Source organism: Arachis ipaensis, chromosome B3 (genome assembly GCF_059453495.1).
Source record: "Arachis ipaensis isolate K30076 ecotype BB chromosome B3, ASM5945349v1, whole genome shotgun sequence".
Taxonomy (NCBI): domain Eukaryota; kingdom Viridiplantae; phylum Streptophyta; class Magnoliopsida; order Fabales; family Fabaceae; genus Arachis; species Arachis ipaensis.
Genome location: NC_142438.1, coordinates 104704325 through 104776413, shown reverse-complemented (window position 1 = coordinate 104776413; position 72089 = coordinate 104704325). Strand labels below are relative to the sequence as shown.

The following is a 72089-nucleotide window of genomic DNA, read 5'->3' as shown; positions in this document are numbered from 1 at the left end:
ATCAATGTAAAGATCTTTAAATGAACTTTTATTTAAGATAAATTTCAATAAATTTTGAAAGATGAGGCTCAAGTTATGATCCATCAAAATTCACCAAAAACTGGTTTTTACCAAAAGTTAACAAAGTTCTCAAATTTCCAAAATTCACAATCAAAGCAAATCTAAACCACCTCAAACTTCAATTCACATCAAAACTTACCCTTTTTGTGTCTCAATTCACCACTCTGACCAATTTCCACTCACATCACATAATCCTCAACCCCAATGATCAAATTTATTATACTAAACCATTTCTCAACCAATATACTCATTGTTCATACCCTGGGTCGAGCTATCCGACCTGTGGAGATCGAAGACAAAGCAACCGACCTCTTCAGGTCAGCTTCCTCGACCTCTTCTTTAAAAGAGTTCGGCCAAATCGCTACAAGGGTCCAAGTAGGCCCAAACTAAGGGACATAGCTCAATCTAAAGGCAACTAAAACCCAGAAAGATAAAAGTGGATTCCCTTAGAGATAAGATGACCTCACTTAAAGATAAGATAAGATAACTAACTTATCTTATCTAGAAAGGTCAGCCCACACTACTATAAATATACTGGAGCATCCAGGTATAACTGATACTCTAATTCTACTAAAAACCTGCTTAAAGCCCATGCTAACTTAAGCATCAGAGTCTCTTGCAGGTACCACCACCCTCCGGTGACCAAGGATCAGCAGCACCACTAGGTCCAACAAGTCGGACACGACAGCTCCGGCCACCACCGCAGATCTCGTCCGGGATCGACCTACAGTTTCAGGTAACCCTCGGAACACTCATCAACCATCATTCTATCACTACCAATCATCATAATTAACCTCATTCCACCTCAATCTCAATCCTCAACACCATTTATCGACATCAACAATATAATTCATCAAAATAATCAAAATCATATCAAAACATCATACATTATCATTCAACAAGTTCAACAACCAATTCAATCCAAACCTATCCTATGTTTCACTAGCCTATGTGTCCAGAAATATTATATATTACATAGAGGAAACCAAAACTGAAACCATACCTTGGTCGATTCCCAATATGCACAATACACCAAGTTGGGTCCAATTCAAGCCTCCAACCAAATCAAATCACCAATCCCAATCCAAAAGCTTCCAAATATCCAAGGCAACTCCAACAAGCTCCAATATTCAAACTAACATCATATATTTCATAAAATTCAAAACCTAATACTCACAATATATCAATTTACAAGGGTTTTTGAGAAACCTTACCTTATCCACTGAAATTTGGGATAGAACCCAACAATTCCTCATTAATGATTAGTACCTAAATAATCAAAACACAAAATTTCACTCAAAACCAAAATCCAAAAATTCGAATTTCTTAGGGCATAGGAAAGGAGAGGAAATTTCTAGTTCTTACCTACACAAGTTAGATAGAACTAATGGCTCGACGAGAGCTTCGTGTAGTCGCTGACGGCACGCGAATCGGAGTACGGTAGCTCAAGTTATGGCCACCAGAAGTTGTATGTGAATAGTAACACTTCTCTCTTCTCCTCTCTTCTCACTTGCAGCTGCTATGGCTATGTTTGATGATGAATGAGGCTGAATGACCTTCATTAATAAACTTATATATGTTGGGCTTGGGTCCAACTTGGGCCCGGTCCAATCCGTTAGCGTTTTTGGCGCCAAAGCTTTAAAATTAGCGCTCGGTTTTCAACTTTAATTTATTTCCTAAGATTTTCTACTGTTTTTATTATTCTCGCATAGTACCAGACAGATTTAAGCCGGTACTGCCAGTAAATTTATCGGTACGCGTTTTTACGCAATTTTCCGAAGAAAATTACATTTTTCAACTCAGAAAAATCTACAGAGTCAAATTATCATATTTATGTTTTCTAATTAATATTCTAAATTTTTGGAACCTATTTTGGGACCATTAATTTATTATTATTTTACGTTAATTAATCAATTAATTATTTCCGGTTCTTACATTTTCCCCACCAAATAAGAAATTTTGCCCTCAAAATTTGGTTTACCCATCATCTTCATTAAATGTTCTCTTAACTTAAACCTATCTCTCTCTATTCACCTTTCCATTCCTCTACGTCAACTCAATTTCCTATTTACATCATTCATTCTTATTTATAATGCCATATCTTAACCGAATTCAAGCCTATGATGTACTCATCCGATCCTTCTCATTCTTAGGTCCCTTCAGTCAACCTCAATACTACATCAGCATTTCAATTCAATGTTCTTCAAATCTATCTTGCAAAACCAACAATATATTCATTACCATCTATGCACAAATTCAATTACACCTGTAATCATCTCCAAAGCCTACTCCGAATCAATCTAATCTCACAGCCCCAATTAAATTCAGTTTCTTAGAAACCCTTATTTACCTTAACCCACTAAGCTCTTCAAGTATTCAAGCCTAAGATACGTCTAGTCACCATTCTACTACTTCTATTCGCAACTATACCAATTCTAATATTAAAATATTTTCTACAGCTCCAAGTACAATATCCATCAATTTCCAACCATTCCAAACCATTCAAATTCATTATTCTCCAAAGCAATTTCACCACACATAATACACATACACACATTTAATCAACCAATACATATAATTTTAACCTATCTTAAGGCCACTAAGTAATTAACTAAGTCAATTATTCAGTCAAGTTATACATCATTATAGGATTACTAAAACCTAGGCTTACTTCTGAACTTCCTCAACTTAATCCAAATAAGTTTTACACTCATCCTAAGACTAAGTAATAACTTAGGGCTTTGTAGCATCTCTATGCCTAACTCAAGGTCTCATTAAATCCTCAATCTCAATAATTGTATTACCTAGAACCTCAACAATAACTAGGATACCTACTCATGTTATTCATCTTTAAGTGTAACACTACAACTCGACATACTAAGCAACTAATGAATTTTCACTTACCATAATTGAATCAAATGTTAAACTCAGCCAAAAATTCAAGCCTAAATTTATTTTCACTTATTTCTCTCCTTCCCTACTTACCTCTGCACTCTGTAATTCACCATGTACCAAATGTTATATTAACCACCTTATAATCTACACGTAGAAACCAAAGTCAAGTGTGAAAATTCTTGGGTGACAGCTTAACTCAAAATCGTAGTCCTTTAGTAATTACATCCATCTCCACGGAGGTAGTTTCCTCCTCGCTCCACATCCTCAACATAGCACAAATGTAGCAGGTTCCAGATCGTGAATCAAAGAATCCACTTCGTACGGCCTCAACCCTCATGATGCATAAACCACTACATCCTAATGTTGCATTGGAGCACACTCCAAGACTTCCAACGAAGCGTCATCGTAGATCCCAATTGGTTTACAGGATTCTAGCAACACAGATATTGGTTCTGTAGTTAAGCTTTTCTTTTAAGTTTTGAAGAATTTTCTCCCATAATCTGACGTTCACACCAATGGGCACATTTGTGTGTCGACTCAGTTATCAGTAATGCCATTTGCAAAACCGAAGCTTTACAACTCCTCGTAAGGTCGCACGCTCACCGGTTTCATCCTTCGTGTTCATAAGTTGTGTCCTAAGGAACTAACATATGGATGGTTGCATCTAGGAATTGCATGCGATGTCGAAATGAGCTCAAGTTATCTGAAGGGATACCAAACTCAAAAGAGAGCAAACAATTTCGAATGGTATTCGTAAGAAATTAAAAAGATACATTGTGTTGTGATCATACAAGGTTGTAGGAAATAAGAAAATGCACCAGAAGGAGAATTAAAGTGCACCTCAAGAAAGAAATTATAAATTAAGAATCCTTGAAAGAAACAACAAGGCATATTGAATCAAAATATGTCTTCGTTGATGGTTTATCTCAACAGTAATCTCACTCACACTTGATTGGGTCGAAATGAGCTTAGGCTCATGTCAACGGGTACGAGTTTTGGGCGAGGATACATGAAAGCAAGGGTTTAATTTATTATCAAGAAAGATCACTGAATAAAGTACTTCAACTCGGGTTACAAAAGAAAGACAGATCGGGTCATACGCATTTATTGGTAATCTCTCTCTCGTATTAGGTCTCCCAATGCCATTCTCTTTCACCTTTATCTGATGGTAACCGGATCTTAAATCAATTTAAAAAAAAACACTCCAACTCCTTGCAACTGATCCATTAAGTCATCTATCCTTGGCAACAGATACTTGTTCTTCACAGTCACTTTGTTCAACCGTCAGTAATCCACGCAGAGTCGCATTCATCGCCAAGAGTATATAACCCTCAGCTACAACTGTCCCTCCTTCCACGAAGTATTCGACTACTTAATATCGCCAACCTAATTCAAGTCGTTAAGGTACTTCATCTTTCATAACTCTATCGTGTCAATGCTCCCTCACGCATTCCACTGTGTCACTCAAATTAGTTGTCACTAAGAATCTGAATTGCTTGGCTGCCCACTAAAACTATCTTCTCTCGTTGGTTCCTCCGACGCTAAGTTTGGCCAGCCCAAACGACAACGTTCCATAAAATGAAATTAAGCTAAACTCTGGTCCTAAGCATGACGTTCAATCTGATATTCCTAGTTCTAAATCCTTGTCCCCATCATAAGTTAGTAAGGAGAGTCAGGTTACAACATCCTCAATGTAATTAAAACTCGATTATCATTCGTTACCTCAAAATGGAGATCCTTAACCATGTCGCTGAGACAGGTCCGCACCCTGGTCTTTCCTATAAGGACAACGTATAGAGATATACCCTGACAATCCGCAGGGGTAACATCCACTAAACCCAGCCATGCATGATGCTTCCGGATGGTATCTTCCACATCTCAGGCACTTTAGCTCCTCTTGTTGAACCCACGCCTGCTTACCTCTTCCTCTTGCCTGGTGATATTGGTCATGGTTAGTCTCTCCAATATTTCCTTAACCTTGGGATCGCTGAGGGGCATGTCTACCCTTCTTGAAGTTCTGGCCTCTTGATGGAACATACTTTCCACGACCTCTGCTACTAGTACCGCCATGATCATCTCTCACCAAAGTCGTCTCCTTGGCATAATCTTCAACAATTCTTGCCTTGTTCACCAATTCAGAGAATCTCCGAGTCTCTAATGGAGTCACAACACTCATAATGTTTCCCCTCAGACCTCCTTGGTACCTTATGCACTTCTAACCCTCATAGGACTCAGGGGCTCCTCGACATACCCTTGAGAACCTACAGAGCTCATCAAACTTACTCGTATACTCGACCACAAACATTGAACCTTGCTTCAGCTGCATAAGCTCTAACTCTCTGGCCTCTCTTACTGATTCAGAAAAATACTTCTTGTAGAAAGCAGTCCAAAACAGCTCCCATGGAATATCCATATTCTATAGTTGCAGAAATTGACACTCTCTCTGCCACCAATGCTGAGCTTCTCCCACCAATTGATAAGCCGCATATTCCACGAACTGATTATTCGGGACATGTTGAGTTTGTAGTGCACACTCCACAGCTTTGAACCAGTTGTCTGCTTCAGCGGGATTTGTTGTTCCCTTGAAAATTGGGGGATCAACTTTTAAGAAAGCGGTTAGTTTCATCAGGACACCATCCAAATTGGGCTCGATCCCTTCTCCGTACCCAGTTCCAGCTGGTAGTCCTATCCTTTCCATAGCTTGAATCGCGGCAGTAGCGTTCACTTGCATAGAGTTATCCAAGTTAGTCATCGTGGCCATAAACCCGGCATGGTCGTTAGGGGTTGATTATCCTCACAATCTCTTCGAGTACGTATCTGACCTTGTCTGTGAGTCGCCATTTAGGGTCCTGTCCACACCAAACAATCGATATAAAGGTGATCAGTCTCAATATCAAAATCCTAGTGCTTCAATTATCCTAAAATGGTACTCACAAACAAGCATTCTATACATATATCAAGCCAATAACCGAAATAGCATGAAAGAAAAATGACACAGAGTATGCAATGAAGCACAATCGGTCCATCCCTCAGGCTCATGAGGATGAACCGCTCTGATACCATTAAATGTAACACCCTAATTATCCTAAGCCTTACCTCTAGCCATAAAGTAAAGGTTAATCAAAGGTTACGATAATTCTAAGGCTTATACAATATCTATATATAGAAAGGAATAATAGTTCTAGAAGCCCGATGAAGAATTAGGCTCAAAAACAGAGTTTCAGAATCGCAAACGCTCACACGAAGCTAAAGCGTAAGGTACAAGGTATAGATACAAGAGAATAGAACATATATAGATATAAGAGTATAATAATCATAAAGAACTAGCCACAGCCTGCGGAGTTTAAGCCAACTAGTATATACAGACATACAGAATTTTGAAAGTTAAAACAGCAAATACAAAATATCTCTCTCAAAGTAACCCTCTAAGGCAATATAAATACAAAAGTGAGAGAACTAATCAAAATAACCAAATGACTCCAACATGAGATAAATATCCTCCAACAAGGAGGAGTAGTAGCCACCTTTACTAAGGTGAATTCGTTCTCTTAATCCCCTTTTCTTATGTTATTTTTCTGCTTTCTGTCATGTTTTATAGTCTGTTCTCTTGTTCTTGTTGCATGATCATCTATGTCATAAGGCTATAAAATGTTCCATATATCCCTCACCTTGCATAAAACAAAATTTTTAATTGAAAAAGAATTGAGAGATACATGAATTTTGAGTTATATAATAAGAATAGTCAATTATTTTATTGTGGTGGCATTACTTTTGTTTTTTGAATGTATGAATAAACAGTGCATATTTGAAGTTGAAATTAATAATGTTGGCTCTCGAAAGAATGATGAAAAAGGAAACGTATTATTGGTAATCTGAAAAATTCAAAATTGATTCTTGAAGCAAGAAAAAGCAGCAAAAAGAAAAAGAAAAAGAAAAAGCATGTTGAAAAAGAAAAAAAATATAATATATGCATGTGAAAAATAATAAAATGGTGAAAAAAAAGAAAAAATAATAAATAAATAAAAAATAGAAAAAGCCAATAGCCCTTTAAACCAAAAGGCAAGAGCAAAAAGCCAGTAACCCTTTAAACCAAAAGGCAAGGGTAAAAGGATCCAAAGATCCTAAGAATGTGCTTAAGAACTCTGGACACCTCTATCTGGGGATTCTAGCAAAGCTGAATCACAATCCGAAAGGGCTCACCCAGTTAAAGTGTCTGTGGCATTCATGTATCCAGTGGTAATACTGGAAAACAAAGTGCTTAGGGTCACGGCCAAGACTCTGAAAGCTGTATTCAAGAATAAAAAAGAACTGAACTAGGAGAGTCAATAATATCATCTGGATTCTAAGCTCCTACAGAGACCAACACTTCTGAGTTTCAATGGATAGTGAGATGCCAAAACTATTCAGAAGCAAAAAGCTACTAAGTCCCGCTCATCTAATTGAAACTGAGCTTCATTGAAAACTCAGAGATTTATTGTATCTTACTTTTCCTTTTATTCTACCATGCTTTTAGTTACTTGGGGACAAGCAACAGTTTAAGTTTCGTGTTGTGATGAGCAGATATTTTATACGCTTTTTGGCATTATTTTCATATAGTTTTAGCGTGTTTTGTTGAATTTTTATTAAGTTTTCATAAGTTTTAGTGTAAAATTCATATTTTTGGATTCTACTTTGAGTTTTTGTGTTTTTATGCTATTTCAGGTATTTTATGGCTGAAATTGAGGAGCTGGAGCAAAAGTCTGATTCAGAGACAGACAAAGCACTGTAGATGCTGTCCGGATCTGACCTCTTTGCACTCGAAAGAGCTTTTCTGGAGGTACAGAAGTCCAAATGGAGCGTTCTTAACGTCTATAAAAGGCTGACTTTTAGAGCTTTCCAGCAATGTATAATAGTACATACTTTGCTTCAGAATTAAAGGTCCAAAACTGGTGTCCAACGCCAGCCTCCTGCCCCAGTCCAGGCGTCCAGCGCCCAAAGGAGGAGACCAACGTCCAAATGCCAAAAGAGGACCCCCTAGCCAGCGTTCAATTCCCTAGAGGCCTCATAGCACGTGGATCTCATCAAAGCTCAGCCCAAACACTCACCAAGTGGGCCCCAGAAGTGAATTTTAGCACTAAAAGATTGTTTTACCCTTTTTTATGTAATCCTTAGTCATTATTTTAGTATTTAAGGGATATTTTACAAAATCTTAGGGGGACTTTCAGCCATATTTTCGTGTATTATTATTGTGTTTTCTATCAGTATGAGTTTCTAAACCTCCTAGGTTGAGAGGAGGAGCCCTACTGAGTTTTATGGATTAACAAAAGTACTTCTGTTTCTTTCTGAATTCGTGTTTGATTCTCTATTCTAAGATGTATCTTTGTTCTTCATCAATATGAATGCATTGAACTGGCATAAGGTTATCACATTCTACATGGGTTCAGAGTGAGTCTATCTTCGGACAACGATGAACCACCAGCTTGATTATACATCTCTTAGACGGCTAATCCATGACTTCATTGGGAACTTCTCGAGACACCAGTTCAGCTGAAGTAAGGAGAGATTAGGGTCTTTGTGGTAGAGGCTAGAACCCAAAGGCGCAGCATTCTCTGATCTGGAAGATCCAATGTTTCCTGTGGCGTTTTGAGTAGGATCATTAAGGAGAATAGACTGCAGGAGCTTCACCTTCAATCAAACTGGATCTGCAGTAACCCTAGGGTTCAGATCTGGAGGAGTATTGGTGGTTGCTCAAACCCGCGTCAATCACATACAGCCTGCCACAGAAGAAATCATTCACAATTGATGAAGACAGTAATACCAAAGTTAATCCAGAAGGACAAAGCATCTCCAAGCCTTAACCACTTTCTTGTCATAGTTTACACTACTTCTGAGTTCTGAGTAATCTTTTCTCTCTATTCCTTTTATGCAATCACAAACATACCTACATCTCCTATTCACCTGACTAAGATCTGCAAGATAACCATAGCTTGCTTCAAACCACAATCCTCGTGGGATCAATCCTGACTCGCTCAGGTATTACTTGGACGACCCAATGCACTTGCTGGTACAGTTGTACGAATTGTGGGGATTCATGCACCAAGTTTTTAGCGTCGTTGCCGGGGATTGTTCGAGTTTGGACAACTGACGGATTATCTTATTCCTTAGATTAGGTATTGTCTTTAATTTTGTTAGAGTATCTTATTTTATTTTATTTTCTTCTTCTTTTTTTCAAAAAACATTTAAAAAAATCTTTCAAAACCTTTTCTTTCAAAAAAAAAATCTTTCAAAACTTGAGTCTTTTGTTTTTGTTCTTGTTCTTGTTCGAATTTATCAATTAACTTTCAAATCTTTTTAATTAATTAAGCTTCTATTTTTGAATTAAATAAATAAATAAAATAAAAACAAAAAATTTTAATTCTTGTTTCTCCTCTTGCTTCTTAATTTTTGAATTCTCTATCCCTCTCTTTTCGAATTCTTCTTCTCTCTTCTTCTATCTTTATTCTTCTTTTCTTTCTTCTTCACACCTTACAGGGAGTTCTCTATTCTTTGACATAGAGCTCTCATTCTTCTTCTTTCTTGTTTTCTGTTTCTTGTTTATGTATGCAGGAACACTGAAGTCCCTATGGATCTAAAGGAGAATATACGAATTAGGAGACCTCTGAGTTCTTATACATTTGACACTCCTATTAACTCAGATGACTTTAAGGTCAACCTAGACCAGATCCTGCTATTACGGCAAAAGTGCCAGTTTTAGGGACACCCACAAGAAGACCCCGGTAAGTTCATCTCCGACTTCCTGCTGTTTTGTGACACTATAGAGGCCAATGGAGTGGACCCTATAGTCCCCAAGCTAAAACTCTTCCCATTTGCTCTGAGTGATCAAGCAAATGAATGGTGGCATGTTGAACTTAGAGGAAGTGTGAACACTTGGGATACAGTTGTTAACAACTTTCTAAACAGGTTCTCTCCCTCACAGAGACTAGTGAAGCTAGTGACAGATGTCTAGACCTTCAGGCAGAAGGAAAGCGAGTCCCTCCGTGATGCTTGGGAGAGGTACAAGCTGATGTTCAGAAATTGCCCTCCCATGTGTTGTCTGGATGGGGAAAGATGATCATCTTCTATGAAGCTATCTCTGAGATGGCCAGAGAGACAATAGATCACTTTGCAGGCGGTTCTCTGGACCTTATAGAGACACATAAAAAGGTAGATGAGCTTATTGAGCTGGCTGCCAATAACCAGTACTTACACCCCTGTGAGGAGACCCCAGTCAGAATAGAAGTTCTAGACATGGAGACTATAGTCGTATCCCCTGCTGCGGTTTATAGTGCTCCTAGTGCTATGAGTAGTAACCACCCTCAAGGAGACACTCACACCTACGACCAGTGGACACTTGAGCAGGTTAACACTTCTCCCACTGAGTTGTTTGAGGAAGTGCATCCCTATAGGGCCCTCACAAAAAGCCTGATGCTCTCTGGGAGGGAAACTTTAAAAGAAGGTGAGACAGTAGTGTTCACCAAAGAGGCCAAACCTCAGGAGTCTGCTACTGAAGGGTTGAAGGCAATCAAGAACCAAGAGGATCCTGAGAATGCCATTGAGCACACCCCTACAGAGGAGAAGGAACCTCAAGTTGAATCTTCTTTGGGTGTGCAAGAGGAGCCTGTGATTACCACAGAGCACCCCCTTGCAGAGGTAAAAGAGTCTCAAGAGCTATCTTTCCTTGGCGTGTAGAAAGAACCGGCAGATGAGCAGTTGGCTCATTTTCCAGCAGCCCTTAAGGAACTGTAATTCAATATCTCTATTGCAAAGTGATGAGCAGATAATTTATACGCTTTTTGACATTGTTTTTAGTATGTTTTTAGTAGGATCTAGTTACTTTTAGGGATGTTTTCATTAGTTTTTATGTTAAATTCACATTTCTGGACTTTACTATGAGTTTGTGTATTTTTCTGTGATTTCAGGTATTTTCTGGCTGAAATTAAGGGACTTGAGCAGAAATCAGATTTAGAGGTTGAAGAAGGACTGCTGATGCTGTTGGATTCTGACCTCCCTGCACTCAAAGTGGATTTTCTGGAGCTACAGAACTCAAAATGGCGCGCTTCCAATTACGTTGAAAAGTAGACATCCAGGTCTTTTCAGCAATATATAATAGTCCATACTTTGGCCAAGAATAGATGACGTAAATTGGCGTTCAACGCCAGCTCTCTGCCCAATTCTGGCGTCCAGCGCCAGAAAAGGATCCAAAACCAGAGTTGAACGCCCAAACTGGCACAAATACTGGCGTTCAACTCCACAAATGGCCTCTGCACGTGCAACACTTAGGCTCAGCCCAAACACACACCAAGTGGGCCCCGGAAGTGGATTCATGCATCAATTACTTACTCATGTAAACCCTAGTAGCTAGTTTATTATAAATAGGACCGTTTACTATTGTATTAGGCATCTTTGGTCTCAGTTTTAATCCATTATTCATCTTAGGAGACTATTGATCACGCTTTAGGGGGCTGGCCTCTCGGCCATGCCTGGACTTTCACTTATGTATTTTTAACGGTAGAGTTTCTACACTCCATAGATTAAGGTGTGGAGCTCTGCTGTTCCTCAAAGATTAATGCAAAGTACTACTGTTTTCTATTCAATTCATCTTATTTCGCTTCTAAGATATCCATTCGCACCCAAGAACGTGATGAAGGTGATGATTATGTGTGACGCTCATCACCATCTCCCCTATGAACACGTGTCTGACAAACACTTCCGTTCTACATGAAATAAGCTAGAATGAATATCTCTTAGATCTCCTAACCAGAATCTTCATGGCGTAAGCTAGAATGATGGCGGCATTCAAGAGAATCCGGAAAGTCTAAACCTTGTCTGTGGTATTCCGAGTAGGATTCGATGATTGAATGACTGTGATGAGCTTCAAACTCGTGAGTGCTGGGCGTTAGTGACAGACGCAAAAGGAGGGTGAATCCTATTCCAGCATGATCGAGAACCGACAGATGATTAGCCGTGCTGTGACAGAGCATGTGAGCATATTTTTCACTGAGAGGAGGGGATGTAGCCACTGACAACGGTGATGCCCTTGTATAAAGCAAGCCATGGAAAGGAGTAAGACTGATTGGATGAAGATAGCAGGAAAGCAGAGTTTCAGAGGAACGAAAGCATCTCCATTCGCTTATCTGAAATTCTCACCAATGAATTACATAAGTATTCCTATCCCTATTCTATTATTTAGTATTCGAAAACATCATTATCAATTTATATCTGCCTAACTGAGATTTGCAAGGTGACCATAGCTTGCTTCATACCAACAATCTCCATGGGATTCGACCCTTACTCACGTAAGGTATTACTTGGACGACCCAGTACATTTGCTGGTTAGTTGTATCGAAGTTGTGAACCATGGTATTGGCACCATGTTCTTGGCGCCATTGCCAGGGAAAGAAAGAGCCATGAATTTTACATAATTAAAGTGTAATCACGATCGCGCGTACCAAGTTGCTCACGTTGCCAGGGATTGTTCGAGCCTGGACATCACAATTTCGTGCACCAAGTTTTTGGCGCCGTTGCCGGGGATTGTTCGAGTTTGGACAACTGACGGTTCATCCTGTTGCTCAGATTAGGTAATTTTCTTTTTATTTTATTTTCAAAAGTTTTTCAAAAAAAAAAATCTTTCGAAAATTTTTCTTTTGTTTTCGAAAAAATATAAAAATGTTTTCAAAAATTTATTCAAAATTTTAATGAATGAATTCTAGTGTTTCATGAAGCATGTGAAGCCTGGCTGGCTGTGAAGCCATGTCTAAATTTATTTGGTCTGAGGCTTGCAATTTGTTATCAAGAGCAATATACTCTGATGTTAAAATGCTGAAGCTTGGCTGGCCATTGGCCATGTCTAGTGTTTTGGACTGGAGCTTTCATTGAAAGCTTGGCTGGCTCATGAGCCATGTCTAATTCCTGGACTGAAGCTTTAGACTAAGAATGCAAGATTCCTGGAATTCATGAAAAAAATTTTGGAATCCTTATTTTTTCTTTTTCATATAATTTTCGAAAAATCCAAAAAAATTAGAAAATCATAAAAATCAAAAATATTTTTCTGTTTCTTGTTTGAGTCACGAGTCATGTTATAAGTTTGGTGTCAATTGCATATGCATCTTGCATATTTCGAAAATTTCATGCATTCATGGTGTTATTCATGATCTTCAAGTTGTTCTTGGTAAGTCTTCTTGTTTGATCTTGATGATTTTTTGTTTTGTGACTTTTCATGTTTATCATATGCATTCTTGAATTCTTAGTGTCTAAGCATTAAATAATTCTAAGTTTGGTGTCTTGCATGTTTTCTTTGCATTAAAAATTTTTCAAAAATATGTTCTTGGTGTTCATCATGATCTTCAAAGTGTTCTTGGTGTTCATCTTGACATTCATAGCATTCTTGCATGCATTCATTGTTTTGATCCAAAATCTTCATGCATTGCATCTCTTTAGTGTTTTTCTCTCTCATAAAAAAAATCAAAAAAAAATATCTTTCCCTTTTTATCTCATCAAATTCGAAAATTTGAATTGACATTTTCAAAAATTTTTAAAATCAAATTGTTTCTCATGAGTCAAATCAAATTTTCAATTTGAAAATCTTGTCTTTTTCAAAATCTTTTTCAAAAATCAAATCTTTTTCAAAATTCTTAGTTATTTTCAAAAATTCCAAAAATATTTTTCAAAAATCTTTTTCTTATTTTTATACCAAATTTTCGAAAATAATAATAACAATTAATATTTTGATTCAAAAATTTCAAGTTTGTTACTTGCTTGTTAAGAAAGATTCAAACTTTGAGTTCTAGAATCATATCTTGTGATTTCTTATGAATCAAGTCATTAATTGTGATTTTAAAAATCAAATCTTTTTCAAAACTAACTTCAATCATATCTTTTCAAAAATATCTTCTTATCTTACCTTTTTCAAAAAGTTGGTTTCAAAATATCTTTTCTAACCTCCTAACTTCTTATCTTTTCAAAATTTGTTTCAACTAACTAACTAACTTTTTGTTTGTTTCTTAAACTTTTTCAAAACTACCTAACTAACTCTCTCTCTCTAATTTTCGAAAATATCTTCCCTCTTTTTCAAAAATTTCTTTTTAATTAACTAATTATTCTTATTTTTATTTTTGATTTTAAAAATTTTCGAAAAATACTAACATTTTTCAAAAACCATTTTCGAAAATCACTAACCCTTTTTCAAAAATTATTTTCGAAAATTCTCCCTCTCCCATCTTATTCTATTTATTTATTCATCTACTAACATCTCATCTCACATCTCTGCCATCCTCACAGTTGTGTTTCTTTCTTTACATCACACTCTTTGTCTCCCTCTTTTCTTCCACTCACAAAGGGATCCCTATACTGTGGTATAAAGGATCCATATTATTATTATTATTTTTTCTGTGCCCTCTTCTTTGTCATATGAGTAGGAGCAAGGATAAGAATATTCTTGTTGAAGCAGATCCAGAACCTGAAAGAACTCTGAAGAGAAAATTAAGAGAAGCTAAATTACAACAATCCAGAGATAACCTTTCAGAAATTTTCGAACAGGAAGAGGAGATGGCAGCCGAAAATAATAATAATGTAAGGAAGATGCTTGGTGACTTTACTGCACCTAATTCCAATTTACATGGAAGAAGCATCTCCATTCCTGCCATTGGAGCAAACAACTTTGAGCAGAAACCTCAATTAGTTTCTCTGATGCAGCAGAACTGCAAGTTTCATGGACTTCCATCTGAAGATCCTTTTCAGTTCTTAACTGAATTCTTGCAGATATGTGATACTGTTAAGACTAATGGAGTAGATCCTGAAGTCTACAGGCTCATGCTTTTCCCTTTTGCTGTAAGAGACAGAGCTAGATTATGGTTGGACTCTCAACCCAAAGACAGCCTGAACTCTTGGGATGAGCTGGTCACGGCTTTCTTAGCCAAGTACTTTCCTCCTCAAAAGCTGAGCAAGCTTAGAGCTGATGTTCAAACCTTCAGACAGAAAGAAGGTGAATCCCTCTATGAAGCTTGGGAAAGATACAAACAGTTGACCAAAAAGTGTCCTTCTGACATGCTTTCAGAATGGACCATCTTGGATATATTCTATGATGGTTTATCTGAGTTATCAAAAATGTCACTAGACACTTCTGCAGGTGGATCCATTCACCTAAAGAAAACGCTTGCAGAAGCTCAAAAACTCATTGACATGGTTGCTAATAACCAGTTCATGTACACTTCTGAAAGGAATCCTGTGAATAATGGGACGCCTATGAAGAAGGGAGTTCTTGAAGTTGATACTCTGAATGCCATATTGGCTCAGAATAAAATATTGACTCAGCAAGTCAATATGATCTCTCAGAGTCTGCATGGAATGCAAGCTGCATCCAACAGTACTCAAGAGGCTTCTTATGAAGAAGAAGCTTATGATCCTGAGAACCCTGCAATAGCAGAGGTGAATTACTTAGGTGAACCTTATGGAAACACCTATAACTCATCATGGAGAAATCATCCAAATTTCTCATGGAAGGATCAAAAGCCTCAACAAGGCTTTAATAATGGTGGAAGAAACAGGTTTAACAATAATAAACCTTTTCCATCATCCACTCAGCAACAGACAGAGAACTCTGAACAAAATGCTTCTAATTTAGCAAATCTAGTCTCTGATCTATCTAAGGCCACTGTGAGTTTCATGAATGAAACAAGGTCTTCCATTAGAAATTTGGAAGCACAAGTGGGCCAGCTGAGTAAAAGGATCACTGAAATCCCTCCAGTACTCTCCCAAGCAATACAGAAGAGAATCCAAAAGGAGAGTGCAAGGCCATTGACATAAGCAAAATGGCCGAACCTGTGAGGAGAGGAGAGGACGTGAATCCCAAGGAGGAAGACCTCCTGGGACGTCCAGTGATCAATAAGGAGCTTCCCTCTGAGGAACCAAAGGACTCTGAGGCTCATCTAGAGACCATAGAGATTCCATTGAACCTCCTTATGCCCTTCATGAGCTCTGATGAGTATTCCTCTTCTGAAGAGAATGAGGATGTTACTGAAGAGCAAACTGCCAAGTTTCTTGGTGCAATCATGAAGCTGAATGCCAAATTATTTGGCATTGATACTTGGGAAGTTGAACCTCCCTTGTTCATCAATGAACTAAGTGATCTGGATCAACTGACATTGCCTCAAAAGAGACAGGATCCTGGAAAGTTCATAATACCTTGTACCATAGGCACCATGATCTTTAAGGCCCTGTGTGACCTTGGTTCAGGAATAAACCTCATGCCCCTCTCTGTAATAGAGAAACTGGGAATCTATGGGGTGCAAGCTGCTAAAATCTCATTAGAGATGGCAGACAGTTCAAGAAAACAGGCTTATGGACAAGTAGAGGACATGTTAGTAAAGGTTGAAGGCCTTTACATCCCTGCTGATTTCATAGTCCTGGATACTGGAAAGGAAGAGGATGAATCCATCATCCTAGGAAGACCTTTCCTGGCCACAGCAAGAGCTGTGATTGATGTTGACAGAGGTGAAATAGTCCTTCAATGGAATGAGGACTCCCTTGTGTTTAAAACTCAAGGATCTCCCTCTACAACCATGGAGAGGAAGCAGAAAAAGCTTCTCTCAAAGCAGAGTCAACCAGAGCCCCCACAGTCAAACTCTAAGTTTGGTGTTGGGAGGCCACAACCAAACTCTAAGTTTGGTGTTGAACTCCCATATCCAAACTCTAAGTTTGGTGTTGGAGAGTCTCAACAAAGCTCTGCACATCTGTGAGGCTCCATGAGAGCCCACTGTCAAGCTATTGACATTAAAGAAGCGCTTGTTGGGAGGCAACCCAATGTTTATTTATCTAACTATATTTTTCTTAGTTATATGTCTTTATAGGTTCATGATCATTTGGAGTCACAAAATAAACAAAAAATTCAAAAACGGAATCAAAAACAGCAGAAGAAAAATCACACCCTGGAGGAGCATCTGTCTGGCGTTCAAACGCCAGAACAGAGCATGGTTCTGGTGCTGAACGCCCAGAATGGGCAGCATCCTGGCATTGAACGCCCAGAACAAGCATGGTTCTGGCGTTCAATGCCAGAAATGGCAGCAAATGGGCGTTGAACGCCCAAAATGGGCACCAACCCAGCGCTGAACGCCCAGAGTTGTGTGCAAGGGCATTTTACATGCCTAAATTGGTGCAGGGATGTAAATTCCTTGACACCTCAGGATCTGTGGACCCCACAGGATCATCTCAGGATCTGTGGACTCCACAGGATCCCCACATACCTCATCATCTCTCTTTCCATTCATGAGCATCCCTTCTGTTTTCCATTTACCACTCACATCCATACACCCACTACCTTCAAAATTCAACGTCTCTCTCCCACCCAATCCCACCCATATGGCCGAATACACACTCCCACCCATCTCCTCCATATCTTCTTCTTATTCTTCTATTCCTTCTTCTTTTGCTCGAGGGCGAGCACCATTCTAAGTTTGGTGTGGTAAAAGCATAGCTTTTTTGTTTTTTCCATAACCATTGAGGGCACCTAAGGCCAGAGAAACCTCTAGAAAGAAGAAAGGGAAGACAAAAGCTTCCATCAAGGGTCTATAGCTCAGTGGTAGAACATTTGACTGCAAATCAAGAGATCCCTGAGATACCTCAGGGGATACATTTTCTTCCACACAATTATTGGAAGCAACTAAGGGTGGAACATCAAGAGCACTCCATCATCCTTCATGAAATTAGAGAAGATCTAAAAGTAATGAAGGAGGAGCAACAAAGACAAGGAAGAGACATAGAAGAGCTCAAGGACATCATTGGTTCCTCAAGAAGGAAACGCCACCATCACTAAGGTGGATTCATTCTTTGTTCTTATTTCTTCTATTTTTCGTTTTCTATGTTATGTGCTTATCTATGTTTGTGTCTTCATTACATGATCATTAGTAGTAGTAACTATGTCTTAAAGTTATGAATGTCCTATGAATCCATCACCTCTCTTAAATGAAAAATGTTTTAAATCAAAAGAACAAGAAGTACATGAGTTTCGAATTTATCCTTGAACTTAGTCTAATTATATTGATGTGGTGACAATGCTTCTTGTTTTCTGAATGTATGCTTGAACAGTGCATATGTCTTTTGAAGTTGTTGTTTAAGAATGTTAAATATGTTGGCTCTTGAAAGAATGATGACTAGGAGACATGTTATTTGATAATTTGAAAAATCATAAAAATGATTCTTGAAGCAAGAAAAAGCAGCAAAGAACAAAGCTTGCAGAAAAAAAAAAAGAGGGCGAAAAATAGAAAAAAAAATTAGAAAGAAAAAGCAAGCAGAAAAAGCCAAAAGCTCTTAAAACCAAGAGGCAAGAGCAAAAAAAAAAAAAAAAAGCCAATAACCCTTAAAACCAAAAGGCAAGGGCAAATAAAAAGGATCCCAAGACTTTGAGCATCAGTGGATAGGAGGGCCTCAAGGAATAAAATCCTGGTCTAAGCGGCTAAACCAAGCTGTCCCTAACCATGTGCTTGTGGCGTGTAGGTGTCAAGTGAAAACTTGAGACTGAGCGGTTAAAGTCAAGGTCCAAAGCAAAAAAAAGAGTGTTCTTAAGAACCCTGGACACCTCTAATTGGGGACTTTAGCAAAGCTGAGTCACAATCTGAAAAGGTTCACCCAATTATGTGTCTGTGGCATTTATGTATCCGGTAGTAATACTGGAAAACAAAGTGCTTAGGGCCATGATGAGTATTTTGGTGAAAAATAAATCTCTCCCAAAACACACAAATCTAACCGGCAAGTGCACCGGGTCGCATCAAGTAATAATAACTCACGGGAGTGAGGTCGATCCCACAGGGATTGATGGATCAAGCAATTTTAGTGGGTGATTAGTTTAGTCAAGCTAACATTGAGTGATTTGAGTGACCATTGAAGCCAACAGAATGTAAATGACAAGGAAAATTAAAGTGCAGAAAGTAAATTACATTGAAACTTAAAGAGCAAGAAATGTAAATTGCATGAAAGTAAAGGGAATTGGGTGCAGGGAAATTAAATGAAAGCAGTAAATCAAAGCTTAGAACAATTGCAAGAGAAATTAAAGAAAAGTAAATTGCAGAAGCCAAGAGAAGGTGAAGTAGTAAACAGGAATGGAAATTCAATTGTGCAGAGAAAGTAAACAAGAAAATTTTCAAGGTGAGATTGAAACAGAATTTCTTCAATTCTCAACCCAAGATTCAAAACGAAATTGAAAACTAAGAGAGAGCTCTCAAATCCTAATGCTCCCTCGTGGAGCCAGCCTTCTCACAAATATGAAAATGATGCCTTATATAGGCTTTACAAAATGGAAATGAAAATGAAATTAAAAACAAATTACAATTGAATGAAATTCCTATTTTATCTATTTCTTGTGCCTTTGAGTGATGATCATTTGGGCCCTTGCTCTTGATGGAATTGGGTTGATAAAGGCCTTGGTTGATTGCTCTTGGAGTTTGAAGAGGAACCGAATTGAACCGGGTTGAGTTTGCAAAAGTTGGACCAAAAGTTGGAGCTAAAGTTAGGGGTCTAACTTTGGCTCCAACTTTTCATAGCAGCCCACAAAACTTGCTGGTATGAACGTTGGTGCCAACGTTAGGGGTCTAACTTTGACCCTAACGTTGGCCTCCCTTATGCACATTTATGGCGCCAATTTTGTCCTCTTGTCATGTTGCCAATTTTATGCCCAATATAGACTATCATATATGGTTGGAAAGCTCTGAGTGTCAGCTTTCTAACCCACTTGGAATCACTTCAATTGGACATCTACAACTCAAGTTATGATCATTTGAAGAGGGCATGGTCGCTGGCTTTGGTGTGCAGCGTTTGAGGTAACGTTTGCCTCAAACGTTGGCGAAAACGCCAGTTCTGGAGGCTCAAACGTATTGTCCACCCCATACTATTATACATGGTTGGAAAGCCCTGGATGTCTACTTTCCAATGCCGTTGGGAGCACATCAATTGGAGCTATACAGCTCGAGTTATACTCCATCGAAGGTGCAGAGGTCAAGTGGCCTCACTGCATGTTGCCACCATGTTCATTTATGCACATTGCGGGGCAGTTTTCTCCCTCAATTTTAGTGTCCACTATGCAGTGCCATATATTCTTGGAAAGCTCTTGATTCCTACTTTCCAATGCTTCTTGAATCACCTCATTTGGAGCTCTGTAGCTCAAGTTATTCTTGTTGGAAGTATACCCTTTCAAGCTGTTGTGGTGTGTGGCGCCAACGTTAGCCTCAAAGTTAGGGGGCTAACGTTGGCGCAAACTTTTGCTCCTCCCTTTGTGAATTTCATGTGCCAACGTTAGCCACCAAGTTAGGGGGCTAACGTTGGTGCAAACTTTTGGTGCCCAGGGAGGTTCTCTTCATGCCAACGTTAGCCTCAAAGTTAGGGGGCTAACGTTGGCGCAAACTTTTGATGCCCAGGGGTGAATTTCATGTGCCAACGTTAGCCTCCAAGTTAGGGGTCTAACTTTGAGGCTAACTTTTCACCCAAAAGATTTTGCTTCCTGGTTCAACTTATTCCATTGTCCTCTCTTTACTCCTAGCCATTCCTTCTTGCTTCACCCTTTCTCCAAGCCTTCTTCACCTATCATTAATCAACCAAACACATCAAAGCTATGCTCAAAATCATGAGATATTCATTCTTTCATAATATGTGACAATTTTAGCATAAAACCTCATGAAATAGCATGAATTCATACATGGTTGATTAAATCAAAGGAAGCATGAAAATCTACCCACTTGGCTTGCTTATGGCTCAAGAAAGTGCATAAAACCTATTGAAAACAAAGGAAAAAGGCATAGAAAAACATGACATGATGACATGTCATCAGGCCACGGCCAAGACTCATAAAGAAGCTGTGTTCAAGAATCATCATACTGAACTAGGAGAATCAATAACACTATCTGAACTCTGAGTTCCTATAGATGCCAATCATTCTGAACCTCATTGGATAAAGTGAGATGCCAAAACTATTCAAGAGGCAAAAAGCTATAAGTCCCGCTCATATGATTGCAGCTATGTTTCATTGATAGTTTGGAATTTATAGTATATTCTATTCTTTTTATCCTATTTGATTTTCAGTTGCTTGGGGACAAGCAACAATTTAAGTTTGGTGTTGTGATGAGCGGATAATTTATACGCTTTTTGACATTGTTTTTAGTATGTTTTTAGTAGGATCTAGTTACTTTTAGGGATGTTTTCATTAGTTTTTATGTTAAATTCACATTTCTGGACTTTACTATGAGTTTGTGTGTTTTTCTGTGATTTCAGGTATTTTCTGGCTAAAATTGAGGGACTTGAGCAGAAATCAGATTCAGAGGTTGAAGAAGGACTGCTGATACTGTTGGATTCTGACCTTTTTGCACTCAAAGTGGATTTTCTGGAGCTACAGAACTCGAAATGGCGCGCTTCCAATTGCGTTGGAAAGTAGACATCCAGGGCTTTCCAGAAATATATAATAGTTCATACTTTGGCCAAGAATAGATGACGTAAATTGGCGTTCAACGCCAGCTCTCTGCCCAATTCTGGCGTCCAGCGCCAGAAAAGGATCCAAAACCAGAGTTGAACGCCCAAACTGGCACAAATACTGGCGTTCAACTCCAAAAATGGCCTCTGCACGTGCAATACTTAGGCTCAGCCCAAACACACACCAAGTGGGCCCCGGAAGTGGATTCATGCATCAATTACTTACTCATGTAAACCCTAGTAGCTAGTTTATTATAAATAGGACCTTTTACTATTGTATTAGGCATCTTTGGTCTCAGTTTTAATCCATTATTCATCTTAGGAGACTATTGATCACGCTTTAGGGGGCTGGCCTCTCGGCCATGCCTAGACTTTCACTTATGTATTTTTAACGGTAGAGTTTCTACACTCCATAGATTAAGGTGTGGAGCTCTGCTGTTCCTCAAAGATTAATGCAAAGTACTACTGTTTTCTATTCAATTCATCTTATTTCGCTTCTAAGATATCCATTCGCACCCAAGAACGTGATGAAGGTGATGATTATGTGTGACGCTCATCACCATCTCCCCTATGAACACGTGCCTGACAAACACTTCCGTTCTACATGAAATAAGCTAGAATGAATATCTCTTAGATCTCCTAACCAGAATCTTCGTGGCGTAAGATAGAATGATGGCAACATTCAAGAGAATCCGGAAAGTCTAAACCTTGTCTGTGGTATTCCGAGTAGGATTCGATGATTGAATGACTGTGACGAGCTTCAAACTCGCGAGTGCTGGGCGTTAGTGACAGACGCAAAAGGAGGGTGAATCCTATTCCAGCATGATCGGGAACCGACAGATGATTAGCCATGCTGTGACAGAGCATGTGAGCATATTTTTCACTGAGAGGAGGGGATGTAGCCACTGACAACGGTGATGCCCTTGCATAAAGCCAGCCATGGAAAGGAGTAAGACTGATTGGATGAAGATAGCAGGAAAGCAGAGGTTCAGAGGAACGAAAGCATCTCCATTCGCTTATCTGAAATTCTCACCAATGAATTACATAAGTATTCCTATCCCTATTCTATTATTAAGTATTCAAAAACATCATTATCAATTTATATCTGCCTAACTGAGATTTGCAAGGTGACCATAGCTTGCTTCATACCAACAATCTCCGTGGGATTCGACCCTTACTCACGTAAGGTATTACTTGGACGACCCAGTGCACTTACTGGTTAGTTGTATCGAAGTTGTGAACCATGGTATTGGCACCATGTTCTTGGCACCATTTCCAGGAAAAGAAAGAGCCATGAATTTTACATAATTAAAGTGTAATCACGATCGCGCGTACCAAGTTGCTCACGTTGCCAGGGATTGTTCGAGCCTGGACATCACAATTTCGTGCACCATAAAGGTATTGGAAAAAAAGACCCTCTATACGGCCTGTCTAAAAGACATTCTTTTTGAAAAGAAGAATCTAAGGGGAGATGAAATAGAGGTACTTACTGAGAAGTACAGAATCCTAATTCAGAATGAGTTGCCTAGGAAAATGCCAGATCCAGGGAGCTTTCAAATCCTATGGACTTCTGAAAAGATCACTTTTGACAAAGCCTTGTATGATCTTGGCTTGAGTTTAAATCTGATACCTTCATTTATGATAAAGAAGCTGGAAATCCAAGAGGCACAAGAAACAAGGATTACCTTGCATAAGGACTAGATGGTGTGCAAGGTTCTTAACACTCCATTACCCCCTGACAAGGGAGGCACTTGCATAAAGGATTCAGCATTCAAGCCTCCTCCCTTGGATGAAACCAATTCAATCCCTCCTAAAACCAAACGTAAGTTTGGTGTTGGATATATACCATCCACCAAGGAGGAAGGCCCCAAAAGAAAGATACCTAGGGGCTGGAAAAACAAAAATATCCCCACTGAAGGCTTTTCACCATGGAAAATGGTAATGTTCACTTATCTCATCATGGTATTCATCATGAAAGAGGAAAGTGGCAAAAAGGGAAACCAGCATATTGCTGCAAGCCCAACCATGCCTCATGCAGTGAACAAGATCCTGTCTCTTGAGCGTCTTACGCTAATCCATGAGAGCACAGGAAGGACGCTCCCGGTAAGGAGTAAGGATTTATTCCTCTATGACTATCTTCCTCCTTGAAAGGAGCTGTCCGTCAAGCTAATGACATTAAAGAAGCGTTTGTTGGGAGGCAACCCAACCATAAATAGAGTATTTCTGTTCTTATTTCTTTTATTTATTTTTATTTGAGCTTATTTTAGTTTATTTTTAGAGTTTTCCCTTTCTTTTTAATGTTTGTGATCATGTGCAGTAGTTAGAACAGAAATAGAAACAGTCAGAGCTGGAAACAAAACACCCTGGAGTAGAAACCTTGCTGGCATTGAACGCCAGACAAGGAGCCAGAGTGGGCATTTAACCCCCTTTGGGGAGCAACAAGCTAGTGTTGAACGCCAGCCAGGGAGCCAGGCTGGGCCTTCAACGCCCAAAAAGGCAGAAGACCTAGCGTTGAACGCCAGGAAGGAGGTTCCTCCTAGGCGTTCAACGCCACAAATGGGAGGCAAGCTGGCATTGAACGCCAGCCATGGTATAGCAGCTGGGCGTTCAACGCCCATATGTAGGGCAGGGAATTTAATTGCCCTAGCCTCTCAAGACCAGTAGGTTCCACAGAAGCTCCACCTACCCCACCTTCTTCTACCCTATTCTTCCCCCATTGTTCATATGTGCTCGAGGACGAGCAAAACTCTTAAGTTTGGTGTTGCAAAAGCTTTGCTTTTTTACTTCTACCACTCTTAAGTATGGCAACAAAGACAATGGCGTGACTTTGAAGACAAGGAGGAGTAGTAGCCACCTTCACTAAGGTGGATTCGTTCTCTTAATCCCCTTTTCTTATGTTATTTTTCTGCTTTCTGTCATGTTTTATAATCTGTTCTATTATTCTTGTTACATGATCATCTATGTCTTAAGGCTATAAAATGTTCCATATATCCCTCACCTTGCATAAAAGAAAATTTTTAATTGAAAAATAATTGAGAGATACATGAATTTTGAGTTATATAATAAGAATAGTCAATTATTTTAATGTGGTGGCATTACTTTTATTTTCTAAATGTATAAATAAACAGTGCATATTTGAAGTTGAAATTAATAATGTTGGCTCTCAAAAGAATGATAAAAAAGGAAAAGTATTATTGGTAATCTGAAAAATTCAAAATTAATTCTTGAAGGAAGAAAAAGTAGCAAAAAGAAAAAGAAAAAGAAAAAGCATGTTGAAAAAGAAAAAAATATAATATATGCATGCGAAGAATAATAAAATGGTGAAAAAAAAAGAAAAAAAATAATAAATAAATAAAAAATAGAAAAAGCCAATAGCCTTTTAAACCAAAGGGCAAGAGCAAAAAGCCAGTAACCCTTTAAACCAAAAGGCAAGGGTAAAAGGATCCAAAGATCCTAAGAATGTGCTTAAGAACTCTGGACACCTTTATCTGGGGATTCTAGCAAAGCTGAATCACAATCCGAAAGGGCTCATCCAGTTAAAGTGTCTGTGACATTTATGTATCTGGTGGTAATACTGGAAAACAAATTGCTTATAGTCACGGCCAAATACTGGAAAACAAATTGCTTATTGTCACGGCCAAGACTCTGAAAGCTGTGTTCAAAAATAAAAAAGAACTGAACTAGGAGAGTCAATAATATCATCTGGATTCTAAGTTCCTAAAGAGACCAACACTTCTGAGTTTTAATGGATAGTGAGATGCCAAAACTTTTCAGAAGGAAAAAGCTACTAAGTCCCGCTCATCTAATTGAAACTGAGCTTCATTGAAAACTCAAAGATTTTTTGTATTTTACTTTTCTTTTTATTCTACTGTGTTTTTAGTTGCTTGGGGACAAGAAACAGTTTAAGTTTGGTGTTGTGATGAGCGGATATTTTATATGCTTTTTGGCATCATTTTCATATAGTTTTTAGCATGTTTTGTTTAATTTTTATTAAGTTTTCATCGGTTTTAGTATAAAATTCTTATTTTTGGATTCTACTTTGAGTGTTTTTATGCAATTTCAGGTATTTTCTGGCTGAAATTGAGGAGCTTGAGCAAAAGTCTGATTAAGAGACAGACAAAGCACTGCAGATACTGTCTGGATCTGACCTCCTTGCACTCAAAAGAGCTTTTCTGGAGCTGCAAAAGTCTGAATGGAGCATTCTCAATGGCTATGAAAGGTTGACTTCCATAGGTTTCCAGCAATATATAATAGTCCATACTTTGCTTCAGAATTGATGGCACAAAACTGGTGCCCAATGCCAGCCTCCTGCCCAGTCCAGGCGTCCAGCACCCAAAGGAGGAGACCAGCGTCCAAACGCCCAAAGAGGACCCCTAGTCAGCATTCAACGCCCTAGAGGCCTCATAGCACAATCTCATCAAAGCTCAGCCCAAACACTCACCAAGTGGGGCCTAGAAGTGGATTTTAGCACTAAAAGATTGTTTTACCCTTTCTTATGTAGTCCTTAGTCATTAGTTTAGTATTTAAGGGATATTTTACATAATCTTAGGGAGACTTTCAGCCATATTTTCGTGTATCGTTGTGTTTTCTATCAGTATAAGTTTCTAAACCTCCTAGGTTAAGGGGAGGATCCCTACAGAGTTTTATAGATTAATAAAAGTACTACTGTTTCTTTCTCAATTCGCGTTTGATTCTCTATTCTAAGATGTATCTTCGTTCTTCATCAATATGAATGCATTGAACTGGTATAAGGTTATCACATTCTACATCGACTCAGAGTGAGTCCTTCATCGGACAATGATGAACCACTAGCTTGATTATACATCTCTTAGACGGCTAATCCACGACTTTGTTGGAAAATTCTGGAGACATCAGTTCAGCCAAAGTATGGGGAGATTAGGGTCTCTATGGTAGAGGCGAGAATCCAAAGGTGCAGCATTCTCTTATCTGGAAGATCTGACCTTATCTGTGGCATTTTGAGTAGGATCATTAAGGAGAATGGACTGTAGGAGCTTTACCTCCAATCAAACTGGATCCGCACTAACCCTGGGGTTCAGATCTGGAGGAGTATTGGCAGCTGCTCAAAATAGCGTCAATCACATACAGCCTACCGTAGAAGAAATCATTCACAATTGAAGAAGACTGTAATACCAGAGTTAATCCAGAAGGACAAAACATCTCCAAGCCTTAACCACCTTCTTATCATAGTTTACACTACTTCTAAGTTATGAGTAATCTTTTCTCTCTATTCCTTTTATGCAATCACAAATATACCTACATCACCTATTCACCTGACTAAGATCTACAAGATAGCCATAGCTTGCTTCAAACCACAATCCTCGTGGGATCGACCCTGACTCGCTCAGGTATTACTTGGACGACCCAGTGCACTTGCTGGTACAGTTGTACGAAGTGTGGGGATTCATTCACCAGTAAACTAACTTAAGGGATTTCTAACTATCAGTTCAGCGCTGTCCCACAGCCTTCTCCAGCCTAACCGTCATGCGATTCCATTGCCACCGCCTATCGAACCTCTTCAATTCCAGTAGAAAACACAAATAATAGCATTGCAAGTAAAGCACAAGTATAGCATGTATATCAAGAAATTCAAGAAGCAAGTAATCATGCTATACAATTACTCAAGCAAATCAAGTCAGGAAAGCAAACAAACAGATAGAAGATGCACATGATGAATGCCTGTCCTATTGGTTGTGATATCATATTGTCGGTTCAACTGCCAACCTGACACATCTCCATGGAGATGTTACCCTTCGGTCTCATAATGGGAACCCCCGAGATATCGTGCCCAGAACACGGTCCAGGATATAGTGTCTGCACACTCTAGTGATTCCGAAGGGATGCGAGCGGGATAATCTTGCCACTGACCTCACATCTCAATGTAAGTGGGACTAACCACAGCCCCTACGCCGCCACCGCGACCTCAACAAGCATGATTAACCAAACCGTCCTTGCTAGGCGCATAGCGTCTCAACAATCTCAGTATAAAATAATATATCAATGGTTTTCTGAAATCATTTTCAGTATTCAGTAAGGCCATCATTCCACTCCGAGTCCTAGACTCGTCTCAAGCATCATCAAATCCAGAACTTCATAATTTCATCATACCAGTTGTCTTTACAGTACCCTATCACTTCTCTCAACTAATCCACCCTCAGTACTCCAAAATCCTAAGTTTCTGTTTTCTAAATTCACATAGAAATTCAATAGAATAATTCACTAACTTATCTTTAGTAATATTAGAGCCAAAATATTAGATAGTACTTTTAATTAGCCTTTGAAGGAATTATAGAAAGTAGGAGAACCTGTGAAAACAGAGAAAAATCATATCTCAAGAAAATAGGAGTCTCGCGTACGCAAGCCCCTGCCTCGCGTATGTATGCTGTTGAAAAAGGGTGGTCGCGTACGCAACCCCCTGCTCGCATACGCGAGATGTCTAACCCGAATGGGTTGCTCGCGTCCCATGTTAAAGTTCGCGTACGCAAGGGTTCATTTTTGAATAGCTCGCGTACGCATGCATTGTCCGTGTACACGAGATGCCCAACCCGAATGGGTTGGTCGCACCGTGTGCACCATGTCACGTACGCAACCCTCACCAGACTCAGAAAAATTTCAAAGTTGCAAAATTCAGTTTTTGGTACCAAACTTTAAACATTCATAACTTTCTCTACAAAAATCTATTTTGGTCAAACTTTATATCAATGTAAAGATCTTTAAATGAAATTTTATTTAAGACAAATTTCAACAAATTTTGAAAGTTGAGGCTCAAGTTATGATCCATCAAAGTTCACCAAAAATTGGTTTTTACCAAAATTTAACAAGGTTCTCAAATTTCCAAAATTCACAATCAAAGCAAATCTAAACCACCTCAAAATAATCCTCAGTTCACCACTCTTACCAATTTTCACTCACATCACATAATCCTCAACCCCAATGATCAAATTTATCATACTAAACCATTTCTCGACCAACATACTCATCAACCATCATTCTATCACTACCAATCATCATAATTAACCTCATTCCACCTCAATCTCAATCCTCAACACCATTTATCAACATCAACAACATAATTCATCAAAATAATCAAAATCATATCAAAACATCATACATTATCATTCAACAAGTTCAACAACCAATTCAATCCAAACCTAAACAACCAAAACACAAAATTTCACTCAAAACCAAAACCCAAAAATTTGAATTTCTTAGGGCAGATAAAAGAAGATGAAATTTCGAGTTCTTACCTACACAAGTTAGATAAAACTAACGGCTCAACGAGAGCTTCGCGTAGCCACTGACGGCACGCAAATCGGAGCATCGTACCTCGAGTTATGGCCACTAGAAGTTGTATGTGAATAGTAACACTTCTCTCTTCTCCTCTGTTCTCACTTGCAGCTGCTATGGCTGTGTTTGATTATGAATGAGGCTAAATGGCCTTCATTAATGAACTTATATATGTTGGGGTTGGGCCCAACTTGGACCCGGTCCAACCCGTTAGCGTTTTTGGTGCCAAAGCTTTAAAATTAGCGTTCGGTTTTTAACTTTAATTTATTTCCTAAGGTTTTCTACTTTTTTTATTATTCTCGCACAGTACCGGACAGATTTAAGCCGGTACTGCCAGTAAATTTGCCGGTACGTATTTTTACACAATTTTTCGAAGAAAATTACATTTTCCAACTCAGAAAAATCTACTGAGTCCAATTATCATATTTATATTTTTTAATTAATATTCTAAATTTTTAAAATTTATTTTGGGACCATTAATTTATTATTATTTTATGTTAATTACAGTTAATTATTTTTGGTTCTTACAGGATTACTATAGAAAGAACTCTTTGTGACTTGTGGGCTAACATTAAGCTCATGCCACTCTCCTTGATAAAGAAGATGCAAATTGATGAAGTAAAGCTCATAAGGATCTTTCTTCAACTTGCAGATTGTTCTATTAAATTTTCACATGGAGTAGCTGAGAATTTGTTAGTGAAAGTGTGTAAGTTCATACTCCCTGCTGATTTTGTAATCCTTGACATGGAAGAAAATACCAATTCCTCTATTATCTTGGAAAGACCATTCCTTACCACTAGGGGAGCTTTGATTGATGTACAAAAAGGAGAGTTGACATTGAGAGTGCATGATGAGCATACTGTATTCAATGTGTTTAATGCCATGTAACATTCCAATGATTTTGAAGGGTATATAAAGATTGATCTAATTGAATCCCTAGTATAAGAGACTATAGAAAAGGAGGAGCTCAACAACTCTCTTGAATCCCTTGAAGAAGAAGATTTGGCCGAAAATAAGAAGTGCCCAGTGTCTAAGGAATTTGAAGCTATACATGTTCCAGTAAAGGAGGAGGAGGCACCCAAACTTGAGCTAAAGCCTCTTCTTTCCAATCTTAAATATGCCTTCTTTGGTGACAACAACACATATCCAGTAATTATAAGCTCTTCTTTAAGCTTGAATAAGGAAGAAGATTTGCTCAAGGTGTTGAGAGATTACGAAAGTGCTATTGGATGGATCATTGGTGATCTAAAGGAAATAAGCCCAGCAATATGCATAAAATCTTACTTGAAGAAGACTTTAAACCAGTGGTGCAATCACAAAGGCGGTTCAACCCAATTATGAAATAAGTAGTTCAAAAAGAGGTCATGAAGCTACGGAAAGGCGGAATAATTTATCCAATTTCTGATAGTCCTTAGGTGAGTTTGGTGCAAGTTGTTCCCAAGAAAGGAGGGGTTTGCCAATGAGAAGAATGAACTCATCTCCGCTAGAACCATCACCGGTTGGAGGATGTGTATTGACTATAGGCAGCTCAATACTGCTACAAGGAAGGACCACTTTCCACTACCCTTCATTGACCAAATGCTTGAGAGGTTAGCCGGCATGCATTTTATTGCTTCTTGGATGGTTATTCGAGGTATAATCAAATTGCAATGGACCATCAAGATCAAGAGAAAATGGCGTTTACATGTCCCTTTGGTATTTTTGCTTATCGTTGCATGCCTTTTGGGTTATGCAATGCCCCTGTAATTTTTCAAAGGTGTTTGCTTTCTATCTTTTCTAATATGGTTGAAAAGTTTATTGAGATTTTCATGGATGATTTTTCTGTTTTTGGTAATTCTTTTGAAGCTTGCTTGCAACACCTAGCTTTAATTTTGAGACGGTGCCAAGAAACAAACTTTGTCTTGAATTAGGAGAAATGTCATTTTATGGTAAATGAAGATATTATTCTTGAGCACTGCATCTCAAGCAAAGGTATCGAAGTTGACAAATCCAAGGTGGAGGTAATTGAGAAATTACCACCTCCTGCGAATGTGAAAGCAATAAGGAGTTTCCTAGGACATGCAGGATTTTATTGTAGGTTCATAAATGATTTTTCTAAAATTGCTAAACCATTAAGCAATCTATTGGTTGCTGATGTCCCTTTTCTCTTTAATAATGAATGCTTGCATGCTTTTGAAACTCTTAAAGCTAAGCTTGTATTTGCACCAATTATTGTCCTACCAAATTGGACTTCACCTTTTGAGCTAATGTGTGATACAAGTGATTTTGAAATAAGAGATATTTTGGGATAAAAACAAGAAAAGCTATTGCATGTCATATATTATGCAAGTCGTGTTCTCAATAATGCCCAAAAAAATTATACCACAACAGAGAAAGAGCTTTTAGCTATGATTTTTGTATTTGACAAGTTTAGGCCATATTTAATTAGTTCAAAAGTAATTGTTTACACTGATCACTCTGCTCTTAAGTATCTTTTGACTAAGCAGGATGCTAAACCAAGGTTGATTAGGTGGTGTTTCTCCTTCAGAAATTTGATGTTAAATTTAGAGCTTGCAAGGGTTCTGAAAATCAAGTGGTGGACCATCTTTCTAGACTTGAACCAGTGGAAGCTCAAGCTCATCGAATCCCCTTGAATGAAGGATTCTCTGATGAACAACTCTTTGTAATACACAAAGTACCTTGGTTTGCAGACATGACAAATTATAAGGCTGGGAGGATCATTCTAAAGGAATTTCTAAGCAACAAATAAAGGAGTTACATTATGATGCTAGGTACTTCTTATGGGATAACCTTATTTGTTCAAGAGGTATTTGGATGGCATAATCCGAAGATGTATCTCGGATGAAAAGACTAAAGAAGTTCTCTGGCATTGCCATGGTTCTGAATATAGTGGACATTTTAGTGGAAAAAAGACTGCAATAAAGGTCCTCCAATGTGGTTTTTATTGGCCTACACTTTTTAAAGATGCTAGAGAATTTGTGAAGAATTATGACTAATGCCAAAAGTTGGGAGTTTACCCAAAAAGAATGAAATGCCACAAAATTTCATCCTGAAAGTGGAGTTGTATGTTTGATGTATGAGAATAGACTTTATGGGACCATTCCCTTCCTCTTACTCCAATAATTATATCTTGCTGGCTGTTGATTATATTTCTAAATGGGTGGAAGCCGTACCTTTGCCTACTAATGATGCCAAAGAGGTGCTTAGTTTCCTCAAACAGTACATATTCAGTAGGTTTGGTGTTCCAAGAACCTTAATTAGTGATGGAGGTATCCACTTTTGCAACAAGCAATTGGACACACTTCTCCAAAGATATGGCATCAAGCATAAGGTGGCTACCCCCTACCATCTTCAAACTAGTGGCCAAGTGGAGATCTCAAATAGAGAACTTAAGAGAATCCTTGAGAAGACAATGGGAGCTTCAAGAAAAGACTGGTATGATGCTCATAGGGCTTACAGAACAGCCTTCAAGACCCCCGTTGGAATATCATCTTATCAGTTTATCTATGGCAAAGCTTGTCACTTACTAGTGGAGCTAGAGCATAGAGCATATTGGGAAACAAAGTTTCTTAACTTTGATGCCAAGGCTGCAGGAGAGAAGAGGTTACTTCAACTAAATGAGCTTGATGAGTTTAGAGTGGAGGCTTATGAGAATGCCAAGTTTTACAAGAAAAAGACTAAAATGTGGCATGACACATGGATCTCCACAAGAACATTTGAGCCCGGACAAATGGTGCTTCTCTTCAATTCAAGGCTCAAGTTCTTCCTAGAAAAGTTAAAGTCTAGATGGTCTGAGCCTTTCATTATCACCAAGGTGTCACCATATGGTCATGTAGAGGTCATAGAAAAGAATTCTAGAAGGAAGTTCACTATCAATGGCCAGAGATTGAAGCACTATCTTGGAGGTAACATAGATTGTCAGAGAACCACCCAAATCCTCACTTGAAGAGGATGCACTGTCAAGCTAGTGACATTAAAAAAAGCTCAATGGGAGGTAACCCATCATTTGGAATTTCTTTCCTAGATTTTTTCATTTATCATTTCATTGCTTTTAGCTACATGTATTGCATGGCATAAGTTTGGTGTTCTCACACCAAGATTGAGTGTCAATCTTACTGGATACTTGGCCCAACTCTATAATGAATGTGCCACACTAAGTTTCGTATTACTACACTAAGTTTGGTGTTGGCACCTTTCATTTATGCATTAGACATTCATTACATGCACTACACTTTGTCCATGTAATCACAATAGTAGGTCATTCTTTTAGGTAGTTTTCATAGTTGCTATGCATGTCATCTTATCTTCCATACTCCTTTAACTATCTTTTCATTCAAAGAAGTGTTTTTCATATGCAAATTATTTCAAGCAAGGGTGGCTCATGCAATTCCCTTGAGATTGGGAACAAGCTCTACTAGTGTTTTGCCACCCTCCCCTGCATGTATTCATGGTTTATTTTATTCCTTAGGTGCACGTTGCATGCATGCACAATTCACTTACACATCTTTGATTAGACTACTCACATGTATTGATAATTCATATAACAAGAACACATGCATTAGTCCTTTATTGTCATCATACATCTACATGTATAGGTCCTCTCTTGCATTATTATCTCTTTGACTGTGTCAATCACTCACCATCACTTCATACTTACACATTTTGTCCTCAAGCTCTGCTCCACTTATACACTTTGTCCTTTAGCCTTTTCACATACATACACCACTCACCATCACTGAAATCACACCAAATACCACTCTCTTACACTATCTTACACTCCTCATAAAGGTCCTCGGTTACCACTATTGCATGCAAACCATTGGATCTTCATTCCCATCCCTCATCACATGATCCACACCACCTTTTTTCCTATAAATTCATGCACCTTCCACTCTTTATTCCACACTCATTCTCCACTTCTTTTACCATCCGAGACACTGCCCATTTTTTTCTCTTGTCTTCATTCATAACTTACTTCCCCTTCATAAGCTATCCTTCCTCCACACCTCACCCTCTCTTTTTACATTCACATTCTTGCTTAGGGACAAGCAACTTTTCAAGTTTGGTGTTGCAGATTTTACTTCATTCATATTCAGTCATTCCATGGCTCCCAAATCTGATGCCTCTTCATCACGGAAAAGGAAGGGCAATGCACCCGCCAAACCTCAACTTAGAGGGTTCTACCTAGGCATCTGAAGACAAATCCTAAGACGAAAGTGGGCAACTTTGTGAGACCCACCTAGAAAAGTGGGATTCTTACTAGTTCAAGAGTTCTATGCTAATGCCGCAATGGATGGACAATTAGAACCCTCCTATATGAGCTATGTGAGAGGTAAGCTTGTTGACTTCGAACCCTATGCGATCTGAAGAGTTCTAAAACTTGGAGAATCATCATCTTCTTCTTCCTCTATAATGAACTATGAGCAAAGGTTGAGTGCCTCTCCAAGGTACGATGATATCATAAATGATATTTTCATATTGGATCCAATGAAAAAATGATGCCGATAGGAACCCAAACCGGTTGAAAAGAAGTGATCTTGTTCCAGCAGCAAGATGTTGGTTTGAGTTTGTGAGGAGGTCCATCATTCCCTCTTCCAACAATTATTATTTCTTTCCTTCAAGTATTTATTATGTTTTGTTTATTACCACCCATCAATGTAATTGTGCTTGCTACATAAAGCAAGCAAAGATTATGTACCAAGAATGAAATGAAAAGAAAGAGAGGGTTGAACAAAAAGAGCATGACCATTTGAGTTTGGAAGGCCAAACTAACTAAAGTTGTTCAACACAAACTAATCCAAATTGCTTGAGGCCTTAATCTAGAGGACTATTATGGAATCCTTACAATTGACAAAGCCTTGAAGAAGCAAAATATGATAAATAACTCTTAACAAAAAAGGTGTTGAAAGAAAATTTAAGGCTCTGAGTACCACTAACTAGTAATGTTGAAAAGAAACATAAGCTCAAAAGATCCTCCTAGTCAAGTGCTTGTGGTGCTTTGTTTTCAAGCTTTCGCTTAATACATAAGCACCACAAGCACTTGACTTGGGAGGATTCTTTGAGTTTAGTTTTCTTTCGATTCCTTAGTCAGTGGTATTCAGAGCCCTTAGCTTCTCTTTTCAACCCCTTTTTGTTAATTATTATTCATTATATTTTACTTCTCCAAGACTTTTTCGATGACAAGGATCCCATAATAGTCCTCTAGATTAAGGCATCAAGCAATTTGGCTCAGTAAGGTTGAAAAATTCAGTTAGTTTGACCTTCCAAACTCATATTGTCATGCTCTTTATGATCAATCCCTTGTTTCTTTCTTAGCACATGACTCCTTACTTACATTTAGGAACAAGCATAATTGTAATTGTGGGTTGTGATGGACAAGTAATGACATGTACTTGACAAATAGAAATTTTAAATGCATTATCTAGGATAGAGTAAACTGAAACAAATGCATATAATTAAAAAGGAAAGAAACAACCTTAGTTCTTACTGCCTTTCTCTTCATCATCTTTTAGGCTATGTAGAGCACATCCTCCAAAAATTCGATGCGAATTTTACAAACCACAAAATACAAGTGCACCGAGTCGTACCAAGTAATGAACTTAGGTGAGTGAGTGTCGATCCCACGAGGATTAACGGATTAAGCAAACAATGGTCACTTGATTATTCTAGTCAGACAATAAAAAATAAGTGTTTCAAAAGTAAATAGCAAGAAAATAGAAAATTAAACGAAAGAAAATTAAAATTTGTTAAGAAAATGCGATGAAGGTGTCAGAGATATGTTCACTCTTTAGGAAAACAATCCTTATGTCTATTTATATGAGGTATACAAAGATTAATTACGACGAATCATAAATAATCAAATTCCAATTCCTTCGCAATCTAATTTCTCTTTAACTCAATTAACCGCTAATTCCTTAGTTAATTACTTAAGAAAAGAGGTGAAGCACAATTCTGATTCAATTTCAAATAAGATTAAAAAATAGTCCTTAAGTTGAATTATATGTCACGTATTTAAGGTAGTCTTAACAATTGAAACTCACAAAGTGTCACACACTTTTTGAAATTATTCCTATTGAAATAAAAAAGTAGTGAGAAAGAGTTTTCAAGCTAATTCAAATATTAATTTTTTCCAAAACAACATTTAAAATCCAAGACGAAGTTAGAATGTTTTCCAACAATTTTAAATCTTTAGGGATGAAGAACAAAACTCAATTATGAAATAAATCAAAACATAACCCTCATATAAAATAAAACACTTAGATTAATAATCCATAAAAAGATAAACAAAATTCCTAACTTTAACCGAGAAGGTTAGTGACTCATGTTTCAAAAATAAAATATGAAAAACGGAAGAAGGGTCTAATCCCCGAATTCTTCTTTTTCCAAATTTCTTAAGGACCTTATGTATTAAACTTCAAACAAAACTTATTCCTTAAATTTAAACTAATTCAAAATCAAATCAAATCAAATCTTCCCCCATTTATTCTTTAGCTTTGTGTCTTCTCTTCAAGGCTTTAGTGGTCCCAAGTTTGGCATTTTTGAATGGGCTTGAAAAGTGGCCAAAGTGGCTTGCGAAAACTGGGCCAAATGAGCAAATGAAACGCCCATATGTGTGGCGTGTGAAATGCCACTCTTTGGCATGCAAAATGCCACGCTTTTTCTTTTCCCCTGAGAGCAGCCTTTCTTTGGCGTTTGAAATGCCACCCTTTGGCGTGCAAAATGCCAATCTTTTCTTCACCGAGCATGCTTCCTCTTCTTAGTGTGTGGAACGCCAATATGTGGCATTAAACGTCCATCTTCTATGGTCTCTGGAACTCTTCTTTTCTTGGCATGTAACACGCTCTTCTTGTGGCGTGTAAAACGCCTAAATAAATCTTTGAAGTGGCCTTCTGAAAAATTGGCCCAGCGTGTAACGCGAGACTGCAGCATATGGAACATCACTCAATTAAACAAGATCCTGGGAGGTTTGATTTGGCTTGTGAAACGGCAATAAGTGGCGTTAAACGTCCATATATATTGCTTCAAAGAAAGGCCTCGAAGGCGTGTTGTTTCTACACGCCCGTTCTCTTTGTTTCATTATTGGCGTTAAACGCCACTTCCTTTACAAAGACTTATGCTTCATTTTGTTTTATTTTTTATTCACGCTAATGCATGCTTCATGCTTCTTCATTCATTGGCATTAATTGACTCTTCATGCATGCAACGTTATATGCTTTATTATTTCTTCATATGGCTTCATGCATTCTTCATTTGATTCGTGCTACTTCCTTGAATGGCGTTAGTAACGCCAATTACATGCATTCTTCATTCCTTGCTTCATGAGGCTTCATTGATTTGCACATTGCTTGCTTTGTTACTTGGCTTCATTAATTGGCAAATGCATGCATGCTTTGTTTATTATGGCGTTAATAACGCCTTGTTCACGCATGCTTCTTGGGCCACGCTTGCTTCAAGGGTCACGCGAAAGCGTGGCTTAAGGTTCCAAAGTGTATCCTAAGTTTTGAATCATGTTAAAAACTCATATTTTCTTCTTTTAAGCTTATTTTATAGATTTTACTTCTTTTTCTATTATTTCCTACAAAATTCATCAAATCAAAGGAATCATAGCAATATACAACTTAAGCACCAAAATACTCCATAAATAAGCATTATAAATTAATTTTTTTTATATGAAAAACCATAAAAATACACAATAAAATGCACATGCATCAATAATGTCTCCATCAGGGTAATGTAGTTAATTAACCTCACAAAGTAGAGGTAAATGGGACAATTTGTGTTAATTATGCAGAAGGGTTAGAAGTTAGAACTATAATTATTCCTCAAAAATAAGAGACATGCATAAAAAGGATAAAAAAAAACTTAACAATTTTTTCCGTGAATAGAACTTTGAACAAGAATTACCATAGCTTTGCATGTAGTTTTGATCAATTATGTTGTAAAATTAAATTTACTACTTTTTTTTTTTACTGCACCCACAGTTAAGTGAAAATAGTCTAACCTCACGTAGCATGGTTGAAACAACCAGTAGGCCAATTCAACCACAAAAAGTGGGTTTGGATTACTTTTTCTTTTTTTTTCATATTTAGTGTTTTTTATTTTCAAAATTTTATGAAAAAATATAGAAAATAATAAAATTTTATCTTCTGTTTTATCTTTTATTTTTTTCATAAAATTCTAAAAAATAGAGAATATTGAAAATAAAAATTAAACCAAATACACTTTTAATATTTTAGATATCGTTTCGTATATATTAGGTTATGGAGGTCTTTTCTATCTCTCACTGCATCAAGCAATTGGTTTTTTTTTTTATGGGAAAAGGGGCCTAAGGCCCAAGAAAAACAAAAGAAAATCTAAACACTCATCACTCTAGCAAATTCCATGCCCCTTCTATCTGCATCCAACGTATGAGTAATGAAAGGGGGTGGAGCAACAAATTGATGAAGACCCATCGGTAGGCTATGGGCGTGTTTAGCAAGCTCGTCTGCACTAAAATTGGCTTCTCTCAGAATACGATCAATTTCAAACTCTCCTGGCTTGGTTTGAAGCTCTTTGATGGCACGGATGAGGGTCGTGCTTCCATGGAGGGAGGTTGAGCTATTCTGAATCAACCTAACTGCGCAGGTAGAGTCATATTCTACCTTAATCTTGTTAAATCCCATATCAATTGCAATCTTATGGCCCATATAAATTGTCCACAATTCTGCTTCTGTAATGGTAACCTTGCCAATGTTCATCATAAAACCAGCTAACACCAGACCATTGAAATCCCTGATAATTCCACCGCAAGCCCCTGAACTAGAAGCTTGGAGGACTAATCCATCAACATTAATTTTACTCCAACCATTTTTCGGAGGTTTCCACCCAACCAAAATCGACGCCGTTGTTCTCAGAGTCATTTTACTTATCTCAGTAAGTTCTAGAACTTCATCATAATTCCTAGCTACTCCTTTGATTTCGGGAATGACTTGTTGGTATGGGTTGTTTTCCTGTTGAAAAATTAAATCGTTTCTCTTTCTCCAGATGACATTACATGCGGTGAGGAAGAAGGTGGGCCATGAAGTCCCACTGTCAGTGCGAGAGACCTTATTCAGATTATCCGTAAGCCATTCATGAAGAGACTGGCTAAAGAAAGGGTCACGTGGGTCTCTGTTTGAGCTGCTAAACCAAATACTTCGGGCAAAAGGACAATCCCTCAGAACATGGAGCAAACTCTCATCTTGATCTGGGCATCTGGGACAGCACCCATTATCAGTAAGTCCTCAGTTCCTTCTCTTGACATTAGTTAATAGAGTGTTGTAGCTTAATAACCAAGAAAAGGTCTTTAGTCTCTGAGGCACTCTTGCTTTCCAACATAATTTGTAAATCTCATCAGGATTTATGTCTTCCACATAATAAGCCTTATAAGCTGAATTAATAGAAAAACTTCCATGTGATTCCGGTAGCCAACTGATAGAGTCTCGACCTAGGGAGTGGTTTGGAGCTTTCAGAGTACGTATCATGTCAACAACCTCATTTGGGAGGGCATGAGATAATTTTTCCAAATCCCAGCAGCCATCATCCGTAGCATAGGCCTCTAGAGTTTCGTTATCCCTATCATCGCTAATTTGATTGAGCAATAACTCGCTAAGATTTTCAATACCAGGGATCCAGTGACTTTTTCAGATCTTGATGCTCTTACCATCGCCAATACGCCAAACAAGATTGCGTTGAAAGTCGTCCCAAACTTTAGCAATCCCTCTCCATGCGTTCGAGCAATTTAATCTCTTAGCCACTTAGGGAATAGGGCTATCACCACAGCCATACTTAGTCTTCATAACCTTTACCCAAAGTGCTTGGTCATTATGGACTAAACCCCATGCCAATTTCATGAGATAAAGGTTGTTTGTTTCCTGAGCCTTACGCAGACCTAGGCCTCCCAACTCTTTAGGCTTGCAAATAGAATCCCAATTGATAAGATGGATCCTTTTATCTCCTGCGTCTGACCCCCAAAGAAAGTCTATGCAAATCTTGTCAATTTGATTACAGACTTTCTTAGGCATCTTCATAGTCTGCATAGTATAGCTTGGTATCGTTGAGAGTACGGATTGAATAAGAGTGCTCCTTCCTGCTAACGAGAGAGTCTTCATATTCCAACTGGACAGCTTGGCGTGCATCTTGTCAATGATCGGCTGAAAGTGTTGCTTCCCACATTTTTCGTGAATAAGGGGTACTCCGAGATACTTTCCTAGGTTGTTGGTTAGGGGAATGCCAAGGTCTCTGCTGAGCTCTGCTCTAATATTGTGGTTGACATTCTTAGAGAAGAACACGCAAGACTTGCTAAGACTGACTTTTTGACCGGAAGCTTCACAAAAAATACTCAAAGCCTCCTTGATGATCTGGACTTGATCTTTATTTGCTTGAGCAAAAAGAACAAGATCATCTGCAAAACAGAGATGAGATAATTGAGGTCCATTTCTAGATAGAGTAATAGGTTTCCAACTTTTCTTTTCCACCAAGGAGTTAATTAAATGGGAAAGTCTTTCAATACACAAGACAAAAAGGTAAGGGGATAAGGGATCTCCCTGTCTTATGCCTCTGGTTGGGATGAAAGTTTCTGAATGAGACCCATTCCAAAGCAAATTCATAGTTGGAGAGGAGATGCAATGATAAATAACATTTACAATTTTATCCGGGATGCCAATGTCTTTAAGAGTCTCAATGACGAAACCCCAATTGAGTCGATCATACGCCTTCTCCAAGTCTATCTTAATCGCCATAAGACCTTTTCCTCCATTTCTGGTCCTCATCGTATGTATTACCTCTTGCACGACTAAGATATTGTCTGCACTGACCCTTCCTGGGATGAAGCTTGCTTAAGTATTAGACACGATAGCCCCTAGGATCGGCTTAATCCTTTCAGCTATCACCTTGGTAATGATCTTATAGCAAATGTTACATAGGCTGAACGGTCTGAATTGGGCAAAGTTCTTAGGTGAAGGAACTTTAGAAATGATAGAGATAAGAATTTGGTTCACTCTAGCAATGTTTTCTAGGTTCCTAAAAATCATTTGAACCCAACTTACTAGGGAATCTGCCACAGTATCCCAGGAATGCTGAAAGAACTTTGCTAGGAGTCCATCACTCCCAGGAGCCTTCCAGCTACCCATATTGAAAACTGCATGCTTGACTTCCTCGAAAGTGATGTTCTTGTTTAGGTGGACAAGGTTATCTTCTGCCACTCTAGGAAATTTACCTGCAATAGGAAAGTTAGGAAACACCAAAGAATAATTATCAGGGGCATATAAAGATTTAAAAAAGGATACACCCATGTGTTTGAGTTCTTCCTCATCATCAATCCATTCTCCTTCATTGTTCTTGAGCGAAGTGACATAGTTCCTTCTTCTTCTCCCATTTGCTTTTTGATGAAATTATTTAGAGTTCTTGTCTCCAAAATTGATGATATTGCACCTAGACATCTGCATCCAATAGCTTTCTTCTTGAACAACAATCCTTTCGTATTCCCTCCAAAGGTCGTTATGGAGTTTCTCTAGAAAAGGGTTATTGTTAAAAGAGAGACTTTGATTGATTCCATCAAGTCTGAGGAGGATTCTTTGCTTCTTTCTAAAGATGTGACCGAAAACCTCTTTATTCCAAACCTTAGCTTTATTTGCAAAATTATTAATATTAGAGACAAGATCTCCCTGCTTGATCCAACTGTTTTTTACTAATCTTTGGTAGTCTTCATGAAGGAGCCAAGGCGTAAGAAGCCTGAAAGGTTTATCTCTTCTTCTCATTTCTAAGTTATTGAAGTCTAAAAGGATGGGGATATGGTCAGACTTCAACTTAGGGAGATGTTTAACTCCGGCTGATGGGAAGAGATCATTGAAACCCAAATTGCAAAGAAATCGGTCTAGTCTTCGTTTGACTCTATTCCTTTGCCAGGTAAAGGGGGGTCCTGAAAAGCCTAGGTCCTTTAGGCCACAATTCTGAATACAATCTTGGAATCTTCTTGAGTCTTGAGAAAGATTGAAACTGCCCCCTGTTTCTTCAAGGGAAATGATAGAATTAAAATTCCCGCCAACGCACCAAGGTCCTTGGATAGTCCCTGCGAAATTTTCTAACTCCTCCCGGAGGCTACTCCGGGTCCCAGGTTGTGGGCTGCCGTAGACACGAGTGCAGTACCAGTTTCGATTTTCGTTGTCTTTGATATTCATATGGATAAATTGCTTATGGACTTCTAGAGGTTCGATATTCCACTCTTTTTTGTTCCAAAGGCACCAAATGCCTCCCGCAAAACCTTCAGCTTCGCTTCTACACCAAGAATCAAAACCTAACTTGTGGATAATCACCTCAGCTTTAGATCCTGAAACATGAGTTTAAGGAGCACACACAAATTCAAATTATATCGATAGGTTAAATCTTTAATAATAATGGGGAATCCTTTAGCAGATACCCCTCTACAATTCCAAATTAAAATATTCATGAGAAAAATTATGATGAAAACAGTTTCGAAAAAACTCCCTTAAAGAAAAGGATTCACTGAGCCTCATTTGGCTTGCTGTTGACGGCTTGAGCGTCCATCTCTACATTTTGGTAAGCAACTTCTCTCTTTTGGAGATCAAGTTCTTTCATGTTTTTGTCCTTCTTTGGTTTGGAGTTGGATTCGCTTGGGTTTGGAGGTTTGTTCCCTTCTTCCTTACTGATCTCATTATTATACCCACCTCCCATGATACTAGTGATGAGCGCTTTAGTTGTATGATCTAAAGAGCCCATTAGAAGAGTTGGTTGCACATACTCAGCTTTAGCAATCTCCTTGTTTAGGTAATAAAATTGCCTCCAATATTCATCATGTATTTTTTCCTTGCCTTTCTGATTCTTTTGGGAAGTTTCATGGCTGCTTTGGTGTGCTTCTATAACTTTATTTTTCTCCTGATTTATGGGGATGCTTTGGATGATCTTGGTCTTTTGAATGAACTGCTTGATTTGCTTAGCGGCAGGTGTTATTTTCATACTTATTGCTGTATACTTTCCTCTAATGATAGGAATGGAACTTTTTTGCCTCTGTTGATTTTTTTTGTATATGGTGAGTATTTTCGCTTTTGAAATTCTGATCTGCTGCTATTTTTTTGCTAGGTCCTGCTGGACATGCGTCCTTGTCATCTCCTGGATTAATAGCTTGGGTCTCATTCGAGGGTAGCTCTTCAATGGAATGATTATCTTCTTGATTTGCCTCTGCAAGGATGTGGAACCTTGAATTTAGGAAACTTTCCTTCCTTTCCTTCTCCGCATAATCAGCTTTGGTTTTATTCCTTCTTTGATATCTCTTCACAATCATTCATGGCCCAAAGGGGTTACCATTTTGCTCCTCATTAATGCTTTCTTGATTGGTGGCCATATTTTGAGAAACTTGCTTGTTTTGGTGCCTAACTTCAGGTGTGATTGGTGGGTCATTTGTAATAATTGCTGCAAAATTTTCTTTCTTTTCTAGATTCGATTCCTGATTCTGTGTGTCCTGATTTGTCTCTTGACCGTTAGGGGATTTTCGATGGCCAGAGCGGGTGTTCTCCGTCATCCCGGCGGCAGCTTCAGTGGCTGTTCCAATCGTCCTCTCATTACAATACTCCATTCTGTGCCCATACTTACCGCAGTTGAAACAGATTTGGTGTAGTCCTTCATAGACAATGTTGAACTCTTTGCCAAGAGCTGTGATAGTCGAAACCATCTTCTTTCGTAGATCAATTTCCACGCATATCCTTGCAAATTTCCCTCGAGAGTGTATGGAGGTGAGTTCATCCACTTTGAGCATTGTTCCGAGAGCTTTCCCAACTTTCCAGAGAAAGAATTTATTGTATAATTCCGCAGGTAGGTTGGGGATCCTAACCCATACTACTACTTTCTGAATATCCGTCTCCTGTGGCAAGAAGAGTGGTCTCCACCTTTGCACCAAGAGATAATGATCAGCTATCATCCAAGGGCCTTTCAAAGAGTGCATGTGCATAGTCATCTTGATCCGTGAACTTGACCAAGAAAAAGTTACCAGCTAGATCCATGACTTGTATCGCTCCTTTTTTCATCCATCTCCTCTGTACCCATCTATCAAGAGCTTGAAGGTTAAAGGTTTTTCCAAGTGGCTTAACAATCAGCGATAGTTTCCAAGGTCTACACCACTCGTCATACTCTTCTAGAGAGACCTCAATGTTGGGCTTAGGATCGAAGGGAGCTTCATCGTTCATAGAAGAGTCCATGACTAAATCTTCTAAGTTATAGTCTTCTGAAACCATTTCTACAATCTCTTGTGGATTCAGTTTTCCGAAGCCATTCTCCACTATCATGTCACGGTAGGATATCTTAGGCTTTATGAATTTCTCTGAATCACCTTTGTTGCGGTTTGATTTTTACCTTCAGTCTCCTTTTTCTGTTCTGGGGCGCCTCCTCCTTTTTTCATGTCATCCATTACCTGTTCTTCTATGTTATTTTCATTCATTTTTATTTTTTTTGTACTCCTTGAGACTAAATCTTCTTCTTCCGACGAACGTTTGTCGAGATCTGAAAAGAGAGAGTCAGAGTTCATTGAGAAAAAATTTTTAGAGATGTCAAATTTATTTTTAGCAATTGGTTATTTAGTATTGTAGTGGATTATTTTTTTTTCTAGTGAACTTGTGTAGTGGATTATTCATTCAATAATTCTTGTTGGTGCATTACTAGTCAACAATCAGTTGGCCTTTTGTTATGCAAGCTATTTTATAGAGACACTCTACCAACCATTAAGGAGGTGAGAAGGAGATTCTTATTTCCTCGCACTTTTCAATCTGAACAATATGATAAGCAGAGGTCTTTCTTTTCTTATATATAAAAAATTCTTCTTCTGGTTCAAAATGAAGAATTAAGCAATAAAACTCTTTACATAAGCTTATAAGTGTATGTTAATGTATTATTCTCTATTATAAAGTATTAAGATTAAATTAATTAATCACGATTGTTAATAATCCATTAATCATTCGTAATGATGCATTGGAATACATATTTTAACCTCAATCATCATATTTATGTAGGTTTTTGTTTTAAGATTAAAAAAAATGTTTTATTAAAGAATTATATTTTCAAAAATATGTTTTCTTAAAATATTATATCTGAAGATTATAAAAAATGTATTTGTTTAGTACAAATAGTTGATAATTATTTGTCTTTATTTGCTTATCTTTTTTTTCTGCTCCATCTTGTTTTATCCAATACAAAAAAAATAATAAATGAAGGATTATACAGTACAAGACATGATAATCCTGTTTAACTAACAAAGAATTGTTAAGCATAAATGAAGGAATTGTCCAATAAATTAGAGGAAAAGGGTCGTTGAATCACATTCATATGGATCTAAACTTCAGTGTCAATTTTGTTAAGTCTTGTATTTGTTTATTACTCAAAAAGAGCGAGTATCCGTGCCTGTGGAACTACAAGAACAAGTGCTTTAGGTTCCATAAGTGAGAGTGTCTTTAATTGCATTGATTTGGGGGTGTTCCTTGTTTGAGGAAGCAGAGATATGAGGATGGACTATCTACACCACAAGTTTCCCTTAAACCACAAGAACCTTCTCCTCAAATTGCTTCTCTCTTTCTTCTTCTTTGGTCTCGCTTTCCGTTTGCTCTTCTTCCATGCCCTCTCTCCTCCTGTTTCCCCTGTTCTGGAATCCCCTTTTCCTGAGAAAACCACTCTCCCTGTTCCAGAACCCCATCACCCACCTCCTCTTCCGTCATTGCTGCTTCCTCAGAATCCACCTGTTTTAGAGGAACATGTTCCTGATGATGTTCCAGAACAAGCTCCTGAAGATGACCCCGAACATACTCCAGAGGAGTTTCAAGAACATGTTCCTGAAAGTGAAGATCAAGTGGAGACTCACACAGACACAGGTGAGTGGCCTCATTATGTTCTATCTTGGTTTCTTATTCCTAGTCTTCACTATTTTTGTTTGCAAACACACACTGTTTTAGATCTGTACCCCAGGAAAAAAATTGTCGGTATCAATTTATTTTTTATAGATTGTGCCATGTGCAGTTGAAGAGTTTTGTTGCATAGATTTAAATTGAGGGGTTTAGCTAAATGTGCCCTGACACATGATAAAGTTACCCAAGTCTTCCTAGAAAAAAATGCAAAATTTAAATTCTCAATGCATTTGTTGTGCATTTGTTGAAGTAAATTATTTAAGATGTTCAATTGCTAGCAACCTTTAACTTGTTAGCTAAACCCTAAATTGAGTTCTAGAGTAATTGATTACTAGCTAGGAATGTGAATGGATGCTGAAAATTAAATTTTTGTGTGCAGAGGAATGTGATTATTTTAGTGGGGACTGGGTTCCCAATCCTTTTGGACCATTGTATACCAATGAAACCTGCAGCCACATTGAATCTCATCAGAATTGTTTGAAGAATGGAAGGCCTGATAGAGAATTTCTGTATTGGAGATGGGCTCCAAGAGGCTGTGAGTTACCCCTGTTTGATGCAGGGAAGTTTCTCAACATGATGCGTGGCAAAGTGTGGGCGTTGATTGGTGATTCCATATCCCGCAATCATGTGCAGTCGTTGATATGCATTCTTTCAACGGTATGTGTTTTATTTTGCACTGGCAAATAGCATATTAGCTTTTCGCATATGGATTTTGCTCTAACTATCAATCCAGGATTGTCTTACTTGTTTGGTTAAGAGAATAAGAGTTTGTATCTATTCTTTTGGTGTCCATTGGTTTTTACAGTATTTATGATTTCCCTTGATGTTTTCTTCAATGATTAAGGGCATCAGTTATAACCTACACCTTAGAATTTTGTTATTTTCCATGATCAGAATCCTTATCTTAGCATCATCTCGTTTAGATTGTGGAAACTTTTGCTTGGTTTATGCAAGCATCATATAAAGGTTATGCTAACTTTTGAGGAAATTAATGCGACCCCGACTTTTTTAACTGTTTAAGTAATGTTTACTTATGTTGATACATTGAGTGTGCCAGATTTGAATTGAGTCGTTTGGGTACAGACCAAGTATCTCAGAAATGTTTGACTTGTAGTAAACTGTAGTCAAAACACAGGATTAATAGTGTTTGTCTGTTAATTAATTTTAATGGTAACCTTGCAAACTACGCTGGGTTTTCAGTTTGAAGAGAAGAAATACCTAGCTAAGGAGCCGGAAAGTTTAGTAACTTAATATACATAACCTGATCTTGCTTTTGAACCCAATTCCAAATATGGGCAATTTATTGACATTAACAAGGAGACATCAACACTCTGTCAGTATGTCTATAAAAATAATTTAGATTAGATATATATAGGAAGTAATTATAGACCTCAACTAGCAAGTAAATCAATTTTGTTAATATAATATTAGTTGCTTCAGTGTAGCAGTGGCTTATAGGCCTCAGTAAATAGAGGTTTAGATACAACACCAACACTGAAAATGAGCAATTTCCTGATTCATGCATTAATAAGAAGTAAAATGCATGATCTATGTACTGAAACTGAACATAATCTTTGCTCCAAGTACATCATTGAAATGCCAGAGTGCACTGGCACTATCCTCTGTGGTGCTAACATGTGCACCAACAATCAAGTAATCCTATCTTTTACCCCCTGATGTTCCAAACATACTTTGCCCCTCTGTAATTCTTTAGTGTTATTTCAAATTCAGAATTGTATCTGATACATGATATTTTTCTCATATACTTTCACAACTGTAGTATCTCGTCACAACATAACGGATGATAGTATATACTCTTGAAAACTATGATGACCTGTCTTTGGGTGTTACACTGAGAAACCATTGAGAGGGAGTAATTCACTTGAAAAATTGTCTTTCAGGTAGAGCAAGCTGTTATGTACTACCATGATGAGGAATACAAGTCTAAAAGCTGGAACTTCCCCTCATACAACTTCAATGTGTCAGTTATTTGGTCACCATACCTTGTGGAAGCTGCTATATATGAAGACATGAACGGCGTTTCGAGTTCTGAAGTTGAGATACAACTAAACAAACTGGATAGTAAATGGGTGGATCAATATATGGACTTTGACTACATTATATTTTCGACAGGGAAATGGTTTCTCAAAGCCGCGATCTACTATGAAAATGACACCATAATCGGGTGTCACTCCTGTCCCAAAAGGAACCTGACAGAACTCGGATTCAACTTTGCTTATCGCAAAGCTCTAAAATCTGTCTTCAACTTCATAGTGTCTTCCAATCACAGAGGCTTGATATTTTTCAGGACATTCACTCCTGATCATTTCGAAAATGGAGAGTGGTTCAGCGGTGGAACTTGCAAAAGAACAGCACCAATCAAAGAAGGTGAGATGGAAATGAAGGAGCTGAACATGATGCTCCGGAACATCGAGTTAGAGGAATTTGCAAAGGCAAGGGATGAGGCTTCAAAGAATGGAGTGAATCTTAAGATAGTTGATTTTGCTGGACTTTCACATTTGAGACCTGATGGACACCCTGGTCCATATAGGGAGTTTCATCCATTTGCAAAGGGAAAAAATTCCAAAGTTCAGAATGATTGTTTGCATTGGTGCTTGCCTGGCCCAATAGACTCTTGGAATGACATATTAATGCAGATGGTTCTCAATGGATGAGAAAAATCAGTAAAAGTTGCTGCTTACACTACCCTCAAGGAAGTTGTGAATATTATTGGTGAATTGATGCTCTCAGATGTACAATTGAATGGAGATTGGAGTCACACAAATTGAGTGTAACACAAAGGATTATAAATCTCAGTTTATAGCTAATTTTGATATCTATATATGCAACGACATTGTATTTACCAAGTAAATTTTCAGTTTGAGTGCATGACCAAACGAGGGGTATTTGAGGTATTTGGTTTATCAGTCTCTCTCTTCCGAGTTTTTTTTTTAATTTCTTTTTCTTTTTTTTTTGTATTTTTTTCCTTTTAATGTGATTCATTGTTCTCTATGAAGCACGGATATTTCGTTGAGTTGCCGTGTTCACGTGTCGGACACATTTCGGACACGACACTCACCGACACTCGTCCGACACGCGTGTCTGCTGTGTCCAACCGTGTCTTAATAAAAAATAAAAAATTCTTCTCCAGACACATCTGGACACACCTAAATACCATCATGTGTCAGCGTGTCCTGTCTTATTCTTAACATATATTTTTAAAATAAATTTAAATAGAGTATATATTATTATTTATTAAAATAAAAAAATATTTTAAATACTTGATATAATTAAAATAAGACATTAAACATCATTAAAAATTTTAATTTATATTTTAATATCAATAAAATATCAAAATATTATTACGATTTATTTAAAAAATACTTTATATTTTATATGTATGCGTGTTCCTGTGTCATGTAAGATTTTAAAATTTGTGTGTCGATGTGTCCTGTGTCCGTATTAGTGTCTATGCATCATAGATTGTTTTCTCAGCCTGAGCTATTTTTTTGGGGGGGGGGGGGGATTTGAGACGGTTGTAAAAAAAAAAAAAAGATCTTAGGTGGGTTAATGAGGCCTCTCTACCATCAGCATCATCACCAATTATCTGCTTGAATTAATATTATAGGCAATAGGCTAGACACTTCTATCCAAAACAAAGAACGAGAGAGAGAGATAGGATTATTCCAAAAATAGAAAGATAGCTAGACACAATTCGTCAACTACGACAGTAACTATAGCCATAATAGGCTGGCCCAAGACCAACGGTTATTACAAACTGTCCTTTAAGATCCACGACCAAACGAATAAATTATACATATAAAGAGAAAAGATATTAATTACTAAAGATCAACGAGTCATTTTTATAATTAAATTAATTCAATAGTTAATTAAATAACAAAAAAATTTAGGTGAAGAAGAAAAAAGAGGAGACGCATAATAAAAATAATTTATCAAATCATCAAGTCATTTTAAAGACTTAATTAAATTTGATTATAAAAATAATTTGTTCACTTAATATTTTTTAAATTTTTTTTTATTTTTGTATTACCATGTATTCTTTTATCATCTTTCTTTCAGAGCCACACATTGGGATGCTTTTTCATGTGGATAAAACCTTCCAACGTTATAAAACCTTTTCCATATCAATATTCATTGTGCATGAGAAAAAAACAAATTAGTCCCTGACCTTTTATCCTGCAGACATTTTAGTCCCTGACAATTGGAAAATACTTTTAAGTCCTTGACATCCTTAAAAATTAGACGAATCAGTCCTTCCGTCCATAAGCCACTGTCAGACCCAACGGAAAAGGCTGACGTGGCTCTCCCTTTGCTTACCTGGCATCACGGCGTCCCACGTGGCACGTTAGTGGAATAGAGCTTTTCAAAAATGGACAAATAAATCTCTGTCACTCAAAACGACGTCGTTTTGTGTGCTGCCCTAATCTTCAAATTCGTTTGGATTGTTCGTTTATGGTGGTGGCTGGTGGTGAGGAGAAGAATTGTACGGATTTCAACAATGGCTCCAAAGAAGTGAAGAACCATCTAAATTTGGGCATTCCACTATCGCTTTCTAACATTTCAAGAAGGGCACAGGGAAACGGTGAAGGTTTAGGGTGGTTGAGTTGTGTCTTCACAAGGTTACTGCTGCTACTATTATTGTCTTGGTGCTTCACCCTTAATGTAAAGAAAATCTGCCAACATCATTAAAGCTGGAGTCTTCCCTTCACAGTTTGTGAGTTTCTTGATTTCTTCTCTCTCTACTTTTCTGTTTTTCTTTTATGGGGAGTCTTGAGAGTATTGACAATTCCTATAATGAGTTTTGATGGGAATTAAGAACATAGTTCAAAATTTCTATCTTTATTACAGGATTGTGATGGATATCTTTGGTGTAGTTAGTTTAGTTTCTGGGGTTGTTAAGTGAAAATAAAAGAAGGTAACTTTGTGAGATCTGGAGCTGGTTCCTTCCCAGCTAGACAAATTTTGATAGCTATATCCTTTTTTGTTGTGAACTTTTGTGGAGAGCTTGTATTGTGTTGCCAGGGAGATAGAAAAATTCGTTGAATTAGATTAGATTTGTTGTAGTTGTAGTTATAGTTTAAGACAAGATTCCGGAGATCTAGGGGTATCTATGCTCTTATGTTGCTAATGCTAGATTTCCAATTCATGGGGTTTGCTTAGATCTAACCAAACATGAAGTTCCCATGGCATGATTGAGACTATGTGAAGTTTGAAGTATGGTGCTGAAAATGGCAGAATGAGGTTTTGCTAATAGCTATGATATGATTTATTTGATATTGTGAAATTGAGGGTTAGGGTTCATGAATGGAGAAAAAGATGTTGAGAGAACTTGGTATTTTTTGAATTTCATGCTGAACTGTCTAACTTTGGGCATTCCACTATGCCTTATACAACTCTTCTCCTCACTACCAGCCACCACCATAAACGAACAACTCAAACGAATTTGAAGATTAGGACAGCACACAAAACGATGTCGTTTTGAGTGATAGGGACTTATGTGTCCATTTTTGAAAAGCTCCATCCCACTAACGTGCCACATGGGACGCCGTGATGCTAGGTAAGCAAAGAGAGAACCACGTCAGTCTTTTTTGTTGGGTCTAACGGTGGCTTATGGACGGAGGGACTGATTCGTCTAATTTTTAAGGACGACAGGGACTTAAAAGTATTTTTTAATAGTCAGGGACTAAAATGTCTGCGGAGTAAAAGGTCAGGGACTAATTTGTCCTTTTCTCCATTGTGCATATTCGAATCTATCATCTAAGGTTATTTTTATTTATATTTATATTTACATTTTATCATGTATGGTTCATTCAACCTTAGATTCAAATACAATATAAATTGTCCACTAAATAAGGGAATTTTTTATTTAAATTAAATAAAGAATAAAGTATATTTTTTGTCCTTAAAGTTTGACAAAAGTTTTAAAAATATCCCTAAGTTTTATTTTGTTTCAATTTTGTCCCATAAGTTTTCGATTTGCATCAAATATACCCCTGCTAATTGTTCAAAAAATTTAAGATCGATTCAACAACAATTTCATAAGAACAACTCCTCAACACAAGCAAATCAAGTATAATTTTCATGTATTATTGTTATATTGGTCTTAAATTTTTTGAAAATTTAGCCTCCGAGGGTATATTTGATGTAAATAAAAAACTTCTGGGACAAAGTTGAAGCAAAATAAAAATTAGGGGTATTTTTAAAACTTTTGCCAAACTTCAGGGACAAAAAATATACTTTACCCTTAAATAAATATATAATTTACAAAAATACATAAAATATAGACCTAAATATATAAAGTAGCGTTTGATTAAAAGGAATGAGATTGAGATTAAGAGACTAAGACTCAGTATTGTGTTTGATGGTTAGAGACTAAAACTAAAAATTTTAATCCTTATTTTCAAAATTTCAGTCCTTTTAGTACCTCCAGATAGTGGGGACATAGAGGACTGAAATTTTGAGACAGAGACTGAAACTTTAATAATATTTTTTTATAAAAAAATATCTTCATTTCACTTTTTAAATTCCAAATCTATCATTCAATCTCCGTATTTATTTTAAATTAAACATAATACTGAGACATAACTCAGTTGAGTATATTTTACACCAAATACAATACAGAGACTTAATTCAATCTCAGTCTCTCAATCTTTGTCTTCTAGTCTCAGTCTCTCAGTCTCGGTCTCCCGAGTACTGAGACCCCAGGCTATGACGCAACGAACGGCTAACGTGTCCTAGGTGCACCCGGCATACGTGTCACGTGCAGAAATGAGTACTCATCACCTGAGATGCGTTTAAATGCTGAAAACAAGTCATGGAACCCGAAATATAGTCAGAGACAAATTAAGGCCACAATATCCGAGATACGTATATTATGGTTTAGGTGTCTGTGCACCCTAGATATCTTAGAGAAAAACTCTATATATATTCTCCCATCCTCAACCATACCCTCACAATTCATTCTTTTCTCTCTTCTCTCTCTATTTATCCTTCAACTTTGTTCATATGGAGAATAATCAGCTCTTTTTTATTGTAATTTATCCCAATGAAATAGTAAAAAATGGTGATACAGGAGTAATTTTTGAGTCTAATTCAATTGTGATGTTGCGTACTACCTGTGTTAATACCCTAAAAGATGGTCATACCAACAACGGCAGCCGTCTCAAAGGAACAAGTGTAGCTGACTTGTCCGTGAAAAGAAACCCCCGATAAGCATGACCAAGTAGCACCTAGCGTACTTACGGGGTGTATTCGGATCTGCCCCAGCTGAAATGTGTGAAACCTTATTCCTCAGCTAGGTCATCCTCAAACCAAAAACTTGCTTCCTATCCTCTGGCTGTGGTGGTGGCCTGTCGCCAAGTAAATCCTCAACCCACTCCCACGTCGGGTGTCTATAGTACTGCTGGAAGTCTCTAGTACAATCTCCAATCGGCTCACCCTCAGTGCACAGACCAAGATGGTAAGCAACATCTTGAAACTTAATGCTGACCTCACCCCATGGAAAGTAGAAGTTGTGGGTCTCATGCCTCTACCACTCGACAAATGCAGAGATCAAGGAATTATCAAATATAAAATTCCTCAACTCTACTGCACATGTCCAAATCTTGCCTCCCTGATATAAAGCAATAGGCTGTCCAGCGGGGGAAGACCCAAGGTCACACGGTGTGGCAATAGCAACTGAGGCTTCTGCAATAGTCGCAACATTTACTCTCGCAAATTAATCTCGTCTAAACCATTAATTATGTTTAATAATTATTAAATATTGTAAACCTAGTAGATAAATACCGTTAATAAAATATTATATTTCATATAACACTAATATTCATTACTAGTATTCACAGTATTAAATAAAAAAAGGAACATGAAGCAAGATTTAAAAAATAAAACATTCATGTTACACTATTCAAATCTAACTGGTAGTATTCTAGATGATATCAATCCAACGATAGGTTTTAGCAAAAAAATATAATCTAACAATTGTATAATTTGAATAATGTATTATTTAATTTAACAATATATTAATTTACGTTTAACTATTATATTTATTTAAGTTAACTTCAAATTATTTCAAAAAATATTAAAACCTACTATACATACGGATTTTTTTAATAAATAAAATAAGTATTTTAATTACTGAAATAGGTAATTTGGATAGTTCTTACCGATTTATGTAACATGGCTTATAAGTATAGCCGTATCTTGTCTATACTGTAAACGAGATAAGACATAAACCAAGGTCCATGTATCACGTGTGCACACGTATCACGTGGGAAAGAACGAACATCACGTATCTTGTTTACACTGTAAATGAGATACGAACAAACTAATTTCATTTACTGTGTAAACGAGATACGTGCTAACTTAAAATGTTGACACTGTAAATGTGATATAGTACGATAAACATCAATTAGCTATAAAAAGATGTTGAAATCGTTAGTATTCACCGCAAACATCTCAATCCTTCTTCTTTTCTGTTTTTCTTCAAAAAAAATAGTAAAAATGTTTGGTGGTAGTGATTTCTTTATTGTGACGGTGTATCCCAACTGTCGCATGAGAAACAGTGACAATGGGGTTATATTTGAGTGTGAGAATCCTATGCTACTGCGCACTCGAAGAGCAAATTCTTTGTCCGAGTTAAAAAGTCTGATATTGATGCACGTCGGTGGCAGAGAGAGAAAAGAGGTTGGAAGAGAGTTAGGTATAGGATTCTAGCACTGATGGGAGGTGGTGTATTGGCGATTGGATTTCTGTTTAGTAAAGAAATTTTATAAAATTAATCGCGTTGTAAGTATAGCTTCTAAACTAACAAGAATTCCTTTCGTACAAAATTTTGGTTGTCACAAGTAACAAAACCCAATAAAATTTATAACCGAAGTATTTAAACATCGGGTCGTCTCTCAAGGAATTGCAGGGCAGTATGATTTATTATTGGTTATGGAAAAGATAGAAATTCGGGTTTTTAAATAAGGAACAAGTAAATTAAATGACGAGAAAAATAAATTAATAATAATAAAATCTCTTGGCAAGGTATGAGAACTGGGAATCCTATCCTTGTTATCCTTATCAAGTGTGATGAGAATTGGATTCTGCTCCCACTTTAATTAACCCTTGCTAAACAAAGGAGGGTCACGTGGACTAATTAATTTGATCCTCAAGTTCTAGTCAACTCCTATGGAAAGACTAGAGTTATTGGAGTACAAATTAACCAGCAAAGAATTTCAATTTCAATCAACAGCTGAGTTTGATAACTCAAGTGTTACTAATTACTTAACCAAGGCCAAAAGGGGAAAATATCTTTAAATTAAATTAAAAGCATTCATAAATAAATTAAAGCAAAATCAAATCTAAAATACCTCAAAATATATTAATTAAGAAAATCATAACATGAATGGTTCATAAGCCAAATTGAAAAGACAAATGACAATTAAGTAATAGAATCAATAAAGGTAGAAAATAAATTAAAGGAATATTGAACCTGTGACTGGAGAGAAATAATCCTAAAATTGAGAGAAATCCTAATCCTAAGAGAGAGGAGAGAACCTCTCCCTCTAAAAACTACATCTAATCCTAAAATTATGAATATTGTATCTGTTACTAAGTTGTTAAGTTGTTGTTTGATTCCTCCATTCTCTGGCTTATATTCTGTGTTTTTGACTTGGATTTGGGCCGAAAAAGGGTCCAGAAATTGCTGGGAGCGTTTTCTGCAGATTCTTGTACGTGGCATCTGTCAGGCGTTCGCGTGGGTCACGCGTTCGCGTGGGTCACGCGTTCGCGTCATCTGGGAGTTTTCCTTGTCACGCGTACGCGTCAATCACACGTGCGCGTCAATTGTGTTCTGCTCAAGGCACGCGTCCGCGTCAGTCACGCGTACGCGTCAGTCACGCGTACGCGTCAATGCCATTTCGCGCTAGGCATGCGTTCGCATCGTCCATGCATTCGCGTCGCTGCCTTTACTTCAAAACTCCATTTTTGTGTTTTCCTTCCATTTTTTGTATATTTCCTTTCTGTCTTTTAAGCCATTCCTGCCCTATGAAACCTGAAAATACTTAATACACAAATCACGGCATCGAATGGTAATAAAGAATAATTAAATTTAATATTTTTAAAGTATAGAAAACATGTTTTTCACATATCTTATAAAATAAGGAATAGTAAAACCATGTAATTTACATGAATAAATGGGTGAAGGATTGAATAAATCACTTAAATTGAGCACAAAATACATCATAAAATATGGGTTTATCATGTATTTCGGTTTTATCTGTTCTGGCTCGACGGCGATGAGCATGTGCGCCTAATATTTGACATCCACGAGAGAATCATGGTTGAACAAGTGATGGAGCTTTCTGTGGAGGTTTGCGATGTTGGTGGTGGTGGTTCTGGCAACTCAAATTTTGACCAGGATGATCCACCTCTTGCACCACGATCCTTACACTGTGCTAGTCCAGTGGTAAACATGGACGTTGACAGTGAAGATTTTGATGAAGAGTATGTTGTCGATAGCCACGAAAGTGGTTCCTCTGAGAATGATGATGAGGATGAGTTCATACCAGAGACACCCTTTTGTGGATCAGTTCGATAATTTTTGCCTGCTCCGTAACCAATTCTGGAGTTATCAACTGTACCCAGCCACTACCATACTTTGGATTTGGATGCGATGCACAAGGTAACTCCATTTTCCACTATGGGGGCGGATGAATACAACACCGATAGAGGTGTGAAGTTTACAGTTGCTCACAAATTCAAAAGCAGAGAAGCAGTACTTTAAGGCATGAAGAATTACAGCATTAGCAGAAGTGTTGAGTATCAAGTTGTGGAGTCGGATCAGTTAAAATACCACGTGCATTGCTGGTAATTGACTAATGGTTGTCCTTTGAGTCTCCATGTTGTCCTCTGGCAGAATCTCGGATATTGGTAAGCGTTACAATTTTTTTAAAAATTATGTTATTTGTCATCCTTGTTTTAGTTAGAATATCATTCGATTATATTTTAAATCGTTAGGGAGGTGCATAAATTTGGCGGACCGCACACGTGTTTAGCCCCACCATTTCTCAGGATCATTGACAGTTAGACATCAACCTCATATGTAGAATCATCATGTCCCTCATATAGTCCAGTCCATCAATTACCATCCCTATTCTACAGGGTATAGTGAGACAGATCTATCATTTCAAACCATCTCACAGGAAGGTTTGGATGGAAAAGCAGAAGGAAATTGCGTAAATATATGGTGATTGAGAGGATTTCATACAACAAGGTGCCGCGATTGCTCCAAGCATGCAGAGTTATTGTCCTAGCACTGTATGTGATCTGAGTGCAGTACCGTTCTATGAGGGTCACATGATAGTGTGCGACTACTCCTAGTTTGATAAGGTGTTCTAGGCTTACCCTCCTTGTATTGAAGCTTTCAAGAATTGTAAGCCCTTCATTTCCGTTGACGGCACACACTTGTATGGCAAATATAAGGGTGTGTTGCTCATTGCAGTTGCACAAGACGGTAACAGTAACATCCTTCCTGTGGCATTTGCAATTGTCGAGTCGGAGACTACAGAATCATGGTCGTTCTTCCTTACCAATCTGAGATGCCATGTGACACCACAAGAGGGACTTTTGATTATATCTGATAGATCCCAAGCAATCAAGGCCGCACTTAGAGCCAATGAGAGCCTCTGGATGCCTTTTAGAGCATTCCATGCATATTGTGTCAGGCACATGGCTGCGAATTTCATGTCTCCTTTCAAGTCTACCGAGGGCAAGCGATATCACATTAATGCTGCTTATTACCCCAGTAAGGCTGGGTATGAATGGTACATGGATGCTTTAAGGACCTTATCCTATGAGATGGCAAACTGGGCCAGTAGATTTAACAAGGAAATATGGTTACAACATTATGATAGTGGTCGTCGATTTGGGCACGTGACAACTAACCTCTTGAAGTGTCAACGCAATTCTCAAGGGTACACGATATTTACCAATTTCATTTATTTTGAGATGCACGTATGAGAGACTGCAGCAGTTGTTAGTCCGCAAGGATAGGGAGGCACAGACTTAAATGACAGCGAATAATCGATTTTCATAGTGGCTACAGGCTGCTATTGAAAAAAATAGAGAGGGGATCCCGAAGATGCGGGTTATGCACTGCGATAGGAGGGCCTCAGTGTTTGTGGTGGAGGAGTTAAGCTATTTAAAGGTTGGAGCTAGGGTTCATTTCGTGTTTGATTGAGCTCGGGAACATGCGACTATGGGCTTTTTCAGTCACTTTATTTCTCCTGTCGTCATGCACTTGCTGCTTGTGCTGCCGCAAGCATTAAGTGGGGGAAGTATGTTCATCCAATCTATTTGCAGGAGGCTGTGTTCAAGGTTTACAAGATTGAGTTCCCACTGATTCCTAACAAAAAGCTTTGACTGGAGTCGTATAGGACACATTTACATCCTAATCCTGCCAAGAGTAGAAAGGCAACCGGTAGTCCAGTTTTCACATGGTTTCGTAACAATATGGATGAGGTGGAGTGCCAAGAGAAATGGTACGGGCTATGCAGGAAACTCGGCCATACATAGAGAGGTTATCCCAATCAACGCACCAATGATACTTAGTTCTTGTATGCCTTTTGGCTTATTTCAGTTGATCTATTCGTGATTTGTCCACCTATGAGATGGTTATCTTTATTTGTCGTGTTTACTTCATTTCATACTTATCAATTGCAATTTCTGAATTAAAGAGCCTATTTTAAATTTCAAAATGATAATTTGCATACAGTAACTAAATTAAGGCACACACGGTAACTACAGAAATTCATTACATAAAGTATATTACAAAAACACATAGCTGAATAACTAAAGATCAACGATTATAGTACTAATTTAACTGAGTAAATAAAGTACAGTAGAAAAACACAGACTGATTTTGGTACAAAACACACTGAGGTAGAATACATTATAAAGTACTAATAGAGTAAATAGCATGTAAAGCAGATTAACGATGGTGGCCACGTGGGTAATGCAAGTGATGCCCAGTGCCACAAAATGGCAGCTGTGTTTGCCGAGATGGTCTACGACCTCGTGGGTTTGGAGGAGCCTGTGCATCCGGTGGTGCCTGTGCATACGATGGTGGCAGAGGTAGGGGTGGATGGTCAGTGTATGACTGATCAAATGGCTGTGTCTAGTAGTGTGGTGGCACTGACGGATACCGTGGCTGTGGGGGTAACCTCAAAGGGGCAATCATCAGTCGCCCGTAGTCAACTGATGGAGGTGTAGTATACTGAAAACTTGGCCAAAGATCGGGTCCGTACAAGGTGCTAGCCCCCGGTGACATTTGAGGAACCCACACCGAGGTAGATGCAGGTGCCGATGAGAAATGTGGACCATGTACGACACTCTGCTCTCTGGCCATGCGAAATTACTCTGCTATATGGTGCATAGTCTGCTGGTCAGTCGTCTTAACCTGAAACACCTCGTCAAACTGGATCTCATCCACCATGGATCTCTCATGATCACTCGACGAGGCACCCAGATCTACCCAGTCAGGTGGAGCCGCAAATGGGTCATCCTGATGCGTATGCAAGCCGACCAATGGTGGTGGTGGTGGTCGTTGAGGTGGTGGTAAGCCATCGTCTCCCTCTGGCATGTCGTCGTGATCCTTCTGCGGGGCAAAGTCAACCTCTTCCTCAAACTCAACGTCTAGCCGCTCCCTACGGGGCCTAACCCCCTCCCTCTGGGGGCGCCTGATGAATCCACATTTCATGGTATTTATTTGCTTAAATTGGGTGGATTTCATTGACTTTTCTAGGATTTATTCATTGAAATAGCACAGTTTCATGATTTCTTCCTAAATTGTGCTTAAAAGTAAAAACATACTTTTTAGGCCCTAAAATTGCTAAATTTTATTCACTTTAATTCCATTTGATGTCTTGATATGTTTGTTGAGTGATTTAAGATTTTGAAGGCAAGTATGAATTGAAGAAGTGAGGAAGGAAAGCATGCAAAGTGGAAGAATTCAAGAAATGAAGGATTTGAAAAGTTGCCAATCCTGACATCTCTATACTAAATTGATCATAACTTGAGCTACAGAGGTCCAAATAAGGCGGTTCTAGCGGCATTAAAAAGCTAACATCTGGGGCTTCAAAATGATATAAATTTCCTATAGTGGACATTGAGTTTGGGTGTACGTACGCACACACTTATGCATACGCACAAGAAGAAAATCAACAAATGTGCGTATGCACACTAGCATACGTACAAGTCCTGGCACATGACCTTATTAGTTGCAACTCACTGGCAGCGATTTTTTGGCTTCCAGAGCCCAGTCCAACTCATTTCTGAAGCTATTTCAAGCCAAATTGAAGAGGGATGAAGGGGGGAGTAATTAGGTTTAGGTTTTTATATGTCTTAGCTTAGTTTTCTAGAGAGAGAAGCTCCCCCTTCTCTCTAGAATTAGGGTTTTTAGCTTAATTTTCTCTTTGATTTCTCTCTTTAATTCTTGTTTTAGTATAGTTTTATGATCTTCTTAATTTCTTTTGTCATTTTCTCATTCTTCTCATTTTTGGTTTATGAATACTCTTATTAATTTCAATTTCTTTTAATGCAATTTTGATGTTTTATGTTTCTTTAATGCTTATTTGAGTTGTAATCATTTTATTGCAATTGGTAGTTATAGATTTTATTATTGTTGTAATTTAATATGCTTTTCCCTTTTATGCATGCTAATTGTTTGACAAAATGTCTCTTTTAGCTTTTATATAGTTTTTCACATTCTTGGTTAGGAATTGGGTAATTAGGTGAACTTGAGTTAGGATGTCCATTCCACATTGTGTTAGGATTGTTAGTTGGTTTGGTTTCTATTGACGCTAGTCTTTCACTAAGTTAATTAGTGAGTTGACTAGAACTTATGGATTGAGATCAATTATGCCCTTTTGACTTATCCTCGATATTAGGATAGACTAGGATAGGAATCCTCAATTCCCCAATCCTTGCCAAGAGTCCTTTTTGTCACTTGAATTCTATTATTGATTTACTTGCTTTGAGTTTTAATTCCTTGCATGTTTATTTACTTGCCTTTTAATTTTCTTGTCTCTTGCTATCACAACTCCCAATTTTCTCATAGCCAATAATTGAACATTTTATTGCAATTCCTAGGGAGAATAACCTGGGATTTAAAACTCCCGGTTTATATTTGTTTTAGATTGTGACTTATCTTTTGAATTAAACTTTGATGTTGGTTGATTGTGAATTTGGAACTATACTTGCAACGCCAATTCTATTTTGAGAAAAATCCAAACGTACTTTTGGCCATCATCAAGTTTTTGGCGCCGTTGCCAGGGAATTGCAATGGGGTTATATTGTTGGCTATTGTAAATATGTTGATATGTAAATAGCTTGCTTTTTGGTTATCTTTTGTTTTTGTTAATAGTTAGGATTGGGATCCCGGAGGACATTGGAAATTCAAGCATTGGTGAAAATTCAAGCATTGGTGAAAATTCAAGCACAAGCCACTATAGCAAGGGCTCTCTCAATTATCTAATTCAAAGACAATAAATAAAAGTGCTTAGTGGTGACACCCCACTATGATAAAATTTTCCAACTTCCTTCCTTTATTTCATTCTTGTAAATATGTCTCTTGGTTGTTAGCTTGCCTTAATAGATTTTTGTTTTAAAATGCATACTTGAATAATTAGTAATCTTGTTTTAAATTACCTTTTGACTTGAATTACATGCTTAAAAAAAAAGAATTTCAAATAGTTTTTGGATATCTGAAATAGTTTTGTTAGATTTTTGTTTGTGCATATTACAAGTGTTTTGAATAGTTCAATGATTTTGATTTGAAAAATAAAATTTTAGTTAATTTTAGAGTTTAATGTAAATAGTTGCATATTTTTCGATAATTTTTTGTTTATATACATATTGGAATATTGGGTGAAATCTTTTAAAAAAAATTCACTCGTGCGTACGCACATGCCTGGTACATACGCACACTATTATGCACGTCCTCTACTCACAGCACTCGTACAGTTGCCCATTTCCCCATCCGTGCATATGCACGGATAGCAAAACAAGCCCCCTATCATCTTCGCGTCGCCACACCTTTCCCCTCCTCCAATGTTCCCTATTCCCCTTTCAACCTCCAAGACCCAAGAACCACCAATACCATTCCTTACCACCAGCGGCCACCGTAACCGCTATCAACCAGACCACCACCCCCTTATCCCCTTTCTTCTTCCTCTTCTCCCATTTTTCTCTCTTCTTGCCCCCGTTCCTTCCTCCCTCTACCTCACCGCAACAACCGCAGGGTCACCACAACTACCAGACCATCACTCCTTATTCATCACTCTCTTCGACCTTCCCTGATCGCCAACCATCACCGTCGGCCTCGACCCAGAACCCACCGCGCCGTCGACGAGCCACCGCGACCCTCTTCCCTCTTCTCCCCTTCACAGCACCGAACCAGCCTCCAGCCACACCAACCTCTTCTCATCTCTCCGTGAACCCTAATCCACAGCCCTCTTATCATTGTGGTCCTCACCTCCAGCCACTGATGCCTTCTCAGAACTGCAACCATCACAGACCCCATTGTCACATTTCCTCTTCTCCTTTGCCATCGCCTCCGTCGAAACCCAGAGCAGCGGCGGCTAGCTTCCCCTCTTTCTACTCTCTCTCTCTCACTAGCGAACCACCACCGCGAACCACCCTAGTCCTCCACCATCGACGAGCCATGGCTACCCAATCCTCTTCTCCTCTCTCCACGAAGCCCTATCTCCTCTTCTCCGAACCACCATCACGTAGCTTCACCTCAGCCGAGCCCACCCTGCTCTTCCTCCTCTTTGCGCTACCTTCCCCTTCGGCTTCAACATCACATCGCAACCTTCCCTTCCTCGCCGAACCTGTCTCAACCTCCAGTCTCAACCACCCCGCCCAGCCGCGTCATCGCCAGCACCATCAAGACCTACACCACCCAATCCCCACTCACAACCACCCCCTTGTCTCTGTTTCCCCCTTCCACTGCCTGCGAGAGCGCGTACAGGGCACGACCCCTGTTTTCATTTCATTTCTTCTCCGTCACTGCCGCTGCGCTAGCGCCACCACCAGGCCACCACCCTTGGCCTGCCGAACTGCTGTAGTTGCAACCCTCCACACACGAGCTCCAACCCCCTTGCTCCATCGCCTCTTTACTGCCTGGAACGGCCAGAACAGGGTGCAACCCTTGTGTCTTCCGACCCTCCATCTTCCCCTATTTCATTGCTGCGTCTCAGCCTCTGTTCCGTCACTGCTGCTTCTGCCTGCACCACTGTTGGACCCGCCACCTCTGGGTCGGCATCTCTCTACTTCCATTTTCCCTTCCCTTGCTCCCTTGTCAATTCTCTATTTCTGTCTCTGCCCAGGTTCCATTTTTGTTTCTGTCTCTTCTAATTCTCTGTTAGTGTGAATTTCCAGTTTAGCATGTTAGTTTAATTTTTGTTAAGTTAGATTAGGTTAATTTAGTTGAATTAGGTGTTTAGAGAATTTGGATTGGATAGTTGATTTAGGTCTCTTCTTGTTACTGCTGGTGTTTGGGAATAGATTGCCCTTTTATCTGCTTCTTGGAACTGGACTGTTTACTGTTACTGTATTCTTGTTCATGTTCATCATACTGTTAATTGTGATTGTTGTTTTGTTATTGCTGATTGCCATTATTTGGATGAGTTCAGAATGTTGTTTGTGCAGTAAGAATGATTTTGATCATTTTGTGTTCACTGCTGATGCACAATCAATGTCGCTTAGCTGCTTAATTCCTATGAATTCATGTGTGTTTAATCATTATCACATTCATTTGGAACTTGAATTAAGTTGGTTGTTCAACATTTTGAGAAAAGTGCTATTAGCTACTGAAATGCTACCGGAAGTTGCATTAATTTTTTTCGATATTCATCTTTAATGCAATTGATTAATTGAGTTAGTGCTTCATTGCTATTGGTTTTCAACTGTTGTTTACTCAATTGAGTGATTATCTGGCTAATTGCTTCACTGTTTTGGTTGCTGGAGGCTGAGTTTTCTCTGCATTCACTATTCTGCTGCATTCTTGTAACAGTTGCTCAATTTCTGGATGTGTTTGTGCAATAGTGATTTGTGCTCAATGTCTGAGTTAAAACTGTTATTGTTGCTGTGTTTGTGCTTCAATTTGTACTTAATCACTTGACCTAAGATGCTTATTTGTTTAAGTTCATGTTGAATACTTGTGATTGGTTGTTGAATTCAAGAAAAAAAATGCAGCTGGATTGTTCATTGTGTTGTTTGGGTGCTGTGTTTTAAGCCATTATTTTGTTCATTGTTCAAAGAAAGCATGCTGTTTGTTGCTTAATTGGTTATGGCTTAATTGATTATTGCTATCTTGTTACTGTATGTTGGCTCATTTGCTTACTCCCTATGAATTTATAAATGGTTTTTGGTGTTTTTAATTGTCAATGAATTCTTAGGAAGTTTGAATTTATATATGGTCTTTGGTGTTTTTAATTGTAAATGACATTCATGGGGACGCGCACGCGTCACCCACGCGTACGCGTGAGGAGGGAATTTGGCAGCGACGTGCACGCATCGACCACGCGCACGCGTGATGTTAGTCACGTGCCCTCATTAAAGTGAAGATACTGGGGGCAATTTTTGAGCTTTCCAGGTCCAAATCCAACTCATTTCTGAGGCTATTTGATGTAGAGTTCAAGATTGGACAAAGGGGGAGCAATTAGGTAGTGTAGGAAACATGCTTTAGGTTAGTTCTAGAGAGAGAAGCTCCCTCTTCTCTCTAGAAATTAGGGTTCTTAGTTTATATTTCTCTTAGATTTAGGTTTAATTACTTGTTTTGATTTAGTTTCCTTTACTTTTCCTTGTTGATTTGCTCCAATCTTCTTAGTTTCTCTTGTCAATCTCTCTTTTATGCCTCTTTTTAGTTTATGAACACTTTGTTGATTTTAATTTCCTTTAATGCAATTTGAGGTTTTATGTTATTTTCTTGCTTGTTTGAGTTATCATTGTGATTTTCTTACTTTGGGTAGTTGTAGATTTTATTATTCTTTCCCTTTTACCATGCTTTCCTTTTATACCTTCCAAGTATTTGACAAAATGCTTGGTTGGATGTTAGAGTAGCTTTTTGAGCATTCTTGGCTTGGAAAGAGAAATTAGGCAATCTTGAGTCATTAATACCCAACTCATGTTGGTGATCTAGAGTTGTTAGTTAATATTATTTCTATTGACTCTAATCTCTTGCTAATTCAATTAGTAAGTTGATTAGGACTTTTGGATTGAGATTAACTAGTCTTATTTGACTTTCTTCCTATATTGAAGATAACATTGTACCTTCTTCTGATGTAAAAGATAACTAAATAGGATTAGCTCTTGTTAATTGTTGTATGATTTAATGACTAAGATATAAAGCCTAGGTTCTTAATCCTTGCCACGAATGCCTCTTTTTAGTATTTGTTATCTTTAGTTGTTTGCTTTAAATTCCTTGCCATTTAATTTCTTGTCTCCTTATTTGCAAACCCCCTTGAGAACCTCATAACCAATAATATGCATACCTCACTGCAATTTCTTTGAGAAACGACTTGAGATCTAATACTCTCAGTATTTTTATTGGTTTGCACTCGTGACAAACAAAATTAAACTTTGATTGAGGATTGTTTGTTGGTTGGGAACTATACTTCGACGAGATTATTTGTATGAAATTTCCAACTGACAATAATTCATCTATCACTCACTTAACCCAAAAAACCTACCATTTCATTTATCTTTGCTTACCACTTTGAGCCTTTTTAATCCCCTTTTGTTCTTGATTGAGCACACCACTAGCTATAAGCGAAAAAATAATGATTGTCCCTATTTTGAATCTTTGAATAGCTTAAGTTAGTGACAGCGTGTAATGTTTAAGTGTGGGAAAAATATGGGAATTTTGGTTGATAAAAATGTGTTCTATGCTTATTGAGAAATATTGGAAATTTGGGTACATGCTCATGTAATATTAAAAAACCACATGCATTGATATGTTGGTATATATGTTATGTTCTTGAAAAAAAAAAGAAAAAAAATAACAAAAAAGGGACAAAATTACCCCTATGAGAAACTCAATAATGATCAATGCATATGTAAAAGTGAGATTATGGGTAGCTAAGCATGATATTAGAATTGTATAGATTGTATATGTGTTAGGTGAGAACTTAGATTAATCAAAGATTCAAATGCAAGCTCACTTAGCCATATATATATATCCTTACCTTTACCTTTAGCCCTATTACAACCTGGAAAAGACTTCATGATTTTTGCATATGTACATTAAATTTTTGTTGGTTGGTGAGATGAAGAACAAACTTTAAAAAGCATGATTAGAGGAGAATTGAGTGGATTGACCCTAAACACTTGAGCGACTAGAGTGCATATACACATTCGGTGAGGGTTCAATTACTAAATTCCATATTTCCACCTATGATTATTGCTTATCTTGCAAGTTTGGTTAAATTTTTTTATATGACTCAATTCAATTGTGAATAAGATTTGGTTATAATTGCTTTAGCCCTTGATTGTATATAGATGCTTTCTTGGAAATTAATTTACTTTGACTAAGCAAATGCATATAGGTAGATAGTATAAGGTAGAATAGTTACATACATATAGATAGATTGCATATAGATAGTTACATTGAATAATTGTTGATTCCCCTTCTTGTCTTTCTTTGGTATAGCATGAGGACATGCTATTATTTAAGTGTGGGGATGTGATGAATCCACATTTCATGGAATTTATTTGCTCTAATTGGGTGAATTTCATTGACTTTTCTTACATTTATTCATTGAAATAGCATAGTTTCATGATTTCTTCCTAAATTGTGCTTAAAAGTAAAAACATGCTTTTTATGCCCTAAAATTGCTAAATTTTATTCACTTTAATTCCATTTGATACCTTGATGTATTTGTTGAGTGATTTAAGGTTTTGAAGGTAAATATGGACTGAAAAAGTGAGGAAGGAAAGCATGCAAAGTGGAAGAATTCAAGAAATGAAGGATTTGGAAAGCTGCCAATCTGTGACCTATCTGTACTAAATTGATCATAACTTGAGTTATAGAGGTCCAAATGAGGCGGTTTTAGCGGCATTGGAAAGCTAACATCCAGGGATTCAAAATGATATACAATTTGTTATAGTAGACATGGAGTTTGGGTGTGCGTACGCACACACTTGTCTGTACGCACAAGAAGAAAATCAGCAAGTGTGCGTTCGCACACACCTGTGCGTATGCACAAGTCCTGGCACGTGACCTCATTAATTGCAACTCGTTGGCAGTGATTTTTGGACTTTCAGAGACCAATTCAACTCATTTCTGAAACTATTTCAAGCCAAATTGAAGAGGGATGAGGGGGGAGCAATTAGGTTTAGGTTTTTACATGTCTTAGCTTATTTTTCTAGAGAGAGAAGCTCCCCCTTCTCTCTAGAGTTAGGATTTTTAGCTTAATTTTCTCTTTGATTTCTCTCTTTGATTCTTGTTTTAGTATAGTTTCATTTATGTTTTCATGTGTTCTTGCCTTGATCTTAATTTTTTTTGTCATTTTCTCATTCTTGTCATTTTTTGTTAATGAATACTTTTGTTAATTTCAATTTTTTTTAATACATTTTTGATGTTTTATGTATCTTTAATGCTTATTTGAGTTGTAATTATCATTTTATTGCAATTGATAGTTATAGATTTTATTATTGTTGCAATTTAATATGCTTCCCCTTTTATGCATGCTAAGTATTTGACAAAATGTCTCTTTTAGCTTTTGTATAGTTTTCACATTCTTGGTTTGGAATTGGGTAATTAGGTGAACTTGAGTTATGGATATCCATTCCACATTGTGTTAGGATTGTTAGTTGGTTTAGTTTTCATTGACGCTAGTCTTTCACTAAGTTAATTAGTGAGTTGACTAGGACTTATGGATTGAGATCAATTATGCCCTTTTAACTTATCCTGGATGTTAGGATAGACTAATTGGGATTAATTCTACTCAATTATCATGTTTGTGGTCCATAACTAGGATCATGACTAGGATAGGAATCCTCAATTCCCCAATCCTTGCCAAGTGTCCTTTTTGTCACTTGAATTTTATTGTTGATTTACTTGCTTTGAGTTTTAATTCCTTGCATGCTTATTTACTTCCTTGTCTTTTAATTTTCTTGTCTCTTGCTATCACAACCCCCAATTTTCTCTTAGCCAATAATTGAATATTTCATTGCAATTCCTAGGGAGAATGACCTGGGATTTAAAACTCCCAGTTTATATTTGTTTTGGATTGTGACTTATCTTTTGAATTAAACTTTGATGTTGGTTGATTGTGGATTTGGAACTATACTTGCAACGCCAATTCTATTTTGAGAAAAATTGCAAACCTACTTTTGGCCATCATCAGCACCGCAGCTCCTCCAAGATCCCTAGCACCCCTCTCTCTCTGAGCTGGCCTTCGTGTGTCTGGTCGAACCTCCCTGTCACACCTACGACGATAAGGGACATCTCGGGGAAGGTGGAAGACCTCCCTAGGTTGACTGGGGGTGGGGTGTACATCATCGGGGAAGGTCGAAAGTCTGGGATGGTCTAGCACGTCCTCCCCAGACAGATGTCTAACCTAACAGGCCTACTGGTACCAGCCCTAATACTCCAGTGTAGGCCTTCATACGTGGATGGCTGAATAGTGATCTTATGGCCCTCCTTAAATGGAACCCTAAATCCATCATACCACTTCTGAAGACGAGTCGGCTGATGAATCCATATTTGACGATATATTTTAGCTTAATTTAGATGGATCTCATCACATAAACTCACACTTATTCACCAAAATAGCATACTTTTGTGTTTGATCCCTAAATTGAACCTAAATGTGAAAACATGCATTTTTGTGCTTAAATTGAGCAATTTAATTCCACTTTTATTTTATTCAATGCCGTGATACGTTTGTTAAGTGATTTCAGGTCCTAGAGGCAAGAATGGTTTGGTAGAAGTGGAAGAAAGCATGCAAAAAGGGAGAAAACATGAAGAAAACAAAGGAGAAGAGCTCAGCCTAGTGTGCTTGCGCACAGACATGCGTGCGTATGCACAGCCATTGAATTAGAGCCACGCGTGTGCATGGGCCGCGTCACGCGTCCAATCAAGCATCGCCTGGTGTGCGTGAGCACAACCTCTTGTGCGTACGCACAAGTCGAGATTTTTCGCAGAGTGTGCGGATACACACGTCTGTGCGTTCGCACAGGTGGACGCACATGCATTCATTAAAAATGCACATGCACTTGCATTTTGGGGCTTTCTTGGCCCATTTCTGAAGGCTTGGAGGCTGGTTTGAGAGGCTATATGAAGGGGAATGCAACATATAACAAGGGAGCTCACTTTAGATTAGGAAAAACATATTAGGAGTAGTGTAGTGTAGTTTTAGGTTTTGCTCTCTTAGGGTTTAATTAGAGTTTTGTAGAATTTTATACTTCAAGTCTTGCTTTTGGATTTTGCAATTTACATTGTAAGTATTTCTTTAATTTCTCTTCCAATTACATTTCTTGTTCTTCACTTTCATATATTTTACTCTCTTGTCAATTTTCACATAGTTTTGCAATTTTGAATTCCTAGTTGTTTAATTTAATGTTTGATGGCTTCTATATGTTTGTTTGGGTTGCTTTTATTGATTTTGATCATTTATGGTTCATAGCTTTTACCATTTTCCCAATTTTTCCATGTTTTATGTTTATGCCCTCTATGTGTTTGATGAAATGCCAAGCTTAGTTATGGGGTAGATTTCCACCCCTTGGCTTGGGAAAATGAGTTTATGGATTACTAAAGCCATAATGTCCAACATTTAGTGGTAATTCTTTGGGAGTTAGTTGATTCTTATTTCCATTAAAGCTAGCCTTTTATCAACTAGTTTGGTAAGTTGGTTAAGACTTATGGATTAAGGTCAATTATGCTTGCTTGACTTACTCCTCGATGTTTGGGGTTAACTAGGCGAGATTAACTCATGATAATTATCATAGTTGTGGTTATGGCAAGGAAAGGATTCCATAACTCATCCCAAGTCAAGGTTGCATTTATGTTTTGAACCACTTTTCCATTACTTTATAGTTTTACTTGTTCATATTACATACATAGTTCTTTTGTTCTTTCATTAGTTTATTAGTTGCAATTTTGTCTAGTTCTTTTATCTCTTTATTTCTTTATTGCTTTCAATCATTATTGAAAACCCTTGCTTTCCACAACCAAAATTGCGCACTCATCAGCATTAGTTCCTAGGAAGAATGACCCGGGAGTTGAAATACTCTCGATTAAATTGGTTTGAATTGTGACATTATCTTGGATTGAATTTTGATTGAGAGGATCCATTGCCGGTTTGGACTATACTCACAACGGAATTACTTTATCTAGTCTTCCGAATTGGCATAAATTCTCTTATATCAAATTGGCGCCGTTGTCGGGGAACTAGCGTCATGAGTGTTATAGTTTTGGTTGTTGTAAATATGTCCATAGTGTGAATAGCTACTTTTTTGTTGCTTGTTTGCTTTTGTTGGTAATTAGGATTTTGTTTATTTTGTTAATTGATGTCTTCAGTTTTTCATTTTCAATTTTCTCTATGAGTTATCACCCTCTTGGTTTGGAGTTTGGTTGTGCTTATTTTGTAGGGCATGATAACCTCAATTTCAGATTGCATCATGGGATTGGAGCATCAATTTTGGAAGGAGCCACCTTCTCTATATTACAATGAGCCATACCCTTCCCAATGCACATACCCAACCCAAGGATATGGTGGATTTCATCTTGATTATACACCTCCACCACCATATGCCTATGACCCATACCTCCAACATAACCTTCAATCACCACATTTTTAAATACCACACCACTACCACCATACACCTTCTTACATAGCACCTCTAGACACCTACCAACATGAGTCACCTCCCACATATACTACTCTTCTCCCAAACTATGAACCCTCTCTTTCACCACAATATGAAGCTTCCCCACCCTTGGCCCATGACCATCAAGACCTTCAAGCCTTTCTTCAAGTGCAAGAAGGATTTCGAAAGACTCAAGGGCAATTCATGGCTACCATAGCCGAGGCGGTTAACTGTTTAACTCTTCTACGCTTATCCAATATAATCAAGACACTCCTCTCGGAGGATGTGAGGGAACAATTGAAGGATGTAGTGAAGAGGAGAGCATGGAGCCACAAGAAAAAGAAGAAGAGATAGCGCATGAATTGGAACAAGAGGGAGAAAGGGAAGTATGTGAACCGGAGGAGAGAAAGAGAGATATGAGGGAGATTGATCAAGATGAGGATTCCATCATTGATGATTTTTTGTCCTCCTTGATCAATCCTCTTAATGAGCCTAATGAGCCTCTTCCCATTGAGTTTGAGAGAGACATGGAGGTAGACTTCTCACAACCTCCATGTTATAATATGAGTGATGGGGAAGAGGAGGAGGAAGAGGTTGGTGAGGAAGGAGTTGACAACCAAGAACATATTGAGTGGGTGGCAATTTCACCTATGAGCTTCATTGGCCCCCATCAATATGCTATCTTGGAAACGGAATACCAACTCAAGGTCTTTCTTGGGTTGGTACATAGTGGAGAAAGAAGTATTGGTTGCCAAAGGAGTCCAAGAATCTTTGATGAGCGGATAATTTATACGCTTTTTGGCACTGTTTTTACATAGTTTTTAGTATGTTTTAGTTAGTTTTTAGTATATTTTTATTAGTTTTTATTCAAAAATCACATTTCTGAACTTTACTATGAGTTTTTGTATTTTTCTGTGATTTCAGGTATTTTCTGGCTGAAATTGAGGGACTTGAGCGAAAATCTGATTCAGAGGCTAAAGAAGGACTGCAGATGCTGTTGGATTCTGACCTCCTTGCACTCGAAATGGATTTTCTGGAGCTACAAAAACCCAAATGGCGCGCTCTCAATTGCGTTGAAAAGTATACATCCAGGGCTTTCCAGAAATATATAATAGTCCATACTTTGCTTGAGTTTTGACGACGCAAACTGGCGTTCAAACGCCAACTTCCTGCCCTATTCTCGAGTTAAACGCCAGAAACAGGTTGCAAACCAGAGTTAAACGCCAGAAACAGGATACAACCTGGCGTTTAACTCCAAAAAGAGTCTCTACACATGAAAGCTCAATGCTCAGCCCAAGCACACACCAAGTGGGCCTAGAAGTGGATTTCTACATCACTTACTTATCTTATGTACCCCTATCTACTAGTTTAGTATAAAAACTACTTTTAGTGATTTATTTTATATCTCTGGTTAGTCTTTTGAATAATTTTATGTTCAGAGATCACGTTTAGGGGGCTGGCCATTCGGCCATGCCTGGACCTTCATCACTTATGTATTTTCAACGGTAGAGTTTTTACACACCATAGATTAAGGTGTGGAGCTCTGCTGTTCCTCATGAATTAATGCAA

At 37.9% G+C, this 72089-nt stretch overlaps 2 protein-coding genes and 1 non-coding gene across 3 annotated transcripts; 2 read left to right on the top strand and 1 right to left on the bottom strand.

Moving 5' to 3' along the window:
• Positions 1-14913: 14913 nt before the first annotated feature.
• LOC148571891 (small nucleolar RNA R71) lies at positions 14914-15021 on the bottom strand. Its single transcript, XR_015908177.1, has one exon. It is a non-coding gene; the product is annotated as a small nucleolar RNA R71 (small nucleolar RNA).
• A 29973-nt stretch (positions 15022-44994) lies between these two features.
• LOC107630720 (protein trichome birefringence-like 23) lies at positions 44995-48556 on the top strand. Its single transcript, XM_016333937.3, has 3 exons — positions 44995-45608; positions 46021-46298; positions 47543-48556. Exons 1-3 carry the CDS (start codon positions 45242-45244, stop codon positions 48314-48316), a joined length of 1419 nt encoding a protein of 472 aa, XP_016189423.1. The 5' UTR covers positions 44995-45241; the 3' UTR covers positions 48317-48556.
• A 13079-nt stretch (positions 48557-61635) lies between these two features.
• LOC107633403 (uncharacterized) lies at positions 61636-67297 on the top strand. Its single transcript, XM_021119093.2, has 2 exons — positions 61636-63034; positions 66612-67297. The coding sequence occupies exons 1-2, from the start codon at positions 61636-61638 to the stop codon at positions 66632-66634; spliced, it is 1422 nt and encodes a 473-aa protein (XP_020974752.1). The 3' UTR covers positions 66635-67297.
• The last annotated feature ends 4792 nt before the right edge of the window (positions 67298-72089 follow it).

Bases quoted from the DNA above. Each gene is read 5' to 3' on its own strand.
- LOC107630720 (XM_016333937.3), top strand. From the start codon at position 45,242: ATGAGGATGGACTATCTACACCACAAGTTTCCCTTAAACCACAAGAAC. The intron at 45,609-46,020 runs GTGAGTGGCCTC...TTTTGTGTGCAG, and splicing joins GGAGACTCACACAGACACAG to AGGAATGTGATTATTTTAGT. The intron at 46,299-47,542 runs GTATGTGTTTTA...ATTGTCTTTCAG, and splicing joins TGATATGCATTCTTTCAACG to GTAGAGCAAGCTGTTATGTA.
- LOC107633403 (XM_021119093.2), top strand. From the start codon at position 61,636: ATGCACGTCCTCTACTCACAGCACTCGTACAGTTGCCCATTTCCCCAT. The intron at 63,035-66,611 runs GTTCCATTTTTG...AAGGTTTTGAAG, and splicing joins CTATTTCTGTCTCTGCCCAG to GTAAATATGGACTGAAAAAG.